The sequence below is a fragment of the Zeus faber genome, assembly GCF_960531495.2.
Source record: "Zeus faber genome assembly, chromosome: 4".
NCBI classification, from domain to species: Eukaryota; Metazoa; Chordata; class Actinopteri; order Zeiformes; family Zeidae; genus Zeus; species Zeus faber.
The window spans coordinates 27,667,191-27,739,279 of record NC_137191.1 but is presented as its reverse complement, the minus strand read 5'-3'; the positions used below and the strand labels follow the sequence as shown (position 1 = coordinate 27,739,279).

Genomic DNA, 72,089 nt, shown 5'->3' with positions numbered 1-72,089 from the left:
AGTATTAAAGTACTGCTAAAGTAGGTGAAGTTATTATATAATATTTATCCTTTAAAGTTGGTGTTTTTAGTGTTCTAGGCCCCTTTGTGACAAATAGACCTTACGGTGGAAGTCTTGCCATTTAAGCCGCGAGGCATTTCTATATTTTTGCACGAGAGGTCTATTTTCTTTTCTCAACTGCGCAACAACTACGTGAGCCTTTTCCATAGAAACACGAGATAAAACTACATTGAAAGGTTTTTTGTAAAGACTGCAATCAATTAAAATGTGTTTTATATGAGTCTACATTCTACCAGGGACCTAGAACTGCTGTCTGAATTGCTTATTGATCCACTCCAATTTTGAATACAGAGAACCAACACGCTGTGTCTGTGTGTGGGTTCAAGTTCATCGGTGGGTTGTTATAATGTGCATAAGTTTAACTGATTGGAGAGGCGGTGTCGAGGATAGTGTGGAAGGAGAGGAGAGAGGGAAGTGAGGAGACCGCTGGGTGCGAGTGGAAGGAGAGAAAGAGTGACTGAAGAGAAGTTCATAATAAAAAGGGACACGGCCAGTTGTAAGCCTCGCCGCAGGCAATAAAAGCGGCTTCGGATTGCACGGAGGTTCCGTCTGTGTCTCCTTCATTCTGTCTGTCTGGTCGACTCTGCCACGTGTCACAGTGTTATCAAACAGTGTGTTTGATTTAAATCGCTGTTGTTTACAATATCCCTCCTCTCTCTACCACAACATTGACACGTCTGGGACGCTTCACTACGCAGCCGGTGGAGCCGGTGAAAAACCACGGTCTGCCCGCACACTCGTACGCTGCGCCAGCGTGCCTAGTGGACTTCTACAGTTAGGGTTAGGGTTAGGGTTGCCTAGTTTACCTATACCTGGATCCAGGTATGTTGAAAAAGACAGCCACGTACATAATTTTGAGCTCAATATCGATGAACAGGGTGGTCACATTATGTATACACCTGGCCTCAGTACCCGACCAGGTTTTAGCTTCCTTCCAAATTGGTGGAGCTGTGGGCAATGGCGATCGATGCAAAAAGGGAAGAGCTGAAGCACGTGGGTGGGATGAGACACAAGTTGAGGCTCGCTCCTTATTCATCCACATCTGCCACAGTTTATCATGAAGGAGGGGAGCGCTGCTCTTGGGCCTTGCAGAGCCTGCCTCTTAAGCGGATCAGCTAATCAGGAGCGGCAGCCATGTGGACCAAAGCTCAGCTAGGTCTCAATTCACTGAGCGCACGGTTGTGACATTAAGTACTCTGATCTTAACCTGAATAATGCCATACTCGAAATGACCCAAATGACCGCGTAAGCACTTGATCTCAAAATTGGAGATTGGTCGTAATCTTAGTGAGCAAAAGATGACTCGAAGTGAACAATGAACTACGATTTTGCACTAGAATATACAGTAAGTGCTTTGGTTTTCTTTCAGGTTTTCAGGAGCAGTGAGGACACCGTTTATGCTCAAAATATGAAGGCGTTCCTTAACTGACGAAGCATTCTGTCTGTGTTGAAGATCTGTGCGGAAATTTGTGTTTGACGTCTCATCATTTGAGAGGGAGAAGCCGACTTCTTAGTAAACCAAGGCACAGTATTGCCGTAATTGCACTAATACTTTGCATAGAAACGACCGGGTGGAATTACTTTCATAACCTGCTTATTCCCGGTAATCTGAGGTTTTAGTGTTCATCTCTCCTAAAGCCCATCATGGTGGACTCCTCCTTTATAAGCCCCTTGAGTGGCTCCTTCTTCTGCTGAGGTAACAACTCAGAAGTGTCTGTGTGTTGTGTCTGTACAACCTGCACTTGGAAGTTATTTGGTCTTAGGAAGACGATGAGGACCAAAGTAAAAAACGATATAAAATGAAGTAAAAAGTAAAAGGGATGTAGGATCAATTAAGAGGCTATGGCCTCGTGACTTAAAGAGTAGCTATCAGGTTACATTTTTAATGAATTTACAATTTTGGGCTTATGGAGAAGATGATTTAAAAAAAACCTTTTTTTACAGGAGAAAAGGGCAAAATATGGGAGAAATGTAAGTGTTTGAAGTTTGTGGGTTAAAAACTGTATTCATTTTTTAAATCTGGCCAGTGATGTCACGGGGGGAGTCGTCTCTGCCACAGCGTGGTGTGCAGGTTGCACAAACTCTAACTTTAACAATACATAAACAAATAAATAATAAATAACAGAGCTGAGGCCATGGACCTCAGCTCTGTTATTATCAGGTTATTATCAGGTTAACAGGTTATTATCAGGTGTTTGGGGCTGCCCAAGCACCTGATAATAACCTGGAGGGGGGAGGGAGGGGCAGAAGGAGGGGCTGTTATAGATGTGCAGGATTTATTATTTAGAAGTCAAGTATTTACACAAAATTACAGTTTTTACTAAATAAAGTCCAATACCAACGGAGAGACGTGCATGACACCAGGCTTTGTTTCATTCAAGTAGGAAAATAAGTTAAACAAACACATCTATAAAATATATAATATTAAATATATAAAATAAAGTAAAAACACACTGTGTCTTTCTCTAAGCCTCTATCTATCTGGAGAGGGAGCCAGGGTGCAGTGTGACGGCTCCCGCAGTGGCACCCACAGAAAATGTTGGGGTGACACACCAAAACCTTATTCACCAGTGGAAGGGGAACTTTTGGGGGTGAAATTGAAATGGTATCAGGGTGGTCATGGCGCCCCCTTGGACAGAGCGGGACCGTCTCTTTAATGTTTATGTTTTTCGTCTCATACAAATAGGAAACTTGGAAATAAATATAAATCTAGAACAAAAAAAACACTGAGCATTTCTTCTACTTATCAAGTTTCACTGTGGCAATTCACTGTGGCAATAGCTCTGTCCTGTCTCACTCACTTTCAAGTTTGTGGACAATGTCAGAACTTTAGGTGGGAGTGGCGAATTGCATTACAAAAATTAGTCCAGCTGTAATTCCAAGTAGAAAAAAGAATAATACTTTTAAATCGGATTGCTTCATCATTTCCCCACATATTAATTCACTGGGTATGCCAACATGCATAAAGAGGTTATTTCACATTCAGAAATATTATTTTTCCTGTCATTTGATGTGTGATGGGACCATAGCCACTAATCTCTTGTTTGTCCAAACCTGGCTGTGTTCTGTTGTAGCTCTAGAGATATTTTCTCTTCCCAGGACTTTTCTTTCTTTGCCTACACACAGGACGACCCAGACGCTAAACTAAAATCAGGAAAGGGCAAAACCCGCTGGTCGTTCTCAGTTTAAAACGCTGGGATAAAGAAAAAACAAAGACATGCTCCGACAACCAAAGCCGCTTTGCGTCCTGAAACGATGCATATTTTAAATCCCAGGAAGTTAAACATAAACTTATGTGCACAAGTTCTCTAGATAATCGTTATTCCTCCCATTTCCTAATCCCATGTTAAGCCCCCTTTCGAGTGATTCGGGGGGTAGAGGCACCGCGGTGTCAAATATAAAAATACAGAATTACGTCAAGCAAGTTTTAGATGTTCGCTCTGGCTTTACACGTACAGCGGCTTTAACAACGAGTGACTGGGATTCTATTGGATTCCATTCCTCCACTGACTCTCACACCCCGACTAACAAACACAGACACACTCACACAACAACCAGTGTAATAACTGTGTAATAAGCTGTGTATTATCCGGTGATAACACCGTAATAAATTGGTCTAACCTGTCCCTTATTATCTGTGTCTATACTGTTGTATACATATTATTATTCATATTTATAATAATTAGGTAGGCACTGATTTATCGGCCGTACGTCGGAAACGGCTGAGGTTTGCTGCTAAGTAGCGTGGTTTTCCTTGTTGACTGCCATTGGCCTGTCGGCAAATAAGAGGATTTTCACCGATGGCAGTGGCTGATGTTTATCTGTTGTGTCGCATCAATTTTGCACTGGCTAAATGTTGTCTTGTCTATTTGTGGTCTAACGGCACTTTCAGAACGGCACTGGGGGAGGTAGGACAGAAAAATAAACAGGAGTGACAATATGTTGCTATGGTGATGTACAAAGACTGCAATTATATATATTAAACTCAATTATTTTTTGTCTGTTATTATATATAAGAATTTAAACAAAGCAATAACAATAACAACGTAATTATATATATATATATATATATATATATATATATATTAAAGGTTGTTTCATACATTTGTATGATTTAATTTATGCTCATTCGAGCATAAATTGAGACAAATAAACATAGCAACAAACAACATTTACACAAAATCCCCATTGACAACATGTATTGAAAAACAGAAAAATAAACAGGCGTGACAATATGTTGCTATGGTGATGTACAAAGACTGCAATTATATATATTAAACTCAATTATTTTTTGTCTGTTATTATATATAAGAATTTAAACAAAGCAATAACAATAACAACGTAATTATATATATATATATATATATATATATATATATATATTAAAGGTTGTTTCATACATTTGTATGATTTAATTTATGCTCATTCGAGCATAAATTGAGACAAATAAACATAGCAACAAACAACATTTACACAAAATCCCCATTGACAACATGTATTGAAAAACAGAAAAATAAACAGGCGTGACAATATGTTGCTATGGTGATGTACAAAGACTGCAATTATATATATTAAACTCAATTATTTTTTGTCTGTTATTATATATAAGAATTTAAACAAAGCAATAACAATAACAACGTAATTATATATATATATATATATATATATATATATATATATATATATATATATATATATATATATATATATTAAAGGTTGTTTCATACATTTGTATGATTTAATTTATGCTCATTCGAGCATAAATTGAGACAAATAAACATAGCAACAAACAACATTTACACAAAATCCCCATTGACAACATGTATTGAAAAACAGTTAATTAAGTCCAGGAAAACTGGAACTACAACTGGTCACGTGGCCTCTTCCTGTCATAATTATGGCAGTAAATGAAGGAGGAAAGGAGAGGAATGCAACCAGGAGGGTGCTGGGGTGCACTTGAAGCAGGTGTGATGGTGTGTGTGTGTGTGTGTGTGTGTGTGTGTGTGTGTGTGTGTGTGTGTGTGTGTGTGTGTGTGTGTGTGTGTGTGTGTGTGTGTAAGATGTCTACTGGTGAGTGTACATGACTTATCCCCATTGGCATTGGTGTAGAAGTGGGGTCTCAAACTCGCGGCCCGCGGGCCAATTGAGGCCCGCAGGACGATATTTTGTGGCCCCCTACTTGGCATTAAAGTTTAGTGTTAGTGCGGCCCGCGCGTTTTTCTCACACGCACTTTTTTGCTGAGTGGTCCCAGACTCTACCTCCAGTGGCCACTAGGTAAGTTGAGTTTGAAACCCCTGGTGTAGAAGGTCGGTAATATGTCGCAGCGCCTCCTAGAAGCGGAAGGGGCCCCGAAGCCCCCCCGAACTCCGCAGTCTCGTGGACACCCTACGGCTGCAGGAAAGCCCAGAGTACCCTGCCCTGCAGCCACAGAAGAACCCCGGGCCCCCAGAGAAGCCAAAGGGCCGTGGAGCAACCCGCACGCCCAGCCCCGAGGAGCATGACCCAGTCCCAGGGAGCACGAGGAGACCCCGCACCCCAGGGGCGCACACATACAACCAACCCCCGGGTGCAGGCACAAGACGCAGCAGCCGGCACAGAGGGCCCCAAGGTGACAGACAGACACCCCGCCCTAGCCGCCTGCGAGCCAGCAGGACCCCCATACCCACCCACGCCCCGCACAAGGGGCACCCCACCGCAGTCGACCAGATGCCCGGCCCGGCGTGAGTGCTAAGTGCCCATTCACGTAGCAGCATGTGCCCAGTGCGGGGCACCTCGATGTTACAGCCCACCCCCCCAGGCCCTCTGCCACTCCCAGCAACTGGGGCACCCGCCGCAGAGAAGCGGTGCTGCAGAAGCAGAAGGCCAACAGCCGCCCCCCACACCCCAACCCACACCTACAACGGTAAGCAGTGCCCCCAGGGGCCCGGAGGGTGCTTTTTTAATCCAAAAGAGATATGTCCAATTAACTCTATCAAATGCCTTTTTGGCATCCAAAGAGGCAATAATAGTATTAAAGTTGTCCTTTGAGATATGCTGATCAGACTGAATAAATGACGCATATTGCTGGATGAGTGTCTGCCTTTGACAAAGCCTGTTTGGTCTGGGTGAATTATAAATGGAATTACTTTTTCAATTCTGTTGGTTAGTGTTTTACTTATAATTTGTTTTAATTTGTTTGTTTCCCTGGCACAAAAGGGGTAATAAATAACAAAAACAAAATAAACAAACAAACAAAAAAACGGCATTGGCTGTCGGCCCATTTTTCATTTTAAACATCAGTGTTGGCTGAGAATTTCGCAATCGGTGCATCCCTAATATTAATATTTACAGTATACCAATCAATATTTGCATCATTACTGCCACTGAGCCCCAACCATTTTTGTTCATGTTTTATTTATACACATCTGGTGCATAGAGCATATTTGTACATTTTGTATATATTGAATTTATTGTCTTTTTGCCCTGTTCAGCACTTTTTCTATGCTACTGTCTGTTTTCATTCTTTTGCATTACAATGAACCAAGTATACCATGACTATAACAAATATACCATGACTATAACAAATATACCAAGTCCTTGGATATAATAATGTACTTGGCCCAATAAACAGACCCTGGTTCTGATTCTATAGTTTCTCTAATGGACAAAGTGAATCAGTAAATTATTCCATCATTAGTCTGACAGCCGATTTAACTCAACCCAAAGACAATAGAGCTCTGTTTGCTCACTAATACGTTTAAATACAGCTTTGAGTCTTAATTAATCCCTTGGGTATACAATCCATAGGATTTTCAACGCGCTCTGAATAATTGATGGCCGCGAGTCACATACACACCTTTATCTTGTGACTCTAGTTTCGGTGTCCTCCAGTCATGTAGAGAGGGAAGCGGTGTGAGGAAGAGAAACTATGTCTGCAACCAAATCAAAACACTCCGACTAGGCAAGTAAACATTGGAGAAGTGATTTAGATCCCATCAAATTTCCAGTATGAAATATTATACAGCTGCGATTCTGCCCCAATGCCACTTTATTCTTCTTTCTACACTTAACAGATTTTACATTCAATCAACTAGACAGACAGACAGACAGACAGACAGACAGACAGACAGGCAGACAGACAGGCAGATAGACAGATAGATAGATAGACAGACAGACAGACAGACAGACAGACAGACAGACAGATAGATAGATAGATAGATAGATAGATAGATAGATAGATAGATAGATAGATAGATAGATAGATAGATAGATAGATAGTAATGCAAACTGCTCATCAATAAGAGGTTTATGACAAAAGTATGATTTTATCGATATAGGGGCTATTAGACTAGAATGAGTTATTGCGATATTCCAGAGAAGACGGCATCTACAGTAGCATCTGGCTGTAATTTCAGCGTGGAGAACGGCAAAAAGTTAAAATATTTCAACTTTGCACGGCAAATGCCATGTAACATTTATGTTGCCGGTGTTTCTGCCGGGCCTGCCGTCATGCTGTCGTCCACTAACATGACTTCCGTTTGGCCGTCTCCCGTGTTCCATGTGAATGCAGCAGTCACGGTGGCCGCTCACACACATAACACGTCATCAAAACATCACACCCCTGTCTCTGAACGCCGGCTGTCCCTTCCACAGAGACATCGTTTCGGTCCGCACACCGGTCCTTCGGCATTGCGGAGCAGGGACAGGCCTGGGGCGATGCTGGATGCTGGACTGACTCGGAGCCCGGAGGGGAGCGTGGGGATTCTCCGCTGTGCTCCCCACAGTGCGATCCCCACACTCGCAACATTTCAAGGCCCCCTATGCGTGAAAAAAATCAATAACTGCTGATTTTGATTTTGGATTCTAAATGTGAAATGATGGAATGATACACAGATATTCCTATCTATTTATGCATCAGCATCCCGAACTTCAATGTACGTCGCATCGCGCCGGTAAAGGGGCCAAAATGAATGGGTCGAGCCGGGTGTCCTAGATCAGAGCCAATCGGAGGTGGAGCCGATTAAGTCCCGGGTCATTTGACCCGGGACTGAAACCCGGGTTTTTCCTTTCCCACCGGGTTTTTTGGGCAGTTGGAAAGGGGTATAGGATGATTGGCGGGGGTGATGATGGAGTCTGTTACCTTAAATACAATTCTGGGGTTAGAATGGTTTGCAACAATCAAGTTAGAGAAGAAAGTTGCTCTTGCTTCTTTAACTGCCCTTTGATAATTGTGCATAGTGTCTTTCCAGATCTCCTAAAATATGTGTAAACCACTCTTCTTCCATTTCCATTTCTTTCTCCTACAGTCAGTCTTTAGGTCCTCGGTGGATTCATTTAGCCAGGGCTGCAGTGTTTTATTTGACTTTTTGTCTTTGTATGGGGCGACAGAGTCCAGAGCAGTCGGACGGGTGACATTGAAATGACGGACGAGCTCCTCTGTGTTAAAATCTGGATAAAAGGCAGTTAAAGGCAAAGCACCAGCACTGAAAAGCTCGGAAAACTTGCTTGCTGACAGGATTGTTGTGAGGGATAAAAAATTCGGACCACACTGAATAAAACCAGTTTGTGATCGGACACACAGATATCCTTTGTCTCAATGTTGTCATGCTTAATGTTGTCACAAAAATAAACAATACACACACAAACATAGTATTACTAAAAGGAGCAAGAGCATCAATCATTTACTTTAGCTTAATGTGTGTTTTTCTTTGGTGCACTTCTCTCAAATTTATGCTCTTCCCATCAAAGGCAAACAATCCACTTATTCTATTCAAAAATTGCCTTAATATGCCCACAATTACAAATACATTATGGAGAGATTTTTGAGCAACCTAATCTTTTCTCTGGGCCATCTTATTAGCTTAACTGTCTAACTTGGCCTCCTTGTTTTGCAATATTAACATTTACACTTACATTTAGTCATTTAGCAGACGCTTTTATCCAAAGCAACTTACAAGGTAGAATACATTAAAGCTACATTGCAACAGAGACATTAGTGTAACAATAAATAAATACTGCTAAGTAGTGCTAAGTAATTGTAAGTTAGGAGAGGAGATGCTCTCTGAAGAGCTGGGTCTTCAAGTGTTTCTTAAAGACAGAGAGGGAGGCCCCTGCTCTGGTGGTTTTTGGCAGCTCGTTCCACCAACGTGGAACTACAAATGAGAATAGCCTGGATTGCCGTGGTTGTGCAGCCGGCAGAGCCAGGCGACGCTCATTTGACGAACGCAGCATCCGGGTGGTAAAGTGTGCTCTTACAAGAGCATTTAAGTAGGTGGGAGCATTCCCAACAATCACTCTGTAGGCCAGCATCAGAGACTTGAACTTGATGCGAGCGGCTACAGGTAACCAGTGGAGCTCCATGAGCAGCGGAGTGACATGTGCCCTCTTTGGCTGGTTGAACACCAGTCGCCCCGCCACATTCTGTATCATCTGCAGTGGCTTCACCGCACAGGCCGGCAAGCCTGTTAAGAGAGCGTTGAGGCAGTCGAGACGGGACATCACCAAGGTTTGTACCAGCAGTTGAGTGGCATATTGGGTCAGGTACGGCCTGACTTTTCAGATGTTGAATAGTGCGAAGCGGCAGGACCAGGAGACGGCGGCAAAAATGGCCCGAGAATTTCAGTTGGTCATCAATAATGACACCTAGATTCCTTACAGCCATGGCTTGTGTGTGTGTGTGTGTGTGTGTGTGTGTGTGTGTGTGTGTGTGTGTGTGTGTGTGTGTGTGTGTGTGTGTGTGTGTGTGTGTGTGTGTGTGTGTGTGCATGCGCGCGTACGTGCGTGCGTGCGTGCGTGTGTGTGTGTGTGTGTGTGTGTGTCTCAATGCGCCATTAAAATGCATTAAAGCTTGTCTATAAGGTGAGTCAGACCGATATTTGTCCCCACACATTGACTAGTGAGACATCAAAATGGAGAAGTTAGGATGTGCGAGGAAGGCTAGTTGGCAACACCTACTTTTTGGGTGTAAATGTGAAAAGCATCAATTGTAAATGCATTACCGGTCACAGGAGAGCAGTGAAGGCTGTATCCCTGATAACTTATTCAGCTTGAGGGTTTGCTGCTTCTGTATAGATCAGGAGGAGATCTTTTTTCAGAGGCTATTCTCTGACTCTAGTTAGCAATAAAATGTGATCATTTGCACACACACACACACACACACACACACACACACACACACACACACACACACACACACACACACACACACACACACACATACACACATACACACACACACACACATACACCATACAGAGGTAAACATACGTACAGTACAGACACAAATAAATGCCCATACACAAATTCAAGGTGAAATGCATTTGGGTATTGCATTTGCATATGGATTAGATGTATGTGCAACATTTCACCCTTACATTAAAGGTCTGGAACTATTTGTGAATCTTTTATTGAAGAAACCAATTAGTATGGACGCTGACAGATTTTTAACCCAAGGTTGGGCTGCATGGTCAGCATCTCTGTAAGGTTGGAAGAAGTAGGAGAATAACGCTTTTGTGTTTGAGCTCTTCCAAATGACACAGACACACACGCATGCATGCACACACACACGCACGGACGCACGCACACAAATCTTAGCAACATATTAGGAATGACAATTCAATTATATTGAACTTTCCATCCCACGTTCAGGGCCAATAGCTCCAGAAGGATAACCTTGATGTCAAATGCCCTCTTTAGATTTCAACTGGGGTTCCTTTGAAATCCAAATCTGATTGGACACAGGACTCTGAATCATTATCACGCCTTTAGTTTTTCTTACTTTTCCATGCCCTTGTCCCTTCCTCTCCTCTTTCCGGGGGAAGGCTATTTTACACACCAAGGAACGGGAGCCCTCGGAGCGAATAGGGGCGTTCGTTTCGTTTCAAGGGAATTCCACCCAGAGCAGGATTGGAGCTGGCGAGGGAGCAGAGACGAGGGTTGAGGGAAACTGAACCATTTGTCTTCATAAATGACCCTCATTCAACAAGGTGTCATGCGTGGAACGCGGGTGGGTGAAGGAAGTGTTGGAGAGCAGAAGAGGGAATACAAGTTGGAGAGAGAGAGAGAGAGAGAGAGAGAGAGAGAGAGAGAGAGTGTGTGGAAAGAGATGGGGTGCTATCTGTAAATGTTGCAGAGTGAGATAGCTTTGTTGCCGTGCATCCCCCTGGCTTTGAAGACGGGTCAGGACAGTTGTCGGCGCCACCAATCACTCAGGTTCATCTCGGGCGTAATGGCTGATGGGGATGATGGTGAGGAGAGATTGAGGTGTGAAGGGTGTGATGGATGCATGATGGGAGGAGTGGAGGTGTATGTGTGTGGAATGTATTACCAGGAAGGGACAGATCCACAGGGGAAGTTGGAAGAGAGAAAATGGTCGGTGCGAGATGGGGAGGAGAGAGATAGAGAGATGGGGGAACAGAGTGGTGAAGGGTGGTATGGAAGGTTAGAGAGGACAGAGATAAAAACAAGTTGAACAATAGTGACCGTGTCACTTTCTCATTTTCTTCACATTAAACTAATGTTAGATATGATTTCAGATCAAAACTTCCAATAAAAAACTCCCCTACATATTTAATTCATATTTCACATATTTCAGAAACTTTGGATGAGATAAAGCAGAGAAAATTGACAATCCTTGATAAAGAAGTGAATTAAACCACCTGATGAACCAGAAATTATGCGTAGCTTGCAGGGATAGTTTGTCAGACAACTTGACGGCCCCACAAGCTTCCACGCGCTCACGGCCTGTTTAGCAGCCAATTCCTCCTGCTCTACCTGCGTTACTGCCTGCTTTGCTGTGTTCCGTCCACCTCCCCTGCATCCACCTGTTGGGTGCTACTCTTCAATTCAATGGGTTTGGTTGCCTCTACAACTCGCCGTGAGTGGTGAGACGTAAAGTCCAGGCGCCATACTAAGTTCAGGCAGTTCGCTGCTTGGCGCTGCCCCACCTGCGCGAGCGCTCCGTGTCGATTATGCCTGACATTTTAGTATTTTTTTCCGTTTAACATCCCTATGTCTCTCAAAAACACATCAGCAGTGATCTCCTACGATCGCGATGCACTCGTTGATATAACAAATTCCCATTTTTGGACATTTTATCCCGGTAGAGTGGCCGGTAGAGATTTTACGTGCCAACACTCTCAACAAGGAAAATAACAACAACAACGCAGTCCAAGGGTGGGCCAATGTAGAAAATACCACGGTAAGCGAGGCGGCATTTGGATCAGAATGAGGACACAACCTTACCGTCCACCTCTACCCAGCATACTTCTTGCTGATGTCCAGTCTCTGGAGAAAAAGATGAATGACCTTCGAGTGAGGATTTCATTCCAACTTGATACGCAAACCTGTTGCGTCCTCTGCCTGACGGAGACATGGCTGAACCCACTAGTGCCGGATTAAGCCATTTGTCCAGCTGAGGCCTTCTCCATGTTCTGCGCCGACAGATCAGGGGAGTCAGGAAAATCAAAGGGTGGAGGGGTCTGCCTTATGACTAACAGCAGCTGGTGTAACCCCAACAACATCAAGACTCTCTCCCGCTCCTGCTCGTCTAACCTGTAACAGCTGACCATCTCATGCCATCCATTCCAGCCGTTATATTCCACCCCAAGCGGACACCAACACAGCACTATCGGACCTGTATGATGTGATCCCAACATGGCTGTGATGGTGGCTGGTGAACCTTAAAAAAGGTCTGCCTAATTTCCACCAACACATTACGTGAGCCACCAGGAGAGAAAGAACTTCGGACCGCTACACACCGTACAAGAACGGATACAAGACCGTCTCGCTCCCTGCTTTCAGGAAATCCAATCACGCCCCCATCTCGTTACTTACTGTGCCGTATCGTATGTGGAACGGTAGTGAGGTAAAGTAAAGCAGTGGTCGGATCAGTCAGAGGCTGCGCTTCACGACGCTCTGAGTGACATCGACTGGGACATGTTCCTATCAAGTTCCAGTGACGTCAGCGAGTTTATGGAAGATGCCAATGGTCGCATCTTCAGCCTGCTTGAATGACTGCTGTCCGGTGGCCCTCACCTCGGTGGTCATGAAGTGCTTCGAGAGGCTTATTCAGGATTACATCTGCGCCTCCCTCCCCCACACCACTGACCCGCTGCAGGTCACGAACAGATCCATGGATTACGCGGTCTCCCAGGTACTGCACACCACGCTCTCGCACCTGGATGGACCGAAGGGGGGTTATGTGAGATTGCTGTTCTGGCAGATTCGCAACCATATGCCACCCAAGTGGCGCATTGTGCTGGGGCTGCCCGTCAAACCACTTGTGGCTCCATGGCGTCCTAGGGCGGCCCTTCTGTGTCCCTTCCCCGTGCTGGAAAGTCCCTGCTCAGGTGCCAGTGTGGCAGATTCACCACCATACGCCACCCAAGTGGCGTTTCCAGGGACCTCCGGCACAGAGACACAGAAGACGGGTGGTTGTAAACACCAGTTTATTGTAGGCTAGGTGGAACTAGCCAGGAGCAGATGGAACATGTCATGACACAGGGCTCCCATCCTGACTGAGTGTGTGGACGAGGTTTTTAAACCTGTTGCTCATTAGCGCAACTAACGAGCATCAGGTTTGGCTACTTAAGCCACCCCATACACCACAGCTGTTCATCGACTACAGTTCAGCTTTCAAACCATAGTCCTCACCAGACTGGCTGTCAATCTGCTGGAGGACTGAGCACTCCCCTGAGAACCTGGGTCCTGGACTTCCTCATAGCCAGGCCCCAGGTGGTTGGGGGGGGCACACATGTCCAGTGCCTTGACCCGACCTTGATCCTGAACACATGAGCCCCCAGGGCTGCTTCCTCAGCCCCCTACTGAACTCCCTGTACGCACATGACTGTGTGGCCAGGTCCAGCTCCAACACCATCATCTTTGCTGACGACACTGTCGTGGTGGGCCTGATCACCACGACGAGAAGGCCTCCCGTGAGGGGGTGACTGACCTGTCACTCTGGTGCCAGGACAACAGTCTCCTCCTAAACATCAGCAAAACTGAGGAGCTGATTGTGGACTTTAGGAGGGGATTACAACCAAGGACGCACGCGCCGTTGATGATTAATGGGACTTCTGTCAACATGGTGAGCAGCTTCAAGTACCTAGGAGTCAACATCACGGCAGACATAACATGGGCTTTACACACAGACACTCTGGTGAGAAAGGCAAGGCAGCGTCTTTACCACCTCAGGCAGCTCAAGAAATTCAGGGTCTCTTGAGGATCCTCAAGTCCTTCTAGTCTGGAGCAGTGGAGAGCATCCTGACAGGCAACATCATTGCCTGGTTTGGGAACTGTAATGCTCAGGACCGGCAGGCCCTGCAGAGGGTGGTCCGTTCAGCACCACTGGAACTACCCTCCCCTCCCTGCAGGACTTATACACCAGGAGGTGTCCTAAAAGAGCCCGCAGGATCATGAAAGATCCTCACCACCCCAACAACGGAATGTTCCAGCTGCTGCAGTCGAGCAAGCCCCTCCGCAGTCACAGAGCGAGGACAGAGAGACTGAGACAGTTTCTTCCTGCAAGCTATAAGGACTGTCAATGCTGAACTCACCAGGGGCCCCCACTGAGATACACACATAGGCCCCACTGCCTTACTATACTGTATAATGCATACTGTACTGCATACTGTATCACTGTTCTGGGTTACTGCATACTGTGCTGTATTGCTGTTCTTTTGGTGTTACTGTATTGCTGTGCCGTACTGTTGTATACTGTACTGTATATCTCCACACACACTACCTCACTTTATTCACATGCAACTTTACTGCACATATCTGTATATACAAAATAGCCTTTTCCATATACATAAGTATATGGAAAAGGCATCTTTATACATCTTTATTTCTATTTTGTACTCCACTCAGTATATTACCTTTTGACTCATCTTTTATTTTATTTTATTTTATATTATCCTATTTACTAACTGCATTATGTTTTAGGAATCAGTTAGTTCAGTTAGCTAGTTAGGTAGTAGTGAGGTTAGCTATTGTCTTCAGTTTTGTACTTACTGTGCATAATCTCTGGGTGCGCTGCGCCGGGTGCAATGACATTTCACTGCATAAATGTATGCTTGTATATATATGTATGTGATAAATAAACATATTGAATCTTGAATCTTGAATCAGTGCCATTGTGAGAGTAACTTGCCCTTCTATTGGCAGGCGCTGCTCATTTGCATAAAGTTGAAACCTGCTCAACTTTCCTTGTTGTCTTGAAGCTGTCAACTCGTCATCACCCGCCCCGTGTAGCTCCATTTGAAATGCATTGCAGTCTGTCGCTTTGCAGCACATGTACGCCAGCGGTGTGACACTACTATTACAAAGCACTATTTAAAAAAAAAATTGTTTCAATTTTCATTCCTTGTTTCGATCACAAAATAACTAATCTATCACCATTTAAGACTAAATTATCATGACTACAACAGACTACAAAATTGTATATCATGACATTACCACTGAAAGACGATAAACAAGGAGAGGATCATCCTCCTGGACGTATAAGGGAAGGTGAGATCAACTCTTGACTTGCTGGCAGATCCTTGGTTTTATATATACTGTATAAACCAAGGATCTGTCAGAAAGTCAAAGAGCAATCCCTAGTTCTGTGATAAGGGAAGTACTGTATTTAGGATTACAAGGTCTCAGGCAGGACCACTCTACTAATCTACCTGGCAAAAGCCTTTTTCTCCCAGGGCCAAAGGCGGCTCTCAACTCCTGTGTTCAGCTGGAGGGGTGCGTGTGTGTGGGGGGGGCTCCAATCAGATAGACCACAGGCGACAGGAGACGGGAGCGTGCTCAGAATGATGCTGGGGACTCAAGCCTTGCCGCTCCTGAGTCATTCTTTGAGAAGCGTAAGAGAAAAAAAAAAAAAAAAGCCTGTGGAGAGGTGGAGTCTCCTGGAGAGAAATGAGAAAAATGGGAGGAAAGGTTTGGAAATAGGGGTTGCTCGGGGCTCTATGCACAGGTAAACTTAGGAAAGGGTATCCATGGAGAGATGAAAGAGTGGCTACGAGAGGAAAAAAGGGCTGAAAGAGAGGAGAGAGGGGGGGGAGAGAGAGAGAGAGAGAGAGAGAGAGAGAGTAGCATGTAATGTCCCCACAGAGCAAACTCTCAGCAGCTCCAGCGCCCACTCACAGTCTGTTGATAAGAGTTTAATTAAAGATCAGGGAGGCTTGAGGGAGATGAAGGGAAAAGGGAGGGAAGCAGACAACAAAACGTATAAACAGAGGAGAAGCAGCAGCAGGAGCGGCGGCGTTTGCTTAAAAAAAAAAAAAAAAAAATGTGTCAGCTTCCAACGTGAAATAAAACCACAGAATTCCACAGCTACACAATCTCACGGGAGATCTAGATTTTACAGAGTCAAACCTCAAAGGTAAACAGAAGAATGGAAAACACGATCACATCGGTCCATGTTGCTCTGATGCTCAATTGAGTCTGCACTGCCAGTGATGTCAGGCTTTGTCTACACTCCAGCCTCAGAGGGAGCTCTTGTCTTGCCCTCTATGCAGCTTGTGACGCCATCTGGTGGACGCTGAATAGAAAAAAGGTTCATGACGGTGAGGTTAAAGGTGCAGTGTGTAAAATTGAGTGGCATCTAGCGGTGAGGTTGCAGATCACAACCAACTGAATAGCCCTCCCCCACGGCGGTGCAACATGGTGGCCGGGGGACGAAATAACGGGGGGAGTCCGGACCCCACCCCACCCCCCGTCCTGGGAAAAATAGAGAGTTGTCCCCCCTCGATATATCATTGTAAACATTTTTTAACAGTGTAATAATATAATTATATGCACTGAAACCACTTTTTTGTTTTAAAGATTGCTCCCCCCCCTCATATGCCTCAAAGTGGTTTGGTCCCCTACCAACCCCACACCCAGGTGAATCTTGTGCGTCAATGCAGCCATTGCATGTATGTCTATGGGGGCAGGAGGTCTATCCACTTTTTAAATCATCATAACGCGCTGAATTTTCAACTGATTTTCAAGCTGTTTGGTTTGTTACAAATACCAGACCTGTACAAATGATACAGGAGATGTGGTTAAAATGGTTTTCATACCAAAATACTTTTGTAGATGGTAACAGTAATATTTATATAATTAAATATTTAAGATTAACTTACCCTACGTAATTAGGTAAGTATATATCTTTTTTCTAACTGCATGTAAAATGACTGCCATGATGAAATTTTGTTTATAATTTTGGAAACAAATAAAAACTTAATTCAAAAAAAAAACATTTTACTTTATTACAATTACTACAAACATGAAAGTTAAAATATTAAGTTGGTTTCTGGCAGGCTTCATAGTGTTCTGGACTTCTGGATTTGCAAATGACATACGTAAATTCTGACAACACGGGTATATTCCCCGACCATATTAACCCCTAGTAACACATGCATGTCATTTTTCACCTATAATTCTTTTTCATTTTCATGTTTTTAACAATACAACTACTTTACCCATGAGGCAATTGCCTCAAGATGCCTAACAAAATGGCGCAGAATTCTAGTTTCTAGGTTCAGGGTTACCGTTAGGGTTTGAAATGTTTATAAATAATGTATATAATCATTTGTATTTGCTCCTTTAGAAGCCACAAGTCTGTATGATATCAAACTAGTTTTTTAAAAAACATCTTTTATTCGCGATGTCATGGAGACGACTCTACTCATAATCCTAAATGTAACAGTGACATCTAAGATTGGCAAGCTTGCTGTTAGCATGGAAATGTTTACCGCACTGGCTGATGGGTACACAGGCGCGCAAACGCTGATATCTATATCCAGTTCATTTGTATCTATAAATGAAATTCATACTGAAATATTGACTCTATATTCCTATTCTCGACCAACATTGAATTTAATAAGACCATTCAGAGAAAAAGCGCAACCTGTATCTCACTTTTATTTTGTGCTAGCCGGAACAAAATATAAACCCATGCATTTTAAAATTTGATACATTCGTTAGTTAAAATTTAGTTCTGTATAGGATGAAAAAATGTTAGACAATCGTGCTCAGAGACACGATTCAGTAGTTACATTTTTCTACTACGAGCACTAAAAAGTGTGATACCGAACATATTTATATATTTTAAGTAACTTCTTGTCTCTGGTGGTAATAGACATGTCAGCGCTGGAATGGAACTGTCAGTCTGTCGTTGATGAAAACAGGGTGTCTGTAACAGAGCGGGTGAAGAATTGTTCTGAAAGCAGCTACTGGAGACACAGACCTTTTTAAAGTGGTAATCCGTGAGTTTATTTTGTTGAAAAAGGATCCCACATTTGATATTTATTCCATATTTATTTAGCTATTTATATAATGCTATCTTTCCCTCGTTGGTGGCGGGGTCCGCCTTTCCCGGCAAGAAGGCATTGAAGGGGCAGTGAATTGCAGCAGCGGTGAATTCACCAAAAATAGTGGATGAAAAAATATCCCTACCACCCCAAGTGAGGAATAAAAAAACAACAAACCAATCGATCAGAAGAAGGTAGACGAGAATAAACTCAACTACCGAATAGATAAAAACACTTTAAAGTGATTTTTTCAAATTGAATCCTGGCACTTTTTGTTTAATCCACCCAACACAGACCAATTTATGGACTGTCACGTTAAACTTAAAATTTCAATCAGTTTGTTTCCTAAACATTTGGACAAGACGAATAACCAGTTTAATCAAATTTGTTAACCACTAGGTGGAGCTGTTACCCACTAAAAAACCCAATCCCCCTGCATGCTGGCCCCTGTCCCCTGCCAGAGCTTGATTTTTCCAGCTTTCGGGGCTGTAACCCACTGGGCTCTGTAAATTTTAACTGTGGAGACCGATGTCAATTCCAGATTGAGCGCGGATCATATTATGTCGAATATTATTATTTGAGGGAGTGTCTTGCGGGTGTGTGAGCAGTGACGGTTCAGACACACACACTCCAACACACACACTAGGCCGGATTATTGTGAGACTGTCAAGGGACAGAGTTTATGTTGTGCAATGAAAATAACTTAGAAGGTTTGAAAAGTTGTAATTCCTAAGTCTCCCAGTCCCTCCGCCATGTCACGTGTAGGCACATGGATAGACGCGCTGCGCACACACGCACACACACCCGCATACACTGCTGTCAACACAAAAACACATGTTAAACTCATACACATGCAGCCCCATAGCCACACGTGTAAATGTGACATATGCATGCAAAAAATCTCTCTCTCTCTCTCTCTCTCTCTCACACACACACACACACACACCATTTCCTACCCTTTTCCACTGCAGGGGCAGAAGCTGAAACCAATTTATTTACCTTGTTTTGACTCTTTACGTTCCCTCTCTTCTCCCCGTACCCCTTTTCTCTCTCCCTCTCTTGGCCGCCACTTTTCCTCAAAAGCCTCCCGTTTCAGACTATCATCTTGGCCGATAATTGCACGGGAATTAGATTACGCAACAATGTGTTCTTTATGCCTCTCAACGTGTATTCCTATTTTTCCCAGTATGTGACCTTAGCGCCTGGTATTTGGGTGCGTGCGTGTGTGTGTGTGTGTGTGTGTGTGTGTGTGTCTGTGTGTGCGTGTGTGTAATGTTTTGTGTCTCTGTGTCTGTGTGTGCGTGCGGGCGTGAGTGTGTGCGAGTGTGCGTGTGTGTGTGTGTGCGACCTTAAGAGCGGCGCGGAAAGGCCACGCAGGGCCCCTGTGTTTTTGTGGGAAATACCAAACCTCCGATTGCCAGGGCTCCGCTGGGGCAGACCCAGACCGGACCGGGAGGAGTTCACTCCTCCCCTAGAAAAAACAAACTCGGTTACCGCGAAACACCTGTCGCACCCTTTCTCTCTCTCTCTCTATATATTCATCCCCCCACCCCACACACACACACACACACACACACACACACACACACACACACACACACACACACACACACACACACACACACACACACACACACACACACACACACACACACACACACCCCACCCCCAAGCCTTTTCTTTAAACCTTATTGTCTCGTCCCCGATCGTGTTCCATCGGTTCAGGTGACCGGCCATAGAAAATGGCCATTATACTTCCTTCCATTTTCAAAAAAGAGTTTTTCCGTTTTCAAACCATCGTTCACTCACTCACGTGGAGCTCAGGGCAGTTTCACTTTCATTTTAAGGGATTAATAATCCGTAGGAGATGCGTAGGGTTCCTATAGTGAAGAAGAAAGCCCGATTCGACAACCAAAAGATGTTTAATGATCGAAGACACTGTCAAATCAAACCCTTCGACGCTGACTCTAACCCTGAGTCCTAAGTGCAGCGATAGAGCCGTGGCGCTGACTTAATGGTGCCATGTAAAGAGGCTTGAAGTATCCTCCAGGACCAAAGAACATTCCGAGACACTCTCACATTAATATATATTCTCCACTCTATTGAATTACTGAACGACTGGAAAGCAAATTGGATTTAAAAAGAAAAATCTGACGTGGCACATGAAGGGGACATTCTCCCTGAAATGAAGACCATTTTTACCCTATTGTGATGTTCATACGACCAGATAAGTTAGCAGACTCCAGCGCCATATCCTACGAAAATAATTCCAAAATTCTGGACCACACTCGGTCCGGTCAGGCATTTCTGGGCCTCGGTTGCCGACCCTCCCACCCACACACCCAACGTCCGGTTCAGCATCATTGGAGGAGTGTAAAAGGAGAAGCCATTACTGTCACATACACACCTGCCGTGCACACACACACACACACACGCGTGTTGGGGGCGATGGGGATGATCCGGTGTGGCCGTGGCCGCCGCTGGATTAAAACAGGCCACGGCCACGACTTTGTCTCCGTGATCGCGGCCATTAAACCCTGTTGCTCTTTTGTCAAAATGACTAGAGACTAAGAACTAGACAGTAGTCTGAAAACGTCCTTAATTGTTGTTGATACCTTCTTTGAACTTCTAAATGAACCAACCTATTTGACATCCCAACATCCCAGAGTTGTTTTTAGGAATGGTTGAGCGCAGGGGTTAACCGCGGAGGGGGAAAAAAAAGACTTCACAGCATCGGTGAAAGTGTACACAGATTCGGGCTGGTTTGGCGGCGGTGGCGTTCTAGCCCTGACGCTTTCTTCCTTCTTTTCTTTTTCTTTTTTTTTTTTTTTTTTATGGCGACTCTGGTGAGGTGCGACGAGTAAACCCCGGATCACACATAAAAGCAAGAAACACAAGCAGATGTGTTTGGGAAGCGAGTTCCGAAGAAAACCACCTGCGCCACCCCCTGGGCTCGGACTTTGATGTCTATCGGGTGGTCGTAGCGGCAGCGGGCTCCTTTTACCCTCAACCGCCGGATAGGCAGGGAGGGCCACCCAGCCTGGAGGGGACGTGCGCTGGGGATCGCCACCGGGCGCTGTCGTTTTTTTTCGATGGAGTTCCAGAGAAGGCCATCCTCCACGTCGCATGAGGGAAAAGGCTGGTAGGAATAGTGGTAATAATCACAGTACTTTCTGTTGATTGTCTAGTGCCTAAGCCACACCGTCATCATCAGTGAATTGTTTTACGTTTTAGAGTCCGCTTGGGTCGATTTCCCCTTGCCTTTCGAAAGGGGGCTGAGTGCTCCAGGAGCCTATCTAATTGTCCCGTGAATGTGGGTAGGTAAAGCCCTTTGAGGCTGGAGCTGTGATATAAACAATCTATATATATACACCCAGAAGTTGACTCGAGGAGTGAAACATGGTCACTGAGTCACAAGGTTCATCTGTGTTACTTGCTCAAGAGTTGAAAGCAATCGGGGGTTTTTCTTTGGACTAGAAACGTTCGGCAGACTCTATTTGATCCGCACGGCTCATTCATTGCGGGCAGCAGCAAAGTCATCTGTTGGCAACACGCTGTAATTATTAAAAGACAATGGAAAGTGAATGGCTAATTTGAATAGGGATAAAATAAAGGCGCAGGGGGGTGGGGTTGGGTGGTCTAATTAGCAGAAATTGTGACGCGTTGTGTTTGAGCCATTAGCTGTTCTAGTTTGTTTTTTAAAGATTTGTGATTGACCCCTTTACTTTCCCGAAAGAAAAATGTGATCGAGTCTTTTCGAAAAACCAAAATGACACCTTTACGCTCCCACATCATATGACTGTCAACAGATCTCCTATATCTGGAAGCCCAAAGTACCAAGATTACAAGGTGGATTACTCGTAGACCACATTTTCGGGACTCATTTCCCAGAAACAATCGACCGCACATTTAAACCTGACGGAAATGAGATTTGTTGCATTTTAAAGGGCCTTAGCCAGGGCTATACACAGTGCCGGCCACAGGTATTAAACAGTTTCTGCCGCTGGTTTAGGGCCACACATGTCAGCGGTTCTGTCGAAGGGCCAAATGTGTATTTTTTTTTTCAACCACTACCAGGATATAGGTTGTTTCTTAGCAGCGGGTTCTAAGTAGGGATGGGGATGAGTAATCCACCGCTGGTCGATCCAGCCAGGTGTAACTGCTACGTCCGTTTTCGGTTCATTGATATGTGCGTGTTATGGGGCCACACATCTCTTGCTAAGGGCCATCAAAAACCTGGGGTCATCCTTGGGTGATGAAACCGCGGCACTGGCTTGGCTCGGATCGCAGGAACCCGACCTTCAGACGATCGCCCTATCACATTGTGTAAATTGGACGTCTGTTTTACGACACCTGCGGCTCAAAAAACATTGATTCGAAGGAAAGACTGCGCCAGTGGTGGAAGTGGAGGAGGGAGTTTTTCGCAGAATCCTTCATGCTTCCCCCTCTGAAACAACGGCCTTGATTTCCCCTGAATCTTACCGTTTGGTGGCGAGCCATTCCCGTGTCAGCAGCCTGTGCTTGGAAACAGCAGTCCAGGGAACAGCCGGGGCCAACCTGAATTCAAGGTGAAATATTCCAAAAACAATCAAAAACCTACCTTGAGGGGAGCTTGGAAAGCAATTTGCCCGGACCGTGATGGCCGTGATTTAACACGCAGGCGAACAAAAGGTGATATATTCGTCGTCCCAGACAGCCCTGCTATTACCTTACTGTTGGCTTAATACTCACTCACTTTAATTTTCTGTCCTGGGACCCTGGATTGGCCCGAGGACCAGATGGAGTGCCTCCCACTCCTCCTCCGGAGGCGGGGGTCCTATTAATGTGCCCGGCTCTGTATATTTACTTGGTGCTAGACAAGAGCTGGAATGTGCCTAAGTGTGACTGCGACTTGAAAGCGCCCCGGTTACATTTTAGTTTTCAACCAGTAAAATAAATACAGGGCGGCCAGGCCAAAAAAAAAAAGAAAAAAAGAAAACATGAATGGCTGCATTCATTCCCCATCCCACCTCCCCCAGCCCCGCCCCCAATCAACTACAGCCCCGCCCACCCGGACCGTCGGCAACCCCGCTCGGAGGCTGATTGGCTGGACACGGGGGCGGGGGGCGGGGCTTCCGCGCGGCGCACTGGCCGCTATAAATGAGCAGAACTTGGCCAGAAGCAACTTTAAAGCGGAGGATTAAAGGGAGAATTAAGAATAAAGGACTTCAACTTCTCCAGATCGTTCGTCTGATAAGAAACCTCACCCCCGACCGTCGGAGTTTGTTCTCCGTGAGACCTTTCAGGACTGTTTCCAAATAGAGCAGATCTTTTCAGTATTTGAATATCTTTTTCTGAGCAGGTCATAAATCATGGCATTTCTTATTTATCTTGCGCTTATGACAATAGCCGACGTCACACGGGTAAGTATTAACTGTTTTGAACTGTTTAGTAGTTATTATCTGGTTTTTTCAAACATATATAATGGAGCTCAAAGGGAATTTCCAATTCCATATAGGTTATTATTTATTTCGTTCTTATTCTAATTCTTATTCTTATTCTTATTCTTATTATTGTTGTTGTTGTTGTTGTTGTTATTATTATTTATTATTATAATATATTATTATTATTTTCCTTGCGCAATGAGTGAGTGCGCTCTGGCGAGTTAAATCGAGTAATTGGAATTCTATCATCTATTCATCTATTAAAATACCTACTAAAACCCACCTACTACTGTGCTTTAATAACAGTAACAGTAATAATAATATCATCATCAACAACAACAACAACAACAACAATAATAATAATAATAATAATAATCACAACAGCAATCACAATAATAACCCTTTATTTGTATAGCACCTTTCATACACAGCATGCAACTCAATGTGCTCTAATAGACAGACTGTGACTGTCTGGAACTCTTTTTTTTTTGGTTTGTTTTTACTGGTGTTCGTGACATGTTCCCTCATGTTGGCCATGACTCGCAGGGTTGCTTCCCTCCTGCTACTGGAACAGGTTGGCAGAGGGATCACAGGCCATGACTCAATCATGAGTTGACATGACACTGCCGTCTAGACGGTTAGGGGTGACTGGCCAGCACTGGCTGTCCTCAAAATGTTCCACATCAAGAGACATTTAATCCCTAGGCAAACTCCTTCAGTGTCAAAGTACGTATTAATAGTTTAAATAAAATATAAATATATAGATAAAATCCCCACCCCCCCCCCCCCGCCTACACTACCGTAGCAGATAGAGGCCGATGGAGGTGTAAAGTAGTTTTCCTGCATGTGACCCGTTGTTGCCACTGTTCTCTGTTGCCAAAAATGGTGCCGATCTGACACAGGTTTTCTCCCTTTCAATTATTCATATATACAGTCTGTTTTCACAGCAGTCTTAGAAGAAAAAAAACAAATATATATATATACAGTACATACAGTATATATCCATTGACCCAAAGCTTATGCCGTGTCCTGTGTGACACAATGTGAATTAATGAGACCTGCAGATGTTGATTACTGGCAACTGATGGATTGCTCCCCTCCCAGGTGATCTTCGGCTGCCCGGCGGTGTGCGACTGCCCCGCCGGCCCCCCGGTGTGTCCGCCGGGAGTGAGCGGGGTGGCCGACACGTGCGGCTGCTGCAAGGTGTGCGCCGCACAGCTCAACCAGGATTGCGGTCCCGCGAGGCCCTGCGACCACCACAAAGGCCTCGAGTGCAACTATGGCAACGATGTTGCTGTGGCCTGGGGCATCTGCCGCGGTGGGTTGGTTTGCGACACATCTGTCGAATCCGTGGAGAGGGAAAGAAATAACAGAACCAAAATCAAACCCGGTGTCGTCTCGCTCCTCTTGCTTGTTTCCCCAATGGCTGTAGCTTAATAGATGTCGTCGATGAGACGTCAACGTCTTGTGACCTCGAGCGGTTGACGCAGAGATAAAAATACACCTCCTGTGTGTACTTTGCCAACAGAGCACCCCAAACTATGAATAGCAGGTTCTTCAATTCTTGGGTGACGAGGAGTCTGACTCTGTCGTCCTGGTTTCCATTGACCTTTCTCCCACCCAGACCTCCAGATCTTAGCGTTCTTCCATCTGTTTTCCGGACAACCCGGATGGTATGGTCGACTGTTGACACGGGAGAATGTGGTGAATGCCCTTTGATTGCACCCCGGACAGTAAAAAAAGGGCTTCCTGTCCTGGGAATTTCAAAGTGCGCCCCCGTCTCTACAAATTGACAGACATGCTGGAGACACTGTCAACACCTTTTGAGATGACTGAGGCTTAGATGGCAACGCATGTGTTGTGTCTATGTGCACCGTCAACATTTAAAATGGTCTTGCGTGTCAGCGCAAACCATCATTGAGCCAAGCTGGATAACTGCAGGTTCCGGCCAATTTCGCTTTCTCACCTTTGCCATTTAGGGATGATGCATAACGTTGTTTTTATTGTTATTAAAGAGTTGTTGCCCCCCCCTTAGCAAAACTGGAGGGACGGACATGCGAGTACAACGGTAGAATCTACCAGAATGGTGAGGGTTTCCAGGCGGGCTGCAAGCACCAGTGCACCTGCATCGACGGCGCGGTGGGCTGCGCTCCCCTCTGCGACACCAGGCTGCCGCCCGCCTCCCCCCACTGCCCTTACCCGCGGCTGGTCCGGCTGCCTGGCCAGTGCTGTTTCAGCGTGGACTGCCACAAAGACACCTGGCACCTGCCGTCCAAAAACAAGGTTCATTTTCTCTCTCTGTCTATGAATGTACTAACCCTAAAAAGCTTTAAACACGTGCATCACATTTCTTCTACGTATGACCTACATACTGTCGTGAGCGATATCGCTCCCATGGTTACATAGTCCGCGTATTGCAACAGCTAATGCGTCCAAGGCGTATACTATTGCAGAGTGATCTTATAGATACTAGCAGGGAGCAAAACTGTTGGGTAGTTTCACCTGATTTCACTGTTGTCAAAGCTCAAACGACTTTGGCCATTGCAAGATGCCAGGAGAACAAGGAGATGCATCGTCATCCTCGTCCAAGCAGCAGCATGTCTCGTAGCTTCGCGAGCGTAGTCAGCCTTGGCCCGGCTGTCGAGGATAGTGGAACCGGACTCGTCTTAAATAGCCCGCAACGTGATCTCTGAATTGAAGATATGTACGCAAATATTTCACTATGTCAGACCTCCCTAAGGAAGTTACACCTTTATGTGGTTCACCCAACATGACAAGATAGAGAGCATTGAGAACGCAAAACACTCAATGTGACTCAAATGTGTTTGGACATTGACCCCCCCCGGAGCTTGAGATATACCTAGATTCATTGAAGGATGCACAAGTGAGCGTTGCAACTGGAAAAGTGCACATTTCCCAGTAAATCTATAAATTTGACCCTTTTCTACATTGGCCTCGACACGTTCAACTTTCATCGGAAGAGACGAGCAAACACAATCAAAAACACATCCTTTTTGGCACTTACATGGGGGGGGGTGAGGGGTGGCAAACGGTCTCCTGAATAGGAATGTGTGTGTGTTTTTCGATGAAAGAGTTAGTTATAAAGGCACGAGACTGAGAGACCTCACAACGGCTCACAAACAAATGCAAAACAGCGACAAAACCCGCGCCTTGTCTTTTGCTTTCTCGCGGCAGGTGTCGTCGCCGCGGCCCAGACCGCACCCTCACCCCGCTCCGCATCCCAGTGGAAACCAGCTGGTGAGCAGCAACGAGCTGGTGGAGAGCCAAGCCACCGGCTGGGAGAACCAGCACGGATACAATCACCTGCCTGGTGAGAGGAAGAGAGGAACGGGGGGGTCGGTATTGGGGGTATGTGAGTATGGGGTGGCAGTGATGTAGTAGAGGAGTAGAGGATACATGTGTCACTTTGAGGCTAATATGGATTTAGATATATCGTAAAGTATACAAACCTCCATGACAAAAATGTCCAACTTGGGGTCTCCGCATATTTCCATTCTCATGCCCAATTCACCTAGTACTTCTTCAATGCTCCCAGTAGTAGTCACGAATGATGACCAAAGTGACGAGAAAATAGGCAAATTCAACACATGTTCAGATGGAATAGAAGGACGACTAAGCCAGCAAAATCCTTCGATTAGAAAATCTGGAGTTAGAGGGTAGATTTCGAGAGTTTTTTTTCAGACCCTGTGCTCCATCCAAGGTTCATCCTTTTTGGTGTTCGTTCCCAGAAACGCTTGTCCCCTTGGCTTTCCTTTTTTTATTTTTTTTTATTTTACACTGGAGTTGATTTGATAGATAGGAATGTTCGCTCAAATACATTTTTATTGGTGCTGTTTATTGTTGCTTGGAAGCCTTGGACAGACTGCAAAGGCTATCTGAGGCTATCTGTCTCAGGTCATGAAGTGGTAATTATACACAGCATGGTTATCTTTGTGGGGCCGTAAAAGAGGACAATACAAGGCTGGGTATTTTCTGGAAATTGACAGTTGCTCCTTGGCAGCGATTGGCTATTACTAGAATCCTTGAAGCCTTCACTTATTACACTTTAATTAATATGTTTCAACTCCAGTCATTGCATATTACCATCAAATCTTACCACCCAGAGTTTTGATGTGATGCGCCTATTAATTGTGTCATGCAAATGACTTCTTAACTAAACAATGTCAAGAACTGAAATTGGTCAAAATGCAATTAAACCATTAAGGGAACTTCTTGTTTCAAAGTGTAACGGAGTGTTTTTCAAACCTCCCCTTCCTTTGTTCCGCAGTGTGGAACCACATGACGGAGAAGTGCCCGCTCCAGACCACCGACTGGTCCCAGTGCTCCCGCAGCTGTGGGATGGGCGTCTCTTCCCGCATCACCAACAACAACCCCCAGTGCAAACTGGAGCGGGAGACCCGGATCTGCACCGTGCGGCCCTGCCACGGCCTGGCCACCCCCCCTAAGGTAGACGACACCAGGGCCCTGGCCAGACATCACAGAAACACTCAGAAAAGACGGAAACGTTGACATTTGGTCCGGAATGCCTCTGCAACACCATGGAAACGTATGTCCGTGAGCATAGGTCAACTGGCCCATTCCTTATTGCCGTAGAAACCAATAAAGTATCTCTCTCAATAAAAAAAGCACAAACCTCTGATGATAGCACTTATCAGCAGGTTATGATGTTGCTTATCTTGGCCAGCGATGGCCGTCCAGCTGCTTGTTTGGCTGTTTCTCCCCATCGGGCAAAGAGTAAAAGAGTCTGAACACATCGTTTGATGTTTGGGTCGCTGGTCGCTTTATTCCAGCTCCTACCCATCCAGCGAAAGGGAGATTATGTCGGCGCTAAGATACTTTTGGGAAGCTGAGTGGGAACGGGGCAGTGCTGACTTACTCAGTGGGGTTATGGTGGCAGGCAGGCGCCTTTTTAAATATAGTCCCCCACCCCCGACATTCCTGCCAAGCAACTGTCCATAGCCAGGCCCGCCGTGTGTACTCAGAGCCAGGGAAAGCGGTGTGTCTATATTAATCCTCCATGTTGGACACAGACTGTGGACCGGGTGCCTCCCCACTGCACACACACACACACACACACACACACACACTATTTCTCAACACACAGTCTTTGCTCTAATAGGCCAAAGAAAACGCTGATAATGATGAGTCGCGATGTAAATTTTCCGGTATTAAAAATGGGAAAGCACTCTCAAAAAGTTAAGCGCTTAATCTTAATCACAACAAATCTCAAATTAATCTCTCACTGATTCTCCGGGTGGGGGTAATAATGAGTTGTGTATTTCCCAATCCTCTTTAATGCGAACGGTTCTGAGAGGGAATTGAGGGGGGGGGGGGGCTTAAATCAGGGACAGTGCTCCGAAAATAAAAAGTTCATTTTTGTCCAGTTTAATTTCATGTTATCACAAGTAAAGTACCTTTGACAGTCCAGTGCATCTCTTTCCTTAGACCGGATGAACCTGTTCCAACCTGTTTGAAGCTAAATGACACTCATTGCCTTCCCTCCCTCCACCCCCTGCAGAGAGGGAAGAGATGCTCTCCCACCAACAAGGCCGCCGAGCCGCTCCGCCTCTCCTACGGCGAGTGCGTGAGCCAGCGCCTCTACCGACCCAACTACTGCGGTGTGTGCACGGGCGGCCGCTGCTGCGCCCCGCGCCGCACCCGCACCCTGCCCGTTGACTTTGCGTGCCCCGACGGCGAGCGCTTCCGCAGGATGTACATGTTCATCCAGTCCTGCAAGTGCAGCGACGACTGCGGCCACCTCAACGAGGCGGCCTTGCCCCCGCAGCACTGGATGTATGGAGACACGCACAAGTTTATCGACTAACTGGAAGGGGGGTGTTGGTTGTTGTCGGGAGGTGGACCCTTTTTTTTTTATTATTGACGCCTTTCTCAGGCGGAGGAAGACATTTTGAGACGAGGAGCCTTTTTGCTGCATCTGGCTCCAAGTGGCTGAAGACCTCGGGATGACGGATGGAGGCGGGGGAAGCCTTGGGTTTAGGTGTCCGAAGTCCTATAGGTGACCTAAATTGTATTATGTGTGACTGGAGTGGACTGTATTGTAAACTACCTACTCCTGAACAGACGTGGGTCCCAAAATAGAGCCCTGATGCACCCCTCGATCTCCAGAACTCCGGACCTGTAGCCCCGCCAGGTGAAAGGGGGTTGGGGTTTGAGGCCCTGAGACGTACCCGGAAGAAGAAACAAGACAAGGGCCTAACTCTGTTGACCACAGAGAGTTTTAAGCTGCGTATTTTTGGAAGGAGAGCACTATGGCCCTCTAATGTGATACGCCCCCCACATGTTGCGGTGTTAACAGACTGGTATCCCACAATGCATTGAGATCAGTGAAGATGAACGTGTAACAACACTCCAAAAAGGAGTGTGAAGCAACGTGAGAACGACATGTTATTTATTTCTTGCTTTATTTCTGATTGAAATTTTTTTTTTTTTTTTAAACAAAATCAGCTTTCACAAATGCTAGTGTACGGAGCTGTCTTTTCTTGAACATATTAAGTAGACAAGCCATTTGAAAGCAAACTTACAGATGGAAATGAACGACGCCCCGTTTTCCTTTAACGCTACTGACTCCTGAATGAAAAGGGACATTCTCTGGGAAGGAAACAAGCGTTCAACCAGGACTTGCCCAAGACCCGATCCTTAAAAGGAAAACCTGAATCTCTTTGTTTTTACTCAGAAAAGTCTTACTTGAACACTGTTTCTTGGGAGCCTTGTAAGAATTCTGTCGGATCACGCTTTTGTAAATACAGTTTTTATTTTGATCCCATGCCCGTGTGTTCTGACTTTTTCCATTTTAAATATTTACCGTAATGGGTTGAGACACTGGCGCATTGTAACCATCACAAGGTTATGTTGGTCCAGCCATGTGATACGGCTGGCCGTTAGTGCACAGGTTTTATGTGAGGGGCTATTTTAACTCAACTTGTGCAGTTTCAAATTCTCACTTGGCAGCCAATTCAAAGTAAAATGAAATTCCAGTGGAATTAAAGCACTGCCATTTGTGGAGAGGGTGCCCCCTGCTTGTGAGATTGTTTACCTACATTCAAAAAGACAATTTACATCTGTTCTATTTACAAAGACATTTGCACCCTCTCTTATAAATTTAAGTATTACTGCAAGAAGTTAAGGGACCAAGTACTGTAGGTTATTTTTGTCCAAGATCACACATAACAAAATTTATTCCAATCGGACAGGCCGTGAGTTCAATTTAGTGATTTGTGTGCCATTGTGTGGCCGAACAACAAAACTTTGTTCACCTCTCGCCCATCATGGACCATTAAGGTCAAGTCAATGTCATGTTTGGTTCAAATTGGATAAACCCTTTATTTGAAACATATTGCCAGTTGATGATATCCAATTTGACGGTTTGTCATGTTACCTCCCCCATGCTCATTTGCTGAAGTTTAGAATCCCACCTGGTGTAAGTGCAGTCCCAACCAGCGGTGAAGCATTATTCCATACTATAACTGCTCCGAACAAGCTTACTACTTTCACTGGGGTAGATTGTTGGAAGCATCAAAAGTACTTCAGCATCATATTTTGCTGGAAGGACATTCCAACCTGAATTCCAACATGCCAATGTACAATTTCAAAAGCTTTAAAACATGTTTTCTTTTGTTATATGTGGTGCATGAACTCATTTTACCTTCAATCTCCATATGTGCAGTTTGAAACGGTTAGATAAAACATCACCACACGCACACCATGTGCATGCAATAAAAAAAAAAGTTTAATCCTATTTACTTCTTACCTGTGTAACTAGATCAATGTAAACAAGTAAGAGGCTTTGATGTAGTAATATTACTTTCCACCATTGGTGTGAAGAGTCAACACAGTAAAGCAAAGTGGTATAAAAAGTTTATTTCCATAACCAAAACAATACAACTAAGGACTATAATGACAAAAAAAGAAAACAATAAAATAAAAAGTTATTAGTTATCAATTTTCCAATGAAACATGGTACGCATGGGGACTTTATATAAAAAAAAAAAAAAAAAAAAAGGCTACCCCCCCCCCCCCTTCTCACACACACACACACACACACACACACACACACACACACACACACACACACACACACACACACACACACACACACACACACACACACACACACACACACACACACACACACACACACACACACACACGGCTTCAGACTCATCTGGATTGCTCAACTGAAAGAAAAAAGAAAGATGGGTTATTTTCAGCTTCCTAAAACATGTCACAGATAACTTGGTTGTAATGAGATCCTATGAAATTGTTTAGAAAAAGTAACAGACAATTCTAAGTTATAAAATCAAATATTATGGAAATGGTTCACGCAAAAGACATTCATTCAATTGACATTCAGAGGCAGCCCTGTTATGAAACCCGCCTGGTTTCAAAGGACAAAGAGGAAATGTGATTGATTTGCCACAAGGTAGAATCTAATTCGGGACCTCAGTTCCTAATTTCAACCTTAATGGCAGATTTAAAGTGGGGACTTGTGGTTCAGTCAAACATTTGCGGGTCGAGTCACACCGGTTCCGCATGAAGCTTTGTAGAAAACAGAGGTAAACGGGTACTCACTGTAGGTGGAAATATCGATTTCATCCGGCAGCTCGGCTACGTTGACCTCGAAGCGGTCCTGCACGTCGTTCAGTGTCTTGGCGTCTGTCTCGTCCGACACGAAGGTGATGGCCAGGCCTTTGGTTCCGAACCTGCCAGCGCGGGCCACCTGGAGGATCATGGGAAAAGGCCGTTGAGGGGTCAGAGAAATATGCAACAGCTCCCGGTGCAATTGAAAGATAAAGCAAGCGACATTAATCCATGGCTATATTTATTTTGTACCTCAAGAAGGACCCGATACCACCAGGGGTCAAGGCAACGTAGTAATGTTAAAATGTTACACCTTATATGGTTTGCTTAGATAATCTCCTCCAAAAAACAATGTGCACTGACTCTGTGGAGGTAGGTGTCTGAATCCTCTGGCATGTCGTAGTTGAACACGATGTTGACTCGCTCGATATCCATTCCGCGTCCAAACAGGTTGGTGGCCACCAGGATGCGCCGCTGGAAGTCCTTAAACTGCTGGTAGCGAGACAGCCTGCAGGAGGGAAACACAAGCAGCTCTGGTTATTACACCGGAGGTCGGAGAGGAGAACATCTCAGCCTTGGGGAATGTCGGCTTGAAAAAATGGCTTATTTATAAGATTGTGAACATTAGCAATTCACAGTGGCAAGAATAGTATATTTAAGTTGGTTTCACAAGGCTAATGACAACAAAGAAGGACAACGAAGCAGACCGCGTCACAAGAGATTGTTAAGTAAGACAGCGATAGTGAACATTTTAATTAATTCCATTTGTATAGCAAAATAAAAGGATACATTAAAAAGTTTAAACAGTGGGGTAGGGGGGAAATCAACATATCGCAGTATCGTATTCCAATACTTAATGTATTGTAAAACAAAGAATCGCAATATTATCATATCGGGAATTAATGATCGTGACTGTACGGTAAGATGACTCCACCAACCTCTCCTCCTGAACCATGCCCCTGTGGATGGCGATGGCAGGGAAGTTCTGCTCCACCAAAAGCTGGGAGAGAGCCACACAGCGCTGAACGGACTTGACAAAGATCACCACCTACCAGGGCAGACAGACAGATAGAGGCGTTAGACAGGATGACCACCAAGGAGCATGTATAAAGACATGGCAACTGCACTGCTTGGAGATACAGGTATGTTGAAAAGAAGACAAACATCGCTCTCTTGAGGGGGGAGGTTTAAAGAAGGTTGATAAAAAAAAAAGGCACCGTTTCCTCTTGCAGCTCTTGAAATCCAAGCAATGCTGACTGAGACTATGCCAATATTTGGTTTCCAAACAAGAACATACATTTCTATAAGCACCCAGATGTTTATAAAATCATGTCAAAACCATGTCACTTTGGTGAAATAAATAAAAACCCTTTCATTCAAAAACAGCCAATTGACAATAGGTTAATGTGGCAATTCTAAAACCTTATTGCTCCTATATGTATTTTCATACCTAGAATTTAAAAAAGAACAGCTATTTGCTATAGCAGACTGTACGGCATAACAAATATGTTCATGGCAGGTATGCAGTCATCTTAGGTGTAGCGTCCAACCCTATTAGCACTTGTATATTGGGTCATAACAGCTCCTCCTGTGGGGCGTGGAGAGAGAACAGTACCTGGTTGAACTCCAGAACGTCCAGCAGGTCGAACAGCTTGCGGTTCTTCTCGCTGTCCTTGAGCTTGGAGTAGTACTGCTGCAGGCCGTGGAGGGTCAGCTTGGTCTCGTCATCGACAAACACTTCCATGGGCTGCAGAGCAACGGAAGAGGAACCAAACTTTAATGTCATGTCAAGTGATTGAGTAGTACACTAGTTTCAGATTATAGTTGAGGGATGTGAATGTAGGGTTGGATGATCCAGCCAAAAATGTGATCACAATACATTTTTTTATAGATATGATCGATAATTATTACATCTTTAGGAAAATAATGCCCAATTTACAGTTTTAAGTGTATTCCCATGACTTTATCTTAAAAACACTGAACAAATAAAAACATATGTAAACAAAATATAAATGAACATTATATACATTGAAATATATTATCACTGTCGTCTGAGAACAGTCCGAAACGTTCCTGAATCTGTGCTTTGTGATTATAATGCGGGGATGTTTGGAGTGGACCACAGGACGCTCTCCCAACTTATCAGACCACATGTCACACATGTCAGAGAGCCGAGGATACCTGGCACACCGGCTATACGATTGGCCATATCTGTGTCATATCTTTGTAGGTGAAAATGATCCGAGATCGTTTTATTGCCCAGCCCTATGTCAGAAAGCCAATTTGTATCTACCCCATACATTCAAACCTCTCTAAAATATTGGAATAGTACTTAAGACCATCATTGTTCCTTCCGGCAGCAGCAGGGCCAGCAGAAGCCATGGCCCCATAAACACTACCAGTGAGAATCACTCTGTCCCTCTCATATGGCCACTTATGACACTGACAGCCACAAGTGGGCAAAGCTGCAAGGGACTTGATAGTGGAGCACTAAGCCGTCACCGATACAAATCTGAACCATGCCACCCTGTGGACTTTATTAGCATACAGATGCAGGGGTCGTGCACAGAAAGGTGACATCTTCAAGACTTAAGGCGCATCATGGCAACAACAGTCAACATTTACTTTCTTCAAAACACACAGGAATGTCAGAAGAACAATCACTAGCCCACCAACTGGCTTAGAAGGAGCTTGTAAAGCCAGTTCGAAAGCCTTTTGGCCTCCTCTCATATACAGTAATGTAATGAGAGAACATCCTCAATACAACAATTCATATCAAACATGTCAGACTTTGTTCATACTTGTACAGAGAAACTGTTGAAACATGATTATGAAGAAAAAGTGTTCGTTAGTATTATGCTGTAACGACTTTAAACTAAAGGCCAATATTGTTCAATCTAAAAGTTTATATTGTTCAGTTCAAGTAATGGACTGGTACTTTCTATCCAAAGACACTGGAAAGTTTAAGAATCGGAATCCTCCTGGTAGGGAAAACAATGGCTTCAGTCCCAGCCTGGTCTCATACAAGTCTAAAGATGCATCTAAAAGTCAGTATGTATCCATCTGGTGGTTGGGACTCACGTCTTGCATGAACTTGCGGCAGACGGGCCGGATCTCCTTGCTGAGTGTGGCGCTGAACATCATACACTGCTTCTCGTGGGGCGTCAGCTTGAAGATCTCCTGCACATCACGCCTCATGTCTGTGGGGAATGGAGGGGAGGTTAGATAGTCACTACTCTACTAAAAACTATCGACTTAAATAAAAGAGGACCTATTATGCAAAACTCACTTTTTCAGTGCTTGTGCACATACATTTGTGTCTCTGATGGGTCTTCTAAAACACAAACTGTAGAATAAGACTAGCCAGTCATTTATTTTTGTGAGCCGTCCGTTTCAGAAAACGTGTCCTAAAACAAGCCGTTCAGCTTTGCTGCCCTGATGGACCCCACTGAGGGAGTCATTCTAATAGGAACCGCCTGCAACTCAAACAAATCTTTTAAAAGAAAGGAGTCAAAACCAACTGTCCATGAAGAAATTGCAGACGTTGGAAATAACTTCTGTGTGTGTGTCTTTAAAATCCCAGTGCCCGAGAGTCCCGGTGTGTCCCAAGTGCGGTATCTATGTCCCCCACAAGCTTGGAGCAATGAAAGTTGAAACAAACATTTAAATTAGGCCACGTAGATCTAAAATGAGTGAAGGTTCAGCAACTGGATTGCTTATTTCTCGCCTCACTTTGGTTCAGAAACAGATTTTGGTGGACTGATGAGGTGAAATCAGTAATCAATAAGTTACAAAGTAAACAGAACGAAACCCAGAAGCCATACTCAAATGCAATTGGCTCACAGAACCCTGAACTTGTGCTCAAACCCCACTGGATAAGAAAGTCGGGGCCTCCAGAGGGCGGCTCATCCCACAAAAAACTCATTTCAGAACAGAACAGGACAGTATAGACGTAGGTTAGAATGGCTAGAGTGCATAATGTGAGTGGTGTTTTCAGTGTTAAAAAAAATAAATTTTCAAACACCTGTTTTTGTTGACCTCAGAGGCCTATATTACCATAATTTGCACAAACTCACGACACACATAAACACGACACACATAAAACCTGCACTGACTACAATAAATACATAATTTTAACACTTTCTATTATACTGCTCCTTTGTAGTTATTCAGATCCTCCCCATCCCTCATGTAATGTTTACAGCTTCTTTCACTTTGCCCTGGTGGCTTCCGTACAGCACCCCGTCTTTCAGGAAAGTGTCACCATGACATCTACACCGCAACGTGCAACCATATATGCTCTTGCTCTCCAGTTGTGTGCATGCCATGAGCCCTACAGCTCGCTGGCGGCAACAGGAATAGAGCCTTAATAGGCTCTATACACTTTAATGTTAGTCCATTGCTAAGCATTACAAAATCAAACAGGCTCTGGCATGTTAGTGGAATACTAGGTCGACAGGATATGTGACCCACCGCAGCAAAACCCGCCATCTCCCACATTTCTAAAATCGCCAGGAGCAGCCAAATAAATTTAAAATACCTTTTTTTGAAGGAAAATGAAAATTTGCCAGATTCGTGTTCCTTTGTGCTTGTTTTTTTTTTAATCTCTCAACCTATTTTCAAAATCGAGTTTGATTTATAAATAGTAGAAAAACGTTCAACCGTGGAGTTAAATATTTCCGTTAGATTACATGGGGAAACACAGTTCCCTTAGCGAGACGCTGAACAACACCGATCGTTTGTTTCGTTTAATGAGACGGTCCAGGTGAAGATCATTCATCCATATTCCATGTGATGTGAAGTCACAATGTGAAACCGTTTTGATAGAATTCAACCTTTAAATCGTGCTACTTTTACACACAAAACAGTTGTGAAACGGCGAATCCGTAGAAGAACCCTTCAGGTCATGCACCAACGTCCCTTCCGTATAGAGAGCTAAAGCGCAGTACTGGGGTGTTTCGGTCTCACTTGTCTGAAAACTCTCTGTATCGTTATGGATTACGCTACGCGCGTGGTGGAAGCTCTGAATCATATTTCGGACCTCAATCTGACCAGTGCGATAGATCCAAGTTAGTGTTAGCAGCGCGTACTGGAGTTCATTTTACACGACGATAGTCAGTTCTCTGACAGCGACGCATAAATTAATATTACTCCGGACTTGGAGAACATTCCAAACAGCGGATTTCAAACTTAATGTGACAATGTAACAGAATATTTTCAAGAACCGCCAGAGGAGACCAACAATACGCCCGTGGATGGCTGAAGTTGATGGCGTGATGAAGCCCGTTGAGGTTGGTTATAGATTCAGATTTCGGATTTTCTGAGACTCATAATATTGATGGACTCTACGTTTTGTTGTGTTGTCCGTACTTTTAAAACTCCCAAATAATTCCACTTTTATAAAACATGTATATTCTTACTGTTAAATAAAAGCTTTTTTTATTTTCTGTGTTTTGACGCTGTTCGTGATCGTCCCATTCAGCAGTATGGTAAGTAGCCATGAGGCTTTGTTTGCCCGCCAACTCCATTTGCATTCTGGGAGCTGGCTGAATGAAACAAGTCTCTGCGAAACTTTCAAGGTGATCATCTCAGAATCACAGTTTGCCACACCCTTGTCATTAACAATTCATAGCTTTAAAAATATTTGCTTGATTTGCACAAGTGACACCTTTGGAAGCTCTGATTCTCCACTTTCAAATGATGCAAAATGCCGAGCCTGTGGTGGGTCACATATAGTTTATATAGTGACAAAACAAAATCCCCAAGTCAAACATGCAGGAAAACAATACATTCAGAACTCAGTTAAATGTTGGAATAGTTCTGAAGACTGCCTTTGTTTCTTCCTAGCAGCAGTTGGGCCAGGAGACATCCTGACCCTGTTAAAGTCACCAGGAAGAATCACTCTGTCCCACTGATATGGCCACTTATGACACAGACAGCCACAAGTGGGCAAAGCTGAGTGGGACTTTGTATTGAAAAGCTTCACTGATGGACCATCCGACACTGTAGACTTTTACTGTGATAACTTTATTCATTTAGATATATCCTCTATATTGTCTCATCAGGATTAGTTGTGTTAGTGGAATATTATGTTGACAGAATTTATATTTTATGTCGTGATTTCTATATTCCTGATAGTATTCTCTGAAACAGACCCAATAATAAGCCTCTTTTGATGATTACTATACATTTTAAGCTTACAGAGAAGCAAGGTCAAGCACCTGGAGGAGAGACTTGCAAAAGTTTGATAAAGTTTAAGGTTTGAATTATTGTTCTGCTAGGCCTTTTTTTTTTTTTAAACTTGTGTAGGGAAAAAAAACATGCAAAACATCGTTATTCGACCAGCGATGGCCATTTTGTAACTGGTCCCCTTGGGCGTCACTGTATGCTGCCCGCTGCTCCTGGCTGCCCCCGGAGGAAGGACAAGCCAGGATGGGCCAAAAGCAGAGATCTCATTTCACCAGCCAACATTTGAAGCATGTGTGTTGGTCGCCGTCACTGCATGTGTTGTGGTGTTTGTGCCGTGTGACAAATAAAGATTCTTCTTCTAGAACCAATTCTATCCAAACACCACCGGGATGGTGCATATAAGAGGCTGATATGTTCTGGATTACCGAAACATGAATTAATAAAGGCTAGATTCAAAGCAGCTCCTAAATGTGTCAGGTCAGAATTGATCGTAAATAGACATCTGTAGATGGTCAGGCACGGTAACAAGGAGTTAAGTTAACAGACAATTATTTTTGCGCTTTGCCACATCACTTAACAGGTGTAGAGGTTTGGATAAACTATGCACTTTTACTCACCCAACTGCTCCAGCATCTTGTCGCACTCATCCAGGACAAAATGCTTGACGTTCTTCAGATTGAGGGTCTTGTTGCGGATGAGAGCCAGGATGCGCCCTGGCGTCCCTACAACAATGTGGGGGCAGTTCTTCTTGAGGACATCCTCGTCCTTCTTGATGGGCATGCCGCCGAAGAACACAGCCGCCTTGACGGTGGGCATGTACTTGGAGAAGCGCTCATACTCTTTGCTGATCTGGAAGGCCAGCTCTCGCGTGTGGCACATGACAAGGACAGATACCTAGCATTGCAAGAAACCGGTCAGAACAGCTGACTGTGTGTGCATGGACAGCGTATCTGCCATTTTAACATACAAGCATCAATTGTAATGGGGAGCTATTGTTAGTGTTAAACATGTTACTTTTCATGACTTTTATTCCTGTCTATTAAAGTCATTGGAAATTGCTTTAGAACTAGCAATATCAGAAGGTGTTTGCACAAATAGCAGCGCCACTGTGTACCCACAACTCATGCTAGATAAGCAAGTTAAAATGTTCCATTGGAACCAGGTCTGAGTAACTGGTGTAAAAGTAGACTCAAGACTTACTGAAGTCTAACTCAGCACTCCTATCTGTCTAAAACAGCCAGACATTTTGCATTTGATGAACTCACCTGGCCATCCACAGGCTCTATCTGTTGCAGGGTGGCCAGTACGAACACCGCCGTCTTTCCCATACCAGATTTGGCCTGGCACAGGATGTCCATTCCCAGGATGGCTTGAGGAATGCACTCATGCTGGACTGAAAAACCAAGGTAGTGGTTGTGTTAGCGGAATGAGTGGAAAATTACAGTACTAGCAGGTAACATTTTCTATTTGGGGTTGGGGCTTCAAGAGTGTTCTCATTAGACGGCATTACTAATACTACATCTGGTGGTGGTGCACCAGTCTGTGTTGCCATCTGGCATAACTTTGAAAGCACCCACCTTCTGAGGGATGCTCAAAACCGCAGTCGACAATGGCGCGGAGGAGCTCTGGCTTGAGTAGGAAGTCCCTGAACCCCGAGCTGTGGATGGAGACGTATGAGCCCTTCACCTCCTTCTTGCCCGCCGGGGTAGCGCTCTCTGGGACTCCCTGGGGCTCCTCATCCTCCTCGTAGTCGAGCAGCTCGTTGTCAACATCGTTCTCAGCCATGCTGTCTGGGAGGGTTGTCAAAGCAAGAGCATGAATTCCACCGATCAGTATTTTCTAAAACATATAAAACATGTGGTGCGAGGCCACTTTGTAATTTTCATTTCATTGTAAATCCACAACATTTATTTCTTGATCTGTATTACTTATTTCTAGTTTGTTTTTACAAATGGTGTGCGCCTAAGTCTAAGGGGAATGTATAAAGAATTATCTTTCTGAAGTTGTTTTAATATTATGAGATAATAAACCGTTTCTAATATTACATTACGTTGACCCCAGAATACATGGGGGGGGGGACTAATAGCCATATCATATACATCGTATTTTGTTTTAATATAGGCCCAGCATACCCCAAAAACACATTATTGACCACAGTAGACCAAAGTAATAAAAAACAAATCAGTTTCATGTTTCATGTCAAGTTTAACATTGAGGAAAATATCTATATGGCATAAAGAATAAAATAAAAACTTTATATATGAATACAAAATCATAGTAAATATTTACAAGTTAAATGAAAGCAGATGCATTATCATTGATAGATATTAAAAGAGTTTGGAAAACGTAATTTTCAAATAAATTTTGGATTACATATTATTACCTCCATTCAAATTATCAAGATATATATGATATACTTAGAAGCGGCATTATCTGTGTACTGCACTTGAGGAAACATTAACGATATGGACCGGCTGTAACCAGCCAGCTCGCTTGAGCCATAGCGAAGCATCAGACCGAGCAGGCCGCAGCCCTAGAATCACCATGCGTGGGTGCGCGGATTCGTATAAGTTACATAAGGAGAGTCGGACATGGTTTGAAATAGCGTACAGCTCAACGATTAAAATCAAATGCGCATTAGTTCGCACGACAAACGCAACATCGACTCGAGTGAGGCACGGAGCCAGACCGGGTCGAGCGAGGCCGCTTCGATCATAAACAATGGATTCAGCTTCGTTAGGTCCCATTCAAAGCCGGCCGGGGTGGCATGCTAACGGCGAGCTAGCAAGGCGACGACGACGGCGGCAGAGAAAGCCTAATACACTCCAGGGCCTATCATCACAATGTCCATTTAGTGACACAGTAGAACAAATTGTTTTATAGATCGTAAACACATTTATTCATCGCTGAATTCAATTTAATTTTACCTTGCGTCGAATGCTTTGTCACGGGCCGCGTCGAACGTCAATGCGCGCTGCTGCAGGCTGCGGCCGACTATGTGCGAGGCTCGTCACCGGAAGGAAGTGGCTCGAGTGCGCTGCGACCCGATTGGCCAGTTTTATGTGGCGTTCGGATCGTGTGGGACACACGGGAACTAACGCGCGTCACGTCGGATCTTTTGGCGAGTCCCACGGATTCTCCCATTCGGCGTGACCCACGCGTCTCGCAGCGAATTAGCCCGTGTAAGACCAAACAATGGTTAATAGAAGAAAACTGTCTGTATCAGCAATGCACCGATGTAAAGAACCATTCCCGTATCTGCATCACACATTTAACGTTGTAGTGTTGCTTTCGTATTTGATAATTATTTGAATACGTTTAATGTGGGCGACCTTTGCTGGATCCTGTTGTTATCAATTTATCTATATACGTTCCCCCTTAAATAATAATAATAATAATAATAATAATAATAATAAAATAAAATATCGCCATCTCAAAATGCTCCAATATATGATTTTTTTTTAAATCGTTTTGGACAGTCTACTAAACGACGTAATGTATTTAATACACTGTTGGAGGGTTGGCACTGAAGTTGAAAAAGTTTCCCTCCCGAAATCGTTAAAAGCGTAATTTCCACATGACTTGAACGCAGCATCAGAGCAGCGCCTCCGGCCGTGAGGTGTCGCCTGCCTGCGCTGTTGTAGGAATGCATTTTGTGTGATCGAAGTCAATTTCACACGACCATGAGATGTGTTCATAAAATGTAATCACTTCGAATTACACGGGACCAGCAAGTGATTAAAGCCTGTTTAATTACAAATCGTAAATTTGATTTAAAGAAATACACGAAGGGGGGCTGCAGTATAATGTCTGTCCACTAGATGACAGTAACGCAACTAACTTAAGGCACTTGAGGTGAGGGCAAGACTGACTCTAAAACTACAGGCATTCCTTTTGGTTTTGTCGACAAATTGGCCATTTATACAAATACTAATAATTTCCTTTTTTATTATTTCACTTTAAACCCTATCATTTACTGGGTGTTTTAATAATTTAAAGTGTTATCTAAATTTCATTTAATTGAATAAGATGTATCTTAGGTTACAGCGTTGGTGAACCAATGCTTAAAGCTTGGTATTTAGTTGACACATTTTACATTAGGTGTAGGTGCGCAAATAAGTTGTCATGTGAATTGAAAGCATTGGGGCTTGAGTAGAAATGCATTATCGTTATCAAAATGTAGTGTTCAATTCTCTCGCGGTGGGCAAGATGAGTTAATTGTTTTATATGAATACAGCGGTAAATATGTGTGCATTCCCATCCCATCAAGCAGGTAAGCTACGCTTAGTTACTCATTACTGCCACAGCGCGGACCTTTCCGCCGTGGTTTTAAATGCTTTAATTGCTTTTTAGTGCAGAAGTTGCGGTACAAACACGACTATAGCAATTTGACTTCCCAGGGCTTCCTCTCTTCATATTTTTATATATTCGTATTTGTTTGCGTCCAGTTGCAAAATACCGTGTCCACTCCACCGCACAGGTCACGCCGCTGTTGCACCTGCGGATCCCGCCTTTCCGCAGAATAAACGTCGCACACGATTGGCTCGCCCAGTTGTCCTTCCGCGCGTCGGGCAGCGCATTGGTTCTCCGACGCGTCCATCACGTCTCACCCCGCCAGCTGATTGGCTCTCGCCCCCGCCGCCGTCGAATGGCCAGCGAAGATCGCCATTCTTTAATGATTTCTATTAGGCTAATGACTGATGGTGCGAGCCATCCCGCTCTGGTCGTTTGGGTTGCGGCGTTTACATTTTGAGGAAAAAAAAAAATAATAATAATAAATAAAAATAAAAACAAACGAAAAAGAAAAAAAGATTCTGATTCGCTCTTACGAGAGGCTTCGACCATCCCCGTCGATGCCGCTCACACAGCCCGTAGCGATCCCGCGTTGGACATGACAGCCATGGCACTGCGCCGGACGCGGCTGATCGCACCGTGAAGAGCTGCGGTCCTTCAAAGATATCCATCCCATCATCTTTATTATCCTAATTCTCGGGGCCGCCTGCCTTCGGAGGAAATGGTCACCCCCGGTCCGGTTATGGGAAGATAATCCAGGTAGGCGCTGATCTTTTATTATGGGCTATTTCGATTATTTGATCCATTTAGATTTGTTTTTACTGCGACCCGTGGATTGTCATAAATATCACAGTACCAATGATGCTCTTATTTATGCCCATGAGTAAAAATCAATATCTCCTCTGAATGGCGATGATCTGTTATGAATCCTTAATATTAGGCAGCCTCCGTGTAAAATTCCACTGGAGAGCCTCCAGCATGCCCATGTAGAGGGAGGGGGGCTTCTCACCAGCCACCATTGTACTTAAAACTCGTGGATCTATTTCTAAGGCACTCCGATCTGTAGAATAACACCACCGCGTCTCCTCTCGGCCACTCGGCCTATTTTTCTTACGTCGTTACACAACCCGTGCTGTTGTGAAGAGCCTGTGACATTCGGTGCCGTGGGAGATGTGTCATTTTCGCTGCAGATGTTGCAGGCTGCCATACTGGAGGCCCGTTATACAGGTACATTATAGGATCATTGCCCCCATCGGCTCCGTGGTCAGACGGATGCAATGCATGGAGGAAAAAAAACGTACCTTGCATTTTTCTCACAATGCAAACTCCTCGTTGTTGGGAAACTGCGGCCATGCGTTGCGCGCAAAAGCCGGTCCGTGGGTCACCTTCTGCTGCCAAATCCTATCTTTTTGCATCGCATTCCTTCCAAGGCCATATCCCTGTTACACAGTGATTCTCAATCTTTTATTATTTTTTATTTTTTTCATATCAAGGACCGTTCAATTTGATATGCATCATCCCCACGGACCCCATTTGATACGATTTTGCCCCTGGGGGCCCCTAGATCTGAGAAGATTTTTCATTGTTAGATATGATTTAATCCAAACCTCCATACCTGTCTACCTACACTTAAGTTAATGACATAACAGTGACATTACGATACATTACGAAACCGTCTCTAATGGTGCTAACATCTTTTAAATGTAATAATAGTGAGGATTAACTAGTAATCATTTTTGCTGCGGACCCTCTGAAACCTCTTGACGGGCCCCTGGGGGTCCTCAGACTCCACGTTGAGCACCACCGATGTAACGCATGTGGTCATATGAGAATCAACGCCCTGGGCAGCAATGTTTGTAGACAAAAGCAAATGGTAGAGATACTTAAAAAGAAGGCACCTACTTGGTCTCCTTTCGGGAAAGCAGTATTGACAGAATGAATTGCCTTCTCCCTCCTGAATGCATTTACGACCGGAATGCCCCCATGACTCAGGCGTGCACAGCTGAGTAACAGCACAGGGCTGATCACGTGGTCAAGGTGCATATCTACAGTGAGGTCTTATCTGCGGCATCCACTCGTCAGCGGAAGGACATCTGACACATCTTTGTGTGGGGCAAACAGAAATGTGTGATCGTCACATGGCGGCGACCTTGTTTTGGAGTGCGGTATCTATATCTCGCAAAGCTGAACAGTGTCTTTATCTAGCCTCATGTACACACACACAATAACAATGGCAACACACACGCGCCTATACTGTGGAGGGAATTAATCGCCTCCGGCCGGGGCATGGTGGCAGCACTGGCAGTGTCTTTCTCACGCTCTCATATGGCCTTATTGATAAGTCATCCTGAACAGGTCTTCAGGGTTGGGGTAACCTGGCGGTTTGCTCCATGGTTTCTATTTCTTCCATTTCCGCTCCTTTCCCTTTCTCCTCAAGGTCCAAGACTGGAAGGGGTGCTCCCCAGGAGTGTGCCTTTCCATTTGCAGAGTCATCGCCATCTCCTCCACTTTTTTTGTTGCGGCTGCATCTATTTGAATCTTCCCTTTCTGTGTCTGGTGTTGATTTCCACTGTGCCGCCGTAGTGCCTGTCTTGCTTTTTGGCCAACTGTCTGTCTGTCTGTCTGTCTGTCTGTCTGTCTGCCTGCCTGCTATGGTGAGTCACATCTGGGATTAAGATGTTTCAATTTTCTTCTCTTACCCTGTTGTTTTTTTTTCTATGAGATCCTTTTCCCGCCAAGCCGACCTGGCGTTCAGGGCTTCTATTTGGAGAGAACTTGGTTGTGGAATCGGGCATCACATCTATTTCTAACCCCGTCCAGGGCTCTCTGTCTGTCTGTCTGTCTGTCCTTCTGTCTGTCTCTCTCTCTCATGGGAAATAGTGACGCGGTCATCCCTAATCCATAGTGGTCTCCTTTGGTGGAGATCGGCCTAAAGACCTCAGCGAGTTGAATCTCAATGTTTCTCATTTGCATTTGTTGCATCCAATTCTTTTTTGGAGTCCTTTTGACCAACAGTTGTCATGAAATACCCATCATAGCCTTGTATTGGATTTATTTATCCTCCTATATATCTCTCCGCCCTCTATCTTTAGATCATCACACCCTTTGCTACTGACGATCCACGAATGGACAGGCATTACAAGGCCTTTCAACGAGAGTGTGAATCCTAAATTGCCTAATGCTTTCAGACATAAACAGGAATGCATGAGACATCTCTGGAAAATAGCGACTACATCCATAACTGGCAATATGGTCCTCAAAAGATACAATTCATTATGTATTTCTTAGTATTTATGCAAAAAAAAGCATTTGGTCTTCTAACAAATCATATGCTTATGCATATGCATATCCAGCGTTATCATACTTTGGTTTCGGCTGTTTGGTGTCAAGTACTTGAGCCTTTAAGAGCTTGTGGCAGTTTCCAACGGAAAAGTCAAGATTTGCCAAGACATCTCAGGTTTCCAGTTCTTATCTGTTTCATTTTTTAAACTGCACGGGCTAATCCTCCTCAGGATTCGTATTCATCTCACATCCCGGGTTTAATCAGTCCCTTGTGATTTTACACCTTTTTTTTTCCAGCCGGTGGTTGAGTGTCCCCCCCCAAAAAAGCTGCTTCATGTGAGTTCCCGCTCTTTTTCATCAGCATCAGAACCAGAATAGAAGAGAGTTTATTCCGGCAAGTACATTTTCATATGCAAGGAATGTGTCACCGTGAGGATTGGTGCATATCTCTACAGACAAATTAGGACTAAATAAATAAATAAATAAATAAATAAATAATACATAATAATAACCACATTCTTACTCTTATTCTTATTCTTATTCTTATTCTTATTCTTATTCTTATTCTTATTCTTATTCTTATTCTTATTCTTATTCCTCCTCTAATTATTATTATTATTATTATTATTATTATTATTATTATTATTATTAGTGTTGTTTTTATTATTATTATTATTATTATTATTATTATTATTATTATTAATAAAAATAATAATAATAAGAGGAATAAGAATAAGAATTACTATTAAAAAATATATATAATAATAACAGTAATAGTAACAACCAATATTAGACGGCAATAGACACCAATTACACATTTTCAAGTTCCCACGTAGGATCAGTTTGTACTGTCGCTCTTCTTTACATTAGCATTACGTCTAAAGCGAGTTAAATTTTCAGAGTTTCCAATGAACGCAGCATTGACTCACGTAATTATGCGATGAGTCCTGGTTACACGCTGAATTACTAATACAAGGATGCACTTGTTATGTGTTGTGACTTTATCCTAAAATTTTGAAGGTGGCTGTCTACTACCTGTATTCCACGGAGCCCTGCCTCACGGTGTCTCTGTGGAAGGAAATCACTCCGTGTGAAACTACAACTAAAATAAAACGGACACGATTTGGACCCGTTCGGAGTCTGCAGCTGCAAGCGAACTCCATGTGTGAGGACACAAACACAGAATATATTTTGGGCTGTTTTCGACCCATACGGTTTGCGTATAACAACAAAATAAGGAGGGAGGAGGCACCGGTTAGATGATGCAAACAGAATGTGTTTAAATTTACAAAAAGGGCAAAAGAGATAAAATATCAAACAAAATGGCCCGCCAACATCAAGCAGGTGGAAGATACACACACACACACACACACACACACACACACACACACACACACACACACACACACACACACACACACACACACACACACACACACACACACACGTGTCATCCGGTCAAATGTCGTCAGTTTTTCACTAATATCTTCTCCGTATGTGGATCGAATTGGAGGAAACTTGAACCACGAGATGTCTGCAATGTCTTGGTTCTAACAGGACCGTGTTTGTGTGTCCAGTGGTTGTCCTGTTCCAGATACTTTTAGCCCGAAAGGTGCCAAGGAGAATAATAATCTGAACAATAACAATAGTGATGAACCCCAAATAAAATTGAATAAAATTAAAATTTAATAAAAAGTATAAAAAACAAAAAACAAATATGTATCGGTATGTAGGGTATAGTGTAATAACGCTGGTATAACTGGTATATAGTGATTTAGATCATCTATCTATCTATCAGCATATTGATATTAATCATAATGATATTAAAACAGCATCATATCACGATACACCATTTATCATTACTGATAAGACGATACTCAATGACCTCAGGCTGAGGTCTGAAACTTTTGAGGGACTTTGTATTTGAAGATGAAGGTTTTGGCCTGTCATTATACTTCACATCCCCGAGGTACATTGTGGTTTATCGCCCTGCCCTTGGTCTGACCCTCTTATGCTCCTCGTCATTTTGCATTCAGACAGGGACATTTCGCTTAGTTTTGCACTTGAAATGTACCTCACCAGTCCCATTAGGTCCCATCGTTTGTTATGTGTGTGTGTGTGTGTGTGTGTGTGTGTGTGTATGAGAAAGAGAGAGAGAGAGAACGTAGTGTATAGATGCGTGGGCGCATGTACTGTACACTCGCTTAGCGGCTTCCAGCTCAAAACTGCTGGATATGGCCGTATCACAAGGACCGCAGGTTGTAGAAGAGGGGATATTTGCTTACCGGCAGCATCCTCCTACTACAGAACACCCCATCGCTGCTGCTTTCCAGGTTCATTGTTGTCAGCTGAACCAAGCAATAATTCCGTAGTGTCTCTTATCGTCTTTCAGAGGGATTGCATTTACAGTCCATTGTCATGTTTTGCTGCACAATTTTCAAGTCAAATTTCCTGATGGGAGGTTTGAAATGAGGTCCGAGTTTGTTCGGGAAGAACTTTTACTCTTATATTATATTTACGATGGCCTACATTCTTATTTGTTATTGTACGATAACTATATTGATTATTTAGCGTAGGGGTTTGGATTCATGAGGGGGATTCCGAGGGCTGTTTGGGGCCTGAAAGGGAGTATTTTAACCTCTGTTTACACAGGCTAGGTCAGCTGAGCCCTTGTCACAAGTCTAGAGATAGAAGGATAATAAATGTGCAGAGTCGACAAGCTGTGCCATAAATAAGTAAAGCATACTTAGTTATCCTCGTAGTGCGTTTTCAGCACATACTTACTCACATCAAAGAATAGTTCTTGACCATTCTTGACCATGCAAATATCCAGCATACACATGCATCAGTGTATAGGTTGTTAACTATAACACTCAATTAAATAGTTCAATAGCTCAATCAAGCAAGAACTGGTCCATAGACTATTTTGGAGAAAATACTTATTTTTCACAGAATAAACGTGGACAATCTGTAATATGAATGTGTCACTTTCTTTTTTTGGAATGCAGATTCATGGTGTCGTCTTTGTGAAAGCTAGACATCCCAAAGAAAATCAGCTTTCATCAAAAGAATTTACCCGGGGGCTCGATAAAACAAAATGGTACCAACTACCATTAAAAAAAACAAAAGAAAAAACAATATATATATATATACTGTATGTGTGTTGGTGTGTGTGTGTGTGTATATATATATATATATATATATATATACTGACGTAGGGAAACAGGGAGCAGCTCGTTGACCTGGCAACCCTCAAAGCAGCTACTGCAACTACTCTCTTTTTATTCCCCAAAGCCTATTGTTTCATTTTCACTGCGTCTCTGTCTGCGGAAAGATGGATAGATAGATAGATAGATAGATAGATAGATAGATAGATAGATTGATAGATAGATAGATAGATAGATAGATAGATAGATGGATGGATGGATGGATGGATGGATGGATAGATAGATATTTAATCTTCATTCAGACCTTCCACCTGTTCCACTAGTATTTCTGTCCAGAATAGTTTGGTTGGGTACACAGCATCATTGTGTCCTCACAGACGAGCAAACATGCAATAAGTACGTGTAAGCAAGAGTGTCGTTCCCACGCTCGTCCAACAGATGTTTGCTTCTGTTCTGTTGCGACGTGGAGGGCCCGTCGGAAAACACAATGTAGAAGAAGCCGTCCAGACTCTGCTTGTTAACCATTATATTACACACGCGAAGCCGCCTTTCGGCTCTTATACTATTTTAGACTCATGAACCCGAGACAATGTTTTACCCCCGGGGCGACTCTACGGGAGTATGATTAACAGCGCTGAGGTGGCACGGAAAGAAAAAGGACGAGACACACGTTTGTGAGGACGTTTCTGAGCGTTTCTCTGCATGGCCAGCGTGGAACGTGACCAAGGACGCACAGCGTCGCTTCACAGCCGACGGGTTTGGCACCATCGCGTTGTGCGTTATTAGTACCCACTGTGTGATAATGGTGGCGAAGATAACATGTAAGAGGTAAGATGAGACAACACTAACTTCTTTATTAATCCCTGGGGGGGGATTCAGGCGTTAGAGCAGCAAAAATCACTGCAATCAAGAAAGAGATACAAATGAGAACAGAAATAACACATATGAACATTTCTATATAAACAAGTTAGTATGGGCAAGACGCGGTACGTCTGCAGTAAGTAGTTACAGTATTGCAGCATAACTCACAGTAGAGTAGTAACAGTAGTGTTTTTGCATCTGTTCTGAACATAGTTTGATCCTGAAGCATTAACCTATTACATCATGATAGGTGACTCAATGTGAAATGTTTACACATTTCTACGCATTAAACGAGCAGGACTCTATAATATTCACAGTTATATCCCACAACTCTTTGCATTGAGCGCATAAGTCATAAAACAATTAGGTATATTCTGTATATTCAACACCCATCACAGGAGGGAACTCTAAAAAAAATGGTTCCTGTCATGAATCACTATGTTCACTCCGTTCAGAGTCGTCACTTCAACCCAACGTGAAGTTGCGGTTGTTTTTCCTTGAGTAATGCCCAGTAGCTCGCTGGCTCATAATCCTCGCTGGGTAGCTGAGGTAATCCATTTTGGGAGATTAGCGAGTGATTAGCGTCTATCGCTGTCGCTTTTATCGGTGATACTTTTAGTTACTAGATAATCCTGTGCCCGTCAGATAGCGGTCCTGCTTCCACTCGCCCTTCAGGGCTGGAAGTGAAGTGAGCGATGCGGTAGCCTGGCCTCCTCTAAATTTGGTAATTGATGGGTGGTGGAAACGTCTATTTGGAGACATTTTCCCCTGGCCGGGGCATTCAGAGCAAATAAATGATCTGCGGAAGAAATGTGACTATATTTGAAGCAGGAAAGTGTTACTCATACTCGGCGAATACGGTCGGAACATATTTCGGCTGCGAGGATCAACTGGGAAATGTTGGACAGGCATGTCACTTCAATTGCCCTAAATGCTTCTCCGACTCATCCAGGCTTAAAGCCAGAGCAAGGTCTCGGCCAACGTCTCTGAGAACGCATCTGTCGAGTTATACATACATACAATGGGGGGTTATTTAGAAGAAATAAAATGGCGGAACAGTTATTTGAGTGAGGTATGTGGGCCAACTTGCAAGAGTATTTTAATAGACACTGGAACGACAGGCCGACATTAGCAGCACTGCCAGAGCTGCACATCGTACTAATGCCTTTTATTTGCCAATGATTCTGATTCACCCACAGTGAAAAGTAAATGATAGAGACTGGTGAGAATATGAATGCTGGTTCTAGCCAGTGTGTGTATCTGCACTAATGGCCCCTGATCCGGCCAAGTTAGGACCCTGATTGGGGTCAAAGGGGGTTAATAAGTATAAACGCCAATGTCATCAGCATCACACACACATATACAAGTGATCATGCAACATGCAACATGCAACGTGCAAAATGCATCTTGTATGTTCTTTTCGTTATCATTTATTGATATGCCCCTTGCACCAATGCCGCCAGGAACCCTACCCGTTTGTTCACCCGGACTTTACTAACCAAGTCATTCCGGTTCCAGAAGCAGAGCTGTCCTTGCAGTAGCTCCGGAGGTAGAGCGATCAGTCAATTTACCATGTCCCACAACACTATTGGATGTAAGGCAACAACATACATTAGACTCAATAATAATGGGATGCATTGAGGGAACAGTGAGCTGCAGAGAAGAGAGAACAGTACAGACTACACGAACACAGGGGAGTCTTCATCAGATCATGAGGTTAACAGCCGCACAATGTTGATATTGGGGATGCTGGATTGCCCCGAGGGTCAGGGAGACGCAGACAGATGGGGGTGGGGCAACAGGATGAGACATCAGCAAGGGCAGCACTCTTGTTTTGAAGGCCTTTCTTTGGTTGGGGTTTATTTTTCGATGGGTTTCCCCACTGCCGTACGTCGAGAGTAATGCTATTAATGAGCTTAATTAGTATGTCGCTTCCTGTTTTGGTGGTGAGAAGAGGTTGCGGGTCTGTTTTGATTTTCAGGGAGTTTAAAGGGGCTGCCTTTGTGTTGGTGTTTGTGTGTTTCATCGCCCCGAGGGGCAGACTCATCGTTTACATCACTCCATCAGCCCCAGATGGAGAGCAAAGGCCTCTTTAGTCCAATCAATGACGTCCATGAATCGGAACACGCAGGGAAAACGGATAGAGGGGGGTTACAGTGATGCTGGTGTGTGTGTGTGGGTGTGTGTGTGTGCGTGCGTGCGTGCGTGTGTTTAGGGAGTGTGGGAGGGGGTCCATGGGGGTGTTGGAGGTGTATAATAAGGCTGTTAGTGTGGACAGGGTGCGCCTGGACACGAAGCTCTCAGGCATAGCCGCCGCACAATAACATAATTGTGCGCACGCCTGACAAAGGTCAAGCACAGAGACTGCACACACACACACACACACACACGCACACACCCACATGCAAATGTGCATGCGAACACTCGCTGAGAGGCGACGACCACAGAGCATGATACTACCTCACACACCATGAACTCGAGGAAAACACAATGTTATGTCTGTAATGTGCATGTAAACAAATTAATTACATACGTCCTAAATGTACCATGTAGATTGAAATATTGTATTGACGGATCTATTTTTGCCTCCTGTTTTTCCTGCCTTACAAAATATTAAATGAATACAAATACCGACCCAAAAGAAAAACAGTCATTCGTGATATGACTACAGCACACATGCTCTGGAACACCCACACAGGCAGCTGCAAGTGGTTCAGCATTAATCCACAATGACACATGAGGAAACATTTCCTCAAGGTTCTCTCTCTCTCTCTCTCTCTCTCTCTCTCTCTCTCTCTCTCTCTTCCTCTATCTCCCTCTGCCTCTGTCTCTCCCTCAGTCCTCTGCAGTTTCCCCTCAAAGGCATCATCACTAACATGGAATCGGGCTTGCGGCCGTACACAGGATAACGGGCAAACCCGGTGAAAATTCTCCCTATACTGTAGCACCGTCTGAGACCCCCCAACACCGCTGCAAGGTAGAGAGTGTGTGATGGAGTGCATTAGAGAGAGAGAGAGAGAGAGAGAGAGAGAGAAAGAGAGAGAGAGTGCATGCGTGCGTGCGCGAGCGTGTTGTGAGTATGAATACGACCAGTCGGTGGTTATCTCCCACAGTGACTCACACAGTCTGGACCTTGGCCTGCTCTCTGTGACACGGCTTAATAGCTTTTCTGAGCGACTCCGCCCGCTGATGTCACTGCAAAACCAAAAGGCTGTTTAATAGAATGCAGTTTGTTTTTCCCAAATGGTTCTGCTCTCTTAATTAAACTGTCCAACCCTGACTCCTTGATCTCAGATAAAACAGCTACTGTACAAAGAGGATTCCATGTTAGGTATCATATATATTGGCTCCTTAACCAACAATATTATTACAATAGACCTATAATCTCATCGCAAGCAGGTTTCAGTATTCTTTGCAGACTGTCTTTGCAACGATATTATACCAAACCTGTTATCGAGGATATGGCTTCAACTTTGCATCAGTTGATTCGCATTCTCGCCTTACGCGAATCCGAATCCAAACCGAGTGCGTCCTCGTCGCCCGAAACACTGGGCGAATTCCTCAACTGGGACGATTGCAATAGGATTGATGGATGCGTCAGTACCCCGAGGGCTGATGCGTCGGCCCGCTGTCAGTTGCATTTGGTCCCACCAGGAATGGCAGATCTGACCTTGTGACGTGTCCAAGTTATTCACAAGCAGGGAGGTATAGTGCACCAGCTCGACCAAAGATATACCTGGATAAAGCTGTTTATAGTTGCGTTGGCCTACCACTGATTTACCAGTGGGGTTTTTTTTTTGCTAAAGGATGATATTATATGTAAAGCATACACAAAATAGAGGAGAATAGGGGAGAACCTGCTTGTGACTTTCTTTTCATAATTGACTATGTGTCCAAAATATGATTCGTATAGACTGGCTCAATAAATCGCCCTGTGTTGTGTTTCATTTCATGTCTCATCTCGGTGGTGGGAAGCGGTCTCGCTGCACGGTAAGTGCAGGTTGGGAATCTGCCTTTTGACCCACAAGACGTTATTGGGCTAATGTGATGGGTCTCGTCGTCTCGTTAATGGTTCTTTTGATTGGGCCGGCTCCTCTGCATGAATGTGGTCCTTGTCCCTTCCTCGATGCAGTGATATCTCTGTGGAGACTGTTTTTATGCACCCCACTCCCTCTCCTCTCCACTCTCTGGTTCACCCCGACTCGCAGGTCTCCTCCCTGATCCTCCCTCCCGCTCATATCCAGAGATATTGAGCGGGAGGGAATTGATTATTATTGGGAGGTATTGGTACTTTCATGATCTTTTTGGGGATGACTATTGACACTTTCGTGTGACATTGAAACATCAGGAATATTTGACAAACAATCTTCAGTAATGTGGATATAATGACATTCGAACAGCTAGAACAGTCTGTTGTTCTGATCATTACATTACTTTACTACTGCAATGCAACCTTCAACACAACACATCACAATATGACGATGGCCAAAATCCCAGACCATATCCAGTCTCATATCACAGTATTGAAATTAGATTGATATAGTATATTGCCAAGCCCTACTGCAGGGCATTCATCCACTTTGGGCTTTGTTATCCTGCTTGTTTAAATTGCAATATGACCCTCTGTGATGTGGGGATGGTCTGCTTTGAGCAGCCACACCTGACCTGGATCTAGGTGATTGGGATCAGGGTGGCTGCATACCTGTTGCTCATTGGTTGGTCTAACGAGCAGCAGGTAAAACCCCCATCCCCACACACACTCAGGAGGGGAGCCTGTGTCATAACGTGTGTGTATCTGCTCCCAGGCCCGGGCTCCTATCTGGTCGAAACTGCCACACCCTCATTTTACATTGATTGCCGGTATACACAGGAATATGGAGCATGTCCCTCCCTCTTACCCTTCCTCTTCCTCTAATTTGCAGCATCTATTGGAAGATGTAGCACCGTACTCCCACCTTGCCCATTACCCCCGTAGCCCAGCTTTTATAAAGAACCGGCCAATTTAAAAGATTACGTTGTTCGGTTGAGTGTGTTTACTTTGCAGAACCATGAACTCATTCACCCATTCTCTCTCTCGCGCTCTCTCTCTCTCTCTCTCTCTCTCTCTCTCTCTCTCTCTCTCTTCTCTCTCTCTCTGTTCCGGGCTTCCTCTATTCCACAGAAGCACACGGCATCTGCATTCTAGGAGGACATCCATTTGTCAGTGGTTTATGTCGAATTACCCTCAAGGGGTCAGCATGGACGTCTGCTTGCGTGCGTGTGTGTTGGAGGGAGAGATAAAGATATGTGGAGATATAGAGAGAGATACTATGACGGATGGGTATTTACGCTGTGTGTGAGGATGATTTAGTGTGTTGCTGTGTCTGCGTGTTTGCTGACGTGCACACGCTTGTATACAAACAGTGAGCAAGCTGTGTGTGTGTGTGTGTGTGTGTGTGTGTGTGTGTGTGTGTGTGTGTGTGCGTGTGCGTGCGTGTGCGTGCGTGTGTGTGGCCAGTAGCCAGCTCCACAGGGCTCCCCCAGTAACAGCGCTTTCAAATATAATGCAGAGGTGTCGATGTAGAACCAGAGGAGCTTCACTCCAGCTCAGCGTCATCATCAGTGCAGCAGAGAGAGAGAGAGAGAGAGAGAGAGAGAGAGAGAGAGAGAGAGAGAGAGAGAGAGAGAGAGAGAGAGAGAGAGAGAGAGAGAGAGAGAGAGAGAGAGAGAGAGAGAGAGAGAGAGAGAGAGAGAGAGACAGAGAGCTCTGCGAATTCAATCTAGTTTCTTATTGCCCTCTGGTGTGTGTGTGTGTGTGTGTGTGTGTGAGTGTGTGTGTGTGTGTGTGAGTGTGTGTGTGTCTGTGTGTGTGTGTGTGTGTGTGTGTGTCTGTGTGTGTGTGTGTTCTAGCCTTAATCAATATGGTCTGGGGATCCTTGTTTTCTTCAATTAGCCGCTAGAGTTACAGCACAGGGCTATAAACAGTACAGAATGTACGCCTGTATTAATTTGACGACACAATGTCAACCACGAGAGCCTCTTTTTGTCTGACCTCTCGGTATAAAATATCCCAGTGGGGAAAATATTACATTACAAAGACAATACAATACAGTTTAATTTCATGAACTGTGCAACCTGTTTTTGTGCCATTTTGTTTCTAAAGTGAAGAGTAACGAAATGGAGGTTGCATTGGTTGTAGGATGTAGCTCTGGGTATTGTACAAAATATTCGATACCAGTCTTGATGCATTACCCATAGGCTGTGACACCAATTCCTAAAAGCCGAAGAGATGAACTTCTTGAAATCTGTGACAAAATGCCACAGATTTTATCAACACTACAGTAGTAACAGTAGTGCTACACAGTAGTATCAATGATATTCGGCCAATCCAGGAAAAGTATTGAGTTTCGATATTACAGTATACAGTCGTATACTGTAGTTTCGATACTACAGTATACGACTGAAATTACATTGTGATGAAATAATCACAAAAAAGACTGAGATACTGTAGGGTAGAGTCGAGATAGAGGGAGAGTAGAGGTAGAGTAGAGGTAGAGGGAGATAGAGGTAGAGTCAAGGTAGTTCGGAGTGGAGGTAGAGTAGAGGCTAAATTATTTGTATGACAATCAATGGTCAACTTCAATTCCTGAGCGTGTCAGCCATATGAATAGCGTAGTAAGAGCCGTTGGAAGGAATGGTCATTTACTGTCTTCCTACCAGGTGGTTCCTTCCTTTACAACCCATTTTGGCAAAACGACAGACACATCCTCCTCCTAAACATCTGGGTCTCCCTCCAAAGTGGTTCCATCCATTACCTGCACATCTTTAACCTGCGATTTCACCGTCACGATAACAGCTGATGAACGTAGAGCCGCAGTTGGTGTGGGACCATCACAGATTATCATAACTGTACCTGATGTAGTGTACACATTGTGGAACGTCACTTTTACCTCAAGGATTGGCTACGCATTTTTTGCATCAAACGCTTCACTGGATGATATTCCTGTCGGCCTGTTTTCCTTTTGCGTAAAACAAGCACTGATTGAAAGTAGAGCTACGCTATAATGGCTGCTCTGTCTCTCTCTCTGTTTTCATTGCATTGACCCAGGGATGCTCCTTTATAGCACTTATCATTGGCATCACACTCTGGATGGACCGCATTATGGGTATTGATTTGTACAAAAATCAATTTTGCCACACTCTCCAACGTCCACCTTCATTGCTGTTTGGTAAATTATCTTTGGGTAAATTATATACTTCAAGCTCATAATGGTGGAAGAGCTGCACTAATAAATATACCTAAAAACGCCAGGCTGCCAGACGAATGCCATATTCATACTATCCTGTATCAACAGTGAATTTCATCTCCCCTCTCTGACAGGTTTGAGGAACTCTGATCCCATTGGCTCCAAAGCCACTCCAGCTAGGCGGTCGACCAGGTGCTGACTGCTTCACCTACTGCTTTGTCCCTCCACCACCACCACCACCACCACCACCATGTCTACACCCAGCGGGAGCCCGGAGAGAGATGGTTCCAGCGGTGGGCCCCCTCAGCCAGACTGCCCTTCCTCGCCTTCCGGCCTGGACCTGGACCCTCCCTCCATGGGCAGTCCGGTGCTCAGCCCGGACTCGTCGTCCCACGATGCGACGCTGTCCGCCCCTGCCGCCTCCCCAGCCGACTCCGAGAGCCTGAGCCCCGACGAGCTGGAGCTGCTGGCCAAGCTGGAGGAGCAGAACAGGTGTGCGGCCGACTGCAGCCACTTTTGTGAATTCAAGGCAAAAAAATTGTAAACTATCCATGCGACTGGGAAAGAAAGTTTCGTTGCAGGACTGTTTAAAGGGGTTTATCGCACGGCGCTGTGGAACACTCCTTTCTGATTGGTCAATAGCGGCAATCGATGGCCGGTTAATAATGACTGTTGTCGCGGGCAGCGCATCACTCCGCCTACATGCTCTTGCTCGTACTAACACTGGATAGACGCTAGATCTCGATATGCTACATAGAAACTACCATGGAAGACCTGAAGAGATTACTGCAGATATTTCACATTAATAACAGTAAATAGGTTAGTCATGTGTAGGGAAAAGTGTTTTTCGTAAGGCGATGTGTTCTCTATGTTTTTGCAGTGTTAGCTATGTGGTTATGGGCAATTGTTCTTAGCTCTTAAAGAAGGCACACTAGTCATAAAAGTAGGCATACTAGTTATGGAATAATTTAAATTAATTTTCCATTCAAAACAGACTTAACTTTTAAAAAATGCTGATGTTTGATTTCATTACTGTCTATATTGACCTTTTAAACAATTACGCTAAAGAGCTTTTTAATGAAAACGTGCCCGGAAAAGCTCGAGACAAAATAAACATTTAACCCAAGTGAAAAAAAAGTCTGAAAGTATACTGAGTATATTTAGAATTATATTTATGTACAATGAATCTACTAAAGTTATGTTAAAATGTGTTAGAAGTTGTAGAGTATTATAAGTTGTACTACTAGGATATGGTTAAATATATTTAAGATATACTTTTCATTTATTTTGGGTTACTTATATGACCAAAATAACACACTTTTCACCAATATACCAAAGTACAGCTTAAGTTTGGTTAATGTTATGCTTATTTTTTAACTTTTATACTTTTTTACCTTTAAAACACACTTTCGACACTACACACTAAAATTGTACTTTAAATAACTATATCAAAATAAAGTCAAGTATACACAAAGATTAGTACAAACGTGTAGAAATATACTTTTAACACATTATATAAAAAAAATATAACTTCAGTATGGAAAAATATACAATTTCACTTGTGAAGTCGCCACATATTGCAGGATATTGCATGGAAGAATCATATGTATATGGAGTAAATGTGTGTGTGTGTGTGTGTGTGTGTGTGTGTGTGTGTGTGTGTGTGTGTGTGTGTGTGTATACACAGTATATTGCGGGAAGGGGTGAAGAGAGAAAAATGCAAGAATATAAATCAATGAAGGAACTGATAAATCAAGTTTTACTCAGTTATAGAATGTTAGGTTAAGAATATAGCACAAAGTATCATCACATCATTTTATCTATTTGGAAGCTGGAAAGCTTAGTAAAATCCTTTCCATTCTTGTGCTATTGGGGGAAACCGTATACAGTGATTACTCCTGTCCCTTTGTGTGTGTTGTGTTCTGCAGTAATGAAAACCTGCGTCACGTGTTACAGGGCCACTGGGCGGAGGGGAGCAGCTTTAAATCACAGCCAGACATTTAATATTAGGCAGACCTCGAGCCGCTGGACCTTCTCTCCTGCACGGGAAGTAATGAAGGCGGTTCAACCGGGGTCAAAACAGTAAACTGAACACCGAACGTCGGACAAAGAGAAACGAGGAGCCTCCTGGGACGCGTAGCAACCGCTGACATTACTTTTCCGAGATTGCATTACGTCTGTGGAGGGCAGGATGTTGCAGAGACCCTCGATGCAGATAATACTGAAAAGGGAGACGTGCGAGTCCATTTGCAGGCTGCGGAAATCTCTGATCTCACTCGCATGAAATGTCTTAAACGACGCTGAACATTCGGGATGGAGACCTGAGCACTCTTCACATATCACCTGGACGACCTAATGCGGTTTTTGGAAAATATCCCCCTAACGTCCGTGTCTGTTATCTATTACATTTAGAGACTGTTTCCCTGGATAGGAATGAAAGATCTGGGAAAATCTGAACCAGTCAAGAGGGAAATAATTGCATTGGCACACCACTATCCTGTTAATCACTGCAATCGCTAGAAACATGTTGAACTGTGCTTATTATTGTGGCCTACTAATAGTGATGCAAACAACTCTCTGAAATGACTCGGGAGTCGGGAGCCACACCAACACAAAGAGTGTGGGAGGGAGTGAATCCTTTGTTTCACAAACTGAAAATAATTGACTCTCGTTCATTGTTCACTAGAAAGTCCTCCCTCGCTCACCCTGCATTAAACCAACGGAATCAAATGAACAAAGAGTCTGAAAATTGAACAACACTTTTTCACTGAGTGACTCGTCAATAACCGAATCAGAAAAGAGTCAAACCTTTCATCACTCGGTATAGTTGTCACTTTCAAGGTGAAAGTTGTTCTGCTTGAGTTGCTATTCTGCCCGGAAGTGATAATTTAGATTAATAAGTGCAAATTGGCAATTTTGATTTTTCAATTTCCATTATTTGATTTTTTTTTCAAGTGGAATTTGAAAAACACTGATCTGTCTTGTAATGTTGATGCTGTTTCTTTTGGGTAAAGTTATTTCCTGAATTGCCCCCATTAATGAAGTTTTATCTCATTGTCTTTAAGTAAAGTTAAAAGTAGAGGATAAGTGGGAAAACCTAAACCAAACCTTGAATAACACAAGATGCAGAGCCCAGTGATCGTGATCCCAGTTGTCAGAGAGAGAGATTTAAGTTCACGTTTACTATCATGCATTCGTGAACATCAATCCAGCACAAAGCATTTTGTGTTCCCCCGATCACAACGAGACATGATCTCCCAAACCTAAAAACGAGGGTGGGAACGAGCCGGAAGCCGTAGATCTGCGCCAACCACAGTGTCTGGTTCACCAGAGCAGAACCACAGCGGCCCAAGAAAAAAAGCAGCAGATGACATTTAACATAACGTTCGACCATGGCTCATTTCATTACAGTGCTGTGACCAACCTATTCAGTTGGGACAGTACACTCTATCCGAAGGACTGACAATCAGTTGGATTTGTGATCACGTGGGATGATATCATAAAACATAGCGGGCCGGTATCGCAAGAAGTGTATAGGAAAAGGATTCAGAATGTAGCACAGAGCTCAGTCAATACTGTGGATTTGTGTGATATTTGCTGCACTTATTCTCATGAGACAAACAAGCCGAACATGAATGTCAGGGGGTATGGGTTAAACATTATTTACGCAATAGAAGACTGGACAGAGCGAGGAAAAGCATAGTCACGATACACAAAACTTAGTCAATCAGTCAAACACATTGGATTGACCCTGTGGCTCTTTAACTCTGTCTCTCTGTCTCTCTCTGTCTAACTCCATATCTCTCTCTCTCTTCTCTGGAGCATCAGACCTACACATGTTCCACAACTTATTTTTCACGAAAAGACGTTTTTTACCAGCTGCACTGTAAACAATCGGCGACGATTGAAGACAATTCACATTCATTGATATGAGCTGTGATCAGCTGTATATAAATTATTATACTGTTAAAGCAAAAAACAATATGAGGAAAACATCGGAAGAAAATTGAGGAGAGCCTTGAAAGAGGACATCCCCATTTCAAGAAAGCTAACGGTGCATCAAGATTCAAAATTCAAGATTCAAGAGGGTTTATTGTCATTTCAGCCATATACACAGTACACAGTGCAATGAGATAACATTTCCCAAAGAACCTTGGTGCAACACAGAACACAGTTGGACGACATGCTACATATAGTCTGGCGGAGTGCAAGAAACAACTCAGTAAAGTGACTTAAACAACATCTTGTTAAATGACTGTAGAAACGTAAAGTGACTAAGTGACTGGAAAAGTACAAAACAGCAACACAAGACAGCAGACAACATTCGACAGTGTGCAGAGTGCAAAACCAGGTGTGAAGGGGGGTCAGATAGTGGCAATTGTCAAAAGGCGGTAAACAGTAGTGCAGTGGTCAGAGTCTTAGCAGCAAAGTTTATATAGCAGCAAAGCAGGGGGGCGGGTTCAGATCAGTCCCTGAGCGTTGAGGAGTGGGATGGCCTGGGGAAAGAAGCTATTGCATAGTCTAGATGTGAGGGACCGTATGCTTCGGTACCTTCTACCAGATGGGAGGGGGGTTAAAAGTTGATGTGAGGGGTGGGTGGGGTCTTCCACAATGCTGGTTGCTTTGCGGATGCAGCGCGTGGGGTAGATGTCTCAGATGGAGGGGAGGGGGGCTCCGATGATCTTTTCAGCTGTCCTCACTACTCGCTGCAGGTTCATGCAGTCCAGGTTGGTGCAGTTACCGAACCAGGCAGTGATGCAGCTACTAAGGATGCTCTCTGCAGTCCACCTGTAGAATGTGGTGTGGATGGGGGGCAGGTGGTGGGCTCTCCTCAGCTTCCTCAGGAAGTAGACACGCTGCTGGGCTTTCTTTACAGTGGAGCCGGTGTTGAGGGACCAGGTTAAGTTCTCCTCCAGGTAGACACCGAGGAATTTGGTGTTCTTCACAATCTCCACTGGGGAGCTGTCGATGTCCAGTGGCGCGTGGTCCCTCTGTGCTCTCTTAAAGTCAACAACCATCTCTTTGGTTTTGTCTACATTCAGGGACAGGTTGTTGACTTTGCACCAGGTTGTCAGTTGTTTCACCTCCTCTCTGTATGCTGACTCGTCGTTCTTTTCGAGAAGACCCACCACGGTCGTGTCATCGGCGAACTTGATGATGTGATTAGAGCGGTGTAGCGCTGTGCAGTCGTGAGTCAGTAGTGTGAACAGCGGCGGACTGAGCACACAGCCCTGGGGGGCCCCTGTGCTCAGTGTGGTGGCACTGGAGGTGTTGTTCCTGATCCAAACCGTCTGAGGTCTCCTCATCAAGAAGTCCAGGATCCAATTGTGGAGGGAGGTGTTCATGCCCAGCAGGCTCAGCTTCCTGGTCAGGTGCGAGGGGATTATCGCGCTGAATGGAGAACTGAAGTCTATGAACAGCATTCGGACGTATGTGTCCTTTTTGTCCAGATGTGTGAGTGCTAGGTGAAGGGCGATGGCGATGGCGATGGCATCATCAGTGATGCCATCAGTCACCTTGGCTACTAACAATAAATTGAGACAGAATATTGATATGAAATGATTTTAGAACAAGTATGCCTAGTTTAGGAGCATGCGCTAAGGAAAATAGCCCCCAACAGCGTAGCCAAAACCGCATCAACTATTTGCTCTACAACAAAACAACTTTGCTATTTACAATAATAAATGTGAAGTTAGACATATTGTCATTCGTAGACAGAGTGATGGGAGGGACGCGAATCCAGGTGGAGATTATTATTAACAGACAGAGGTTGTTATTCAGAAATAACTGACCACTGTGGCTATTGACCTATCAGAATCGGGTATTCCACAGAGCCGTGTAGTAAATAATGATATAATAATTTAATATAATCTTTGCATAATAAATTCCAAACTAGCTCTCTTGACAAGAAACTTGTACATTAACTTTATTTTAATTTAAATAGAATAATCCGTAATACCCAATTAACCTACCTCATTTCTGTCTCGTAAAGTAGTAATGATTTGATGTAACATGAGAATCTCATCGATTGTTTCCTCCCGCTCTCTCCACACAGGCTGCTGGAGGCCGACTCCAAGTCCATGCGGTCCATGAGCGGCTCGCGGCGCAACAGCGGCTCGTCGCTGGTGTCCAGTTCGTCGGCCTCCTCCAACCTCTCCCACCTGGAGGAGGACACCTGGATCCTCTGGGGCCGCATTGTCAACGAGTGGGAGGAGTGGAGACGCAAGAAGGACAAGCTGCTGAAGGTGAGGGACGGAGGAAGAGAGAGAGAGAGAGAATCTGTTCATTCGATCAAGTACATTTTTGTATATAAAGAATTTGTCTTGGTTAGGGTATTCGTCTGATTGTACAGACAATTAGCATAAAAATCAATTCTGCGGTGTGTTTCTTTCTGTGTGTGTGTGTGCGTCCGCGTTAAGTGTACTGTACTGTAGGCTGCAGCGCACGATCCGCTGTGCATTTCTCAAAACAGAACCCTCGATGTATTTATTTTATTTATTTTCTGATGTTTCCGTAATTGAACGGAACAAAAAAAAGTCCCAAGCCTTATACCACTCTTCTCCAGGCTCCACGCTGCTCCGCACACCGCAGTGAAAGTCAGAACTAACTTTCAAAATGAGGATCTAATATGAGTGAAGATTCCGCAACTCGATTGCTTATTTTTCACCTCCAATTTGTTCAGAAACTTATTTTAGTGTTCTGATAAGGTGAAATCAGTGAACGTTTACAGAGAAATAAAACAGAATGGGGAGTAAGGCTCAAACCCCATTGGCTCACACAACCCGGATTTTGTGCTCAAACCCCATTGGCTCACAGAACTAGGGGGCTCCGGAGGGTGGCTCAACCCACTGAAGCAGCCCGTTTTGGAACACTATGGTTTAGAGGCATGTTACAATGGCTCGAATGCATTATCTCAGTGGTATTTTCAGCAAAGAAATTCAAAAACATGTTTTGGGGACCTCAGAGCCCGTAGACTAACTTGTTGAAAAGGAGCATAATAGGTCCCCTTTAAAAATGGTGTCCTGGACCCATAAGTTCACAAAGTTTGATCCCAACACAGCCTTTGCTTTGAGCAAGCCACTGACTATTTGAAGGTTTTCTTAGACAAAAGCCTTGGATCGAAATATGTGAAACTCTCAACAACACAATGTTCACTACAGAAAACAAATATGACTTAGGTCATAGTTAAATGTGGTGTTGTACTGAACTACATTATAATGAGAGGTGTTTCAAATTTTTTGTCCTCTCTGTTGACATACAGTGCATGAGGGAGACAGAATATTTGAAACACGTCTGAATATAATGCAGCTCTAACACCACCACCAACTACGACCTCGACGCGTAAAGATATCATTGACTTGACACCTCTTCTGTGACAGCATGAAAAGCCCTGAATGTTATAAGCAACATAAAACAAAATTTATGGCTGAGCTGGTGTATTGGATGACACACACACACACACACACACACACACACACATATATATATGGGTGAAGAGAACAAAGTGGCAGTTTCTCTATCTCCCATCTTTCCCTTTTTTAATGAGCACCATCAAACAGAGAGGAACGTGTGGAGAAACTTCTTTTGTTGTTTTTTGGACGGGAGTCATGCGGGGTCTGGAACAGCCAGGAACATTTGCATAATGTGAGCTGATTGCAGCTGATTGAAGAGGTGGGCGCTGATTGGCGGCCGGGTCAGAGGAGAACACGGTCAACACGTCCCCCTTCCAATGAGAGGAGCGAGTAGACAAGATTGGAGGGGTTTTGCTCGGGTCGAGTGAGGAGCAAAGGCGGCGATGGGACGAGTCGTGATGGAGGATGTTACATGGAACATGCTACGTGTTACACAGAATGAGTCATTAGGCAAAACCTTGGACATTAAGTCAGACTAAACACTTTAGAAGAGTTAAGTGGACCTGATACTGAGGCCGTGTGCACCAATTGCAAGATTCTTCTTTCGCGCCATTGCTGCGGTGCTGCCAAAGCTGAGCGTATTGGAGCCCTAATTAGAAATATGGCATTTCAACACCGTGTAGACTGGGCACTGCAGACATGTACTTATTAAAATCGTCCTCTATAAGCTCCATCTTGCTAAAGGCGAAGGAGTTTCTCTTCGGTATGATATCCCCGCAACGCTCCGGAAAACGGAGGCGGGTGACCCCCCCCTTTAGCCGGCCCACTTCGAATCTCTTGTTTCCGCCGCAACCTCGGAGGGGCTTCCCTCCAGAAGTCCTGGGCTGCTGGGATCCGAGATGACCTCGCTGGCAACAACTCAAAGAACATTCAGTGAAATGCGTGAAAAGCGATGCGTGTCGGCATGTTTAAGGGAGGAGTTCATTTTAAAAAACGCGGAGCAAATTAATGAGGAAAATGTTCACAGTGTGAAACATCTAAATGTAATCATTCGAGTTGATTGTGATGTCATTTCTTTTTACCTTTATCTAGTGTGTGATTGTTTTGTTTTTCCCTCTTCCCCTGCATGTGGCATTTTTGTAAAGGGGATTTCACAATACGATAAAACAACCAATTAACTTAAAGGATGGCAGTGGAAAAGAAGTGAAAGAGTAAATCATTGTTGTCGTAGTTTGCCATAGTCGATCAACTTTGTGGCAAACTTTTTCAGAAACAAGGAAAAGATCTAATTCTGAAATTGAGAAACTGTCTTTCTTTCTGAAATTGTCTTTCTTTGTTTTTTGTCATTAATGTTCATTTGGACATTTAAGTTGATGGTGAAATGGGACACGTTGAATGGGACGTTACTGATTTAGGCCCTGTTTACTCAGACTGGTTGGGAAGATCTTGCCATTACAGAAGTGGAGGATTTATTGGAGGAAGGGAAAGCAAAAGGGAGACATATCGTGAGGTGGCAGGGGACACAGGTTTTTTTGTTTTGTCCAAATAGGAAATGGAGGAAAGCAAATTCATCTAAAATAAAAACACTGTTTTTATTTGTTTTGTTTGGAGGCATGGGAACCGGGACACGCAGTGGACTGGAAATCATTCCCTCTCTATTCTGCAGTGATCCAATATGGATTGGGACAGTCCCTTAGTTGTGTCTCAAATTTACACAGGAAGACCGGCTCAGTGTGTACAGCCCACCGCTGTCTACAGGAGAAAAAACTCTGCTCCAATTCTCCGGTTTTTATGTTCAAGTTTTTAATTTTCCATACAATTGAGAAAATCCGAAAACTAAATAAATCTGTTCAGCCTGAACCCTGCGCGCGAGTGGAGCCTGAAACTGTTAATTCCCGAAGGGTTCTTTCAGAGGATCAGAGCCAAAAAGCGAGGGTGGGTGACAGGGTCAGAAATAAATGGATAGGGAAGGTCGTGCGAGAGGGATCGCCAAAGGACGAATGGTAGAGTGAGAAGAATATGCAGGGGAGGCCAAAACAGAGGAGGTCATAGATGACAACACGGACCTGGGGAAAACAAACAGTGAGGACACTATGAACAAAAACTGACATTGGGCACCTGGGAAGCCAAAGGCAAAGCTTTTTGGCTTCGGAAAAACAACCAGATCATTAAAGGTCACACTGTGGTAAGGGTTCTAGGTGTCTCATATTTAAATCTTTGTCATAGCCTCACTACTGATCACCTAGAACTGATTAGGCGGGCATCATTTAGCATCTTAACACTACTGATATAACCCATACTGATGATTAATCTCACCTCTCTGTCTCAAAAGCCCCTTTCCCACCGTGTCCACCATTTCAAGACCCAGGAACTAAGGTTATTTGAAATGTAGGCCTTTGTCCAAATAAGGAACTTGTTCCAAACTGTTTCCATTTAGATGGTTCCTTATACAAAAATGTCCCTGCAAGCGAGGTGGTACTTTTCATGGGGAACGACAACCATTGGTGTGGAGTTTGGAGATTGGTCAACCTATGCTAAATAGTCTCAAAGTGCTAAGGGACTGCTCAGGTTCCCATTTTTTTTGCCTCAGTTCCTGGTTCCTGAAATGGTTCCTGCGGTGGAAAAGGGGCTGCCCTCTTTCTTTTCTTTCTTACCTCTCTATTTGTCTCTTTTACCCTTTTCCCACTGCACCAAAAACCTGCTAACATCCACTAACATCCGGCATTTGTCATTAGTGGGAATGTTTACACCTAGGATACTGTATATTCCCAGGACAAATGACTCTGCAATAGTTACGGGTATTTATCGGTTCCGGCTCCGATTGGCTGCGATGGACACATGACACCCGGGTAGACTAATTTTTGGGCCTTTACCCGCACGACGCAAGGCAGGTTCCAGATGTTGGTACGTAAATAGACAGATATCCGTGTATCATTCAATCATTTGATATCCGATTTAAAATCCAAAATCAAAATCAGAAGTTATTGTTATATTTTTTCCCGCATGCGGGACCATGAAATGTTTTGAGTGCGGGGACCGCTCCGCGGGGACCACAGCGGACTCCCCGCCGGGCTCCCAGCCCCTCCAGCACCAACCCAAGCCGGTTTCCGAATCGGAGGAGCGTCTCCTCCGTCGCCGAAAGACCGACATCAGGCGCTGCAGGTGTGGGCATGGATACTCCATGCTGCTTCTGGTTTTTTTTCCCCAGTCACACTGGAACCATGACACGCCCCTATTCAGGCATGTTCATGATGTCGAAGGTAACACACCAGACCAGAAAAAAAACGAAAGGCATACCTTCACTGGCAATGGGAAAAGTGTCAATTGCCTATTTTTGGCAGGTTTACCCGCATTTGAAAAAAACGGTTATACCTGCTTATTTTGGTTTAAAAAAAAAAAAGGTATTTGTCACAATTTTCCATCACCAGGAGTTGATCAGGAAGGGCATCCCCCACCACTTCAGGGCCATCGTGTGGCAGCTGCTCGGCAACGCCACCGACATGCCAGTGAAGAACCAGTACTCGGAGCTGCTGAAGATGTCGTCGCCGTGCGAGAAGCTGATCCGCAGGGACATCGCCCGCACCTACCCCGAGCACGAGTTTTTCAAGGGCCAGGACAGCCTGGGCCAGGAGGTTCTGTTCAATGTCATGAAGGTGAGGCGGCATTTAGGGATCGCCGACCGAGCAATTTGCATGAACAGTAGTGGTCAAATCAACATTAGATAAAGATGACTCATGTCAGAAGAGCTAACCCTAACACTTCACTGCCCGAGAGCGTTAGCCAGTGAGTGAACCGACTTCTCTTAAAGGCGTTTTGGTTTTGGACGCAGCAGTATCGCACACCAGCTCGATGGTTACAGCCTTTAGCCTTAGCTTCAACATCCTTGTCTTAAATGTTTAGACAGCTGCCTCGTGGCATATAAGGCCTTGTAGTCCGTTTTTTTTTTTGACTGTGTATGCTCAAGAATGTGTGTGTGTGTGTGTGTGTGTGTGTGTGTGTGTGTGTGTGTGTGTGTGTGTGTGTGTGTGTGTGTGTGCTTCCAGGCGTACTCTCTGGTGGACAGGGAAGTGGGCTACTGTCAAGGCAGTGCTTTCATCGTGGGCCTGCTGCTCATGCAGGTAACGGCCATCTACACCTACAAGACATCATAATACCAATTATAGGATTTCACTCAATCGATTTGTGCAGTGAGTGACCTGTACTAAGCCGTAAGGTGACACCACCCCAGCGGTATATTATCAGTCTCTCAGGTTGTTCGTACACAAATGTTTTTAAATTGTCATCGATCAGGAATTTCAAACAACATTAACACCGATGAGGACTGCGTGCCATTGGTAGCACCAACCACTGTGACAAGCCTGTTGCAGTGGAAGTTCTTTACAATGGCCTAAAGATATAAGTTATTTAAGGTAAAATAATGAAAAGGCATTTAAAATACCTGTTTGATTCTCGCTAGACATCGAGAGCTCATTAAAAAGCTTATTGAGACAATTTGCAATTTTCAGTTGCAGAAGAAGTCAACATGCAGGATTAGAAACTTCAAACCCTGCCCCTGTACACCATGAATCCACAAAACCTCTGGTCTCACCCCTCTCTCTATCTCTGTCCCGCTGCCCCTTTGCAGATGCCCGAGGAAGAGGCTTTCTGCGTGTTTGTGCGTCTGATGCAGGAGTACCGTCTGAGGGAGCTGTTCAAACCCAGCATGGCTGAGCTGGGCCTCTGCATCTACCAGTTTGAGTATCTGCTGCAGGTAAATAGGGAGTCACCCTGGGAACCAGTGAGTCTTGCTGTGCAGATGTCCTCCACTAGGAGGCACGCCTCTGGTTTTTAATGGTTACCAGTTATTGAGCATTTGGAGTGTGTGATATTCAAACCCCCCTCTCTCCTAACATTTAAATACACTTGCATTAATTGCTGTTTTTATAGACTATACAGTAGGTCTTTGAAGACAGTAGATAATTTGTTTCAAATAAACTGTTTTAAATTTCCATTTGAAATGCAATCCATATTAAAATTTGACATACTTGTTTTTACTTTTTCGGTATTGTTAAGCCTTTTTGAATCCATATTTTTCTTGTTTTGTGTAGAATAAATCTAAATCTCACATATTTGCTGCTGTGAAATTAGATATTGTCCCGCTGAATAAATGTAAAATGATATATCTAAAATATAATATAATACAGTAATATATATGATGTAATGTAGTATGATAACCCTTTCATACAATTTGTGTGTGTGACTCATGTTTTTCCTCTTCTCTTACCCCCTCCCAGGAGCAGCTTCCAGAGCTGAACGTCCACTTCCGCTCGCAGAGTTTCCACACCTCAATGTACGCCTCCTCCTGGTTCCTCACCCTCTTCCTCACCTTTCTCCCCCTTCCCATCGCCACACGCATCTTCGACATCTTCATGTATGAGGTACAGGAAACGTTGCAGTGTGTGTGTGTGTGTGTGTGTGTGTGTGTGTGCGTGTGCGTGTGTGCGTGCGTGCATGCGTGTGTGCGCGCGTGCCCGCACAAACACAGGCAGATTCTGAGGGTGTGTTTTCTTCCCGCAGGGCCTGGAGATTATCTTCCGTGTAGGCATGGCCATCCTGCAGTACAACCAGACGGACCTGATTCAGCTGGACATGGAGGGCATGTCCCAGGTACCTGAGGGCCTGTCCCGTTTAAGCCAAACATTTGCTCTTCCTTGCATCGCATGACCATGCGTGCAATACCATGCTTACCTTACCTTGGCCTTAACTCGTGCACTAGAATGATATTAACTTCCTAATTATGGCTTTGGAAATGTATGAAAATAATTCGAAATGTAGTGTGAATTTACATAGGGATTATATAGAGTCCCTTTATGGCATTTAGGGGTTTGCTTCACATTATTATGAGTTATAAGTACTATTTATTATCAGAGGCAGCCCAAAACAAAAAATATAGCATTTATACAGCATGAAATTATCATATATCATATAATCTTTTTTTTTTATCTTTCCTTTTTTATGGCATGTTATAAGCGCCTCTGATTTATATAACTGCAGTATTTAGTATTAATTTATCTTTTTGTTTATCATCATCATCATCATCATCATTATAATTTTTTATTTATATTGTGTAAAATTAACAGGATATCATATAAAGAAAACAACTTTATTCCTTTTTTTATGGTTAGTAAAGAAGTTGGTTTCAACTTTGTCTGCATTGTAGTATATGGCCTAAACATTTTTAATTTTATGATATTCACAACAATTATGGCTTTAGAAATTGCCAAAAATTTGTTTTAGAAATTTTAAATTAATGTTTTACAGTAGAGGGCTGCTTATCATCATTATTAGTTGTAATGATTAATTTATAATGAGGCAGCCCTAGACAAAACAAATCATAAAATGGGTAAAGGTCAAAAAAATCTCTCTTATTTATAATCATAGGCAGCTCTAAACAAAAAATATCATAAGCAAAGAAAATATTAGAATATAAAAAAAATAATTATATCAAAAGTATACGATCCTTTTTAATGCAGTGTTATAAGCACCTCTGAGTTATATTCTCACAGCTGCTATTAAAGATGTTCCACTTTTTTTCCCCCCGCGTTTGCACACGCTCCCTAAAAGAAAGAAAAGCAACCACATCACACCTCCTGTCGTGCGACACTCCGCAGTCAATCTTGCAACAAAAAATCTGAGAATCTGTGGAGCCCAGTGGCCACGAATTCATCCCCGATCCTTTCTTCTGCGAGAGGGAGAGGCTGCGTGAAAACCTGAACGAAGCAGCCGCTGTGTCCGGTCCCTCCAATCATGGTCCCTGTTTGTGCTTCTCCCGGCAGCACTTCCAAAAGATGATCCCCCACCAGTTCGACAGCTGCCCCGACAAGCTCATCCTGCGGGCCTACCAGGTCAAGTACAACCCCAAGAGGATGAAGAAGTAAGAGGGCTCGTCATCCCAACCGGGGGCCACCATGACACCATCACCACCCGGACACGTTCCAAACGGCGACCGGTTCTCAATTGCATGATTCGACACGAAAAGTGATTCCCTGTGGTCGATGTTGACCAACAAAGTGCTTCTCAAATAGCACATAAATAATATCATTACACTAAAACACATAATGCAGGCAATACAAGCCACAACACACACACACACACAGACACACACACACACACACACACACACACACACACACACACACACACACAGTTAAAATAACCTACACAATCAAAGTAGGAAAAAAGTCGTTTTTGCCTTTGTGCAAACTCTACAGCTTACTTTTCCAGGTTATTTTCTAGTATATTGAGTATATCAACACTGGTGTGCAGGGACACTGCGGTTCTTTTCCTTCGTCTTCTAAGTGCTTTCTG

The 72,089-nt window shown here is 44.1% G+C and overlaps 3 protein-coding genes across 3 annotated transcripts in view; 2 read left to right on the top strand and 1 right to left on the bottom strand.

Annotated features, from left to right (window-relative positions):
• Positions 1 to 23,509: 23,509 nt before the first annotated feature.
• LOC307229230 (CCN family member 1-like) lies at positions 23,510 to 30,558 on the top strand. The gene is made up of 6 exons (XM_079999177.1): positions 23,510 to 23,732; positions 24,858 to 25,071; positions 25,789 to 26,036; positions 26,949 to 27,084; positions 28,042 to 28,220; positions 29,293 to 30,558. Exons 1-6 carry the CDS (start codon positions 23,682 to 23,684, stop codon positions 29,596 to 29,598), a joined length of 1,134 nt encoding a protein of 377 aa, XP_079855303.1. The 5' UTR covers positions 23,510 to 23,681; the 3' UTR covers positions 29,599 to 30,558.
• A 1,279-nt stretch (positions 30,559 to 31,837) lies between these two features.
• Positions 31,838 to 41,544, bottom strand: LOC307228796 (ATP-dependent RNA helicase DDX39A). The gene is made up of 10 exons (XM_079998591.1): positions 41,489 to 41,544; positions 40,139 to 40,351; positions 39,827 to 39,954; positions 39,179 to 39,455; positions 35,454 to 35,572; positions 33,988 to 34,119; positions 33,311 to 33,420; positions 32,736 to 32,880; positions 32,364 to 32,511; positions 31,838 to 31,969 (listed from the first exon to the last, which is right to left on the bottom strand). The coding sequence occupies exons 2-10, from the start codon at positions 40,344 to 40,346 to the stop codon at positions 31,953 to 31,955; spliced, it is 1,284 nt and encodes a 427-aa protein (XP_079854717.1). The 5' UTR covers positions 40,347 to 40,351; positions 41,489 to 41,544; the 3' UTR covers positions 31,838 to 31,952.
• A 16,186-nt stretch (positions 41,545 to 57,730) lies between these two features.
• Positions 57,731 to 72,089, top strand: part of evi5l (ecotropic viral integration site 5 like) — a gene marked incomplete at its 3' end in the record, with an annotated part of 38,771 nt that continues 24,412 nt past the window's right edge. The window contains exons 1-8 of the mRNA XM_079999527.1: positions 57,731 to 57,882; positions 63,446 to 63,635; positions 68,171 to 68,395; positions 68,786 to 68,860; positions 69,367 to 69,492; positions 70,016 to 70,159; positions 70,299 to 70,388; positions 71,558 to 71,655. Of these exons, the coding sequence (XP_079855653.1) occupies positions 57,746 to 57,882; positions 63,446 to 63,635; positions 68,171 to 68,395; positions 68,786 to 68,860; positions 69,367 to 69,492; positions 70,016 to 70,159; positions 70,299 to 70,388; positions 71,558 to 71,655 (1,085 nt within the window). The 5' untranslated portion in view covers positions 57,731 to 57,745. The remainder of the gene's footprint in view (positions 57,883 to 63,445; positions 63,636 to 68,170; positions 68,396 to 68,785; positions 68,861 to 69,366; positions 69,493 to 70,015; positions 70,160 to 70,298; positions 70,389 to 71,557; positions 71,656 to 72,089) is intronic.

What these genes read in the sequence shown, in the direction of transcription:
- LOC307229230 (XM_079999177.1), top strand. Translation starts at nt 23,682, where the DNA reads ATGGCATTTCTTATTTATCTTGCGCTTATGACAATAGCCGACGTCACA. An exon ending in CGGATACAATCACCTGCCTG is followed by an intron (nt 27,085 to 28,041) that starts GTGAGAGGAAGA and finishes TTTGTTCCGCAG; the next exon opens with TGTGGAACCACATGACGGAG. An exon ending in GCCTGGCCACCCCCCCTAAG is followed by an intron (nt 28,221 to 29,292) that starts GTAGACGACACC and finishes CACCCCCTGCAG; the next exon opens with AGAGGGAAGAGATGCTCTCC.
- LOC307228796 (XM_079998591.1), bottom strand. Translation starts at nt 40,346, where the DNA reads ATGGCTGAGAACGATGTTGACAACGAGCTGCTCGACTACGAGGAGGAT. An exon ending in TTTTGAGCATCCCTCAGAAG is followed by an intron (nt 39,955 to 40,138) that starts GTGGGTGCTTTC and finishes TTGGTTTTTCAG; the next exon opens with TCCAGCATGAGTGCATTCCT. An exon ending in GCCGCAAGTTCATGCAAGAC is followed by an intron (nt 34,120 to 35,453) that starts GTGAGTCCCAAC and finishes GTTGCTCTGCAG; the next exon opens with CCCATGGAAGTGTTTGTCGA.